The sequence below is a fragment of the Centruroides vittatus genome, unplaced genomic scaffold (genome assembly GCF_030686945.1).
Source record: "Centruroides vittatus isolate TY-2023 unplaced genomic scaffold, ASM3068694v2 contig_5, whole genome shotgun sequence".
Classification (NCBI taxonomy): Eukaryota; Metazoa; Arthropoda; class Arachnida; order Scorpiones; family Buthidae; genus Centruroides; species Centruroides vittatus.
This window is the reverse complement of record NW_027122286.1, coordinates 2,111,538-2,181,132: the sequence shown is the minus strand read 5'-3', so window position 1 is coordinate 2,181,132 and position 69,595 is coordinate 2,111,538. Positions and strand designations below refer to the sequence as shown.

At 34.0% G+C, this 69,595-nt stretch overlaps 2 protein-coding genes and 1 pseudogene across 3 annotated transcripts; 2 read left to right on the top strand and 1 right to left on the bottom strand.

Moving 5' to 3' along the window:
• The first annotated feature begins 10,710 nt into the window (after window positions 1-10,710).
• Window positions 10,711-37,195, top strand: LOC136978198 (kelch-like protein 41a). 2 transcript variants are annotated; one of them, XM_067273850.1, is made up of 3 exons: window positions 10,711-10,904; window positions 20,357-20,617; window positions 36,147-37,195. In XM_067273850.1, exons 2-3 carry the CDS (start codon window positions 20,385-20,387, stop codon window positions 37,156-37,158), a joined length of 1,245 nt encoding a protein of 414 aa, XP_067129951.1. In that variant the 5' UTR covers window positions 10,711-10,904; window positions 20,357-20,384; the 3' UTR covers window positions 37,159-37,195. The 2 variants fall into 2 exon arrangements, with proteins under 2 accessions (XP_067129951.1, XP_067129950.1); XM_067273849.1 differs by having other exon boundaries at window positions 10,724-10,896.
• LOC136978147 (uncharacterized) lies at window positions 27,887-30,271 on the top strand (annotated as a pseudogene).
• A 12,116-nt stretch (window positions 37,196-49,311) lies between the features above and the next one.
• Window positions 49,312-56,904, bottom strand: LOC136978157 (patched domain-containing protein 3-like). The gene is made up of 3 exons (XM_067273810.1): window positions 55,909-56,904; window positions 55,518-55,835; window positions 49,312-50,591 (listed from the first exon to the last, which is right to left on the bottom strand). The coding sequence occupies exons 1-3, from the start codon at window positions 56,774-56,776 to the stop codon at window positions 49,312-49,314; spliced, it is 2,466 nt and encodes an 821-aa protein (XP_067129911.1). The 5' UTR covers window positions 56,777-56,904.
• Window positions 56,905-69,595: the final 12,691 nt, after the last annotated feature.

The following is a 69,595-nucleotide window of genomic DNA, read 5'->3' as shown; positions in this document are numbered from 1 at the left end:
AGAGCAATCGCCCGGGCCTCGTGCAGCAACCCGAGTAGAAAAAAGTTGATATTTAGAACTTTTTATTTAATCCTTAGTTATTAGTTATAACAATAAAATAAATTTGATTAATTCATAGTACAGTACATATTAATATTAATAAGTGCCTAAATAAAATTTCTCATATAGATTTATTCAATCTCACATTCATATAAAAAGTAATATTACAATATCAAAATTGATTAATTTATCAGTAAATAATAATATATTTTGTAATTTGACTGTAAAACATGTTTGAAAAATTTATTACTATTTCAATCCTGCGTCTCACGCATTAGAAAACTCACTTGAACACATGGTTTTGTTACTTTTGTGATCATCGTGTTTACAATTTATGCTTGGGGAATCCCCGTGTTTCATTTCATTTTCAACTCTTGTCACCTTATGCTTATTTTGCTACCAGCTGTATGCGTTACATAATCGTTTGTATGGCACATATCATTTAATGTTTATTTGCCTACTGTGAAAGATATTAAGTTTTAGTTTTAACAGTACTTATGGTAAAGAGTGAATTATTAAAAAAACTGTGTAAAACTGCTTGTAAATTATTTCTGAATTAGTTTTATGTGCAAAACAAGATTTATGAAATGAGTTTGTGTGATTGTGATACTGGTAAAACATTTGAGTCAGGTAGTTCAAAAAGGAAACGAGCTATCAAAAGAAAGCAGGTAGAAGAAAATCTACATGGGTCTTTATATAAATATATAAAAAATGATGGTCAAGAAACCTCTAAAAACCCTTCGTTGACTGAAAGTGATACATTATTGCACTGTAACCCTAACCCAGCTGAAATTATTCCTTCAACATTGTCATGGGTGCCAGTGCCACCTAGTAACAATAGTGAGGATAATGAGTCAACATCATCATTCTCTCTTACACCGCCGCCGTCAACACTGTCCAGCCAAGAATACGTATCTGAGTCTATGTCTACATCCATGACTGGCAGAATTGAAAACCTGAATCCTCAAAATGACCCAGGTTTGTGGCCATTAACAATTACTTATGTAGACCAAACTGAGATTGTATTAAGAGGTCCAAACCGGGTTAAAGTTGGTTTTTTCCCATAAATGATAATGAACAGTGAATCAGCGAATATCATTACAGTAAAATGCTAATGGTGAAAAACTTTACAGGCACTGGATGATTTATTCACAAACAAAGGATGCCGTTTGGACTAGAAAATACAAGAATTGGATCCAGTGAAGGAGTATGTGATTGGAAACACTTGAGTGATTAACTAAAGTCTCTTGAATCTAGCCAGCTGCACAAAGATTGTATGTTGAAATGGTTAAATTTAGAGAACAGGTTAAAAAGTTGTACCACTATTGACTCTTTAGCCCAGACTCAAATTGAACAAGAAAGGCAGCATTGGAGAGATATTTTAGAAAGACTACTTGCAATTGTAAATTTTTTAGCATCTCGCAATTTGGCCTTTAGAGGTCGTAAAGAGAAATTAATATCTGACTCAGATTCAAGTGAGACTAGCAGCAACTTTATAGATTTAGTAAAGTTAATAGCCCTATTTGATCCAATGGTGCGACTTCACCAAAAACAAGTAACAGACAAAACAATTAATGACCACTATCTCGGAAAAAATATTCAAAATGAGCTTATACAATTAATGGCAAGTCACATGAAGACTCAAATTGTTGACAAAATAATAAAGAATAAATATTACTCAATTATTCTTGATTGTACTCGTGACATTTCTCGTGTTGAACAACTGTCAATTATTATAAGATTTTTTAATACAAATACAGCTGAGATTGAAGAACATTTTATTCGCTTCTTAGCCGTCGAAAAAACCACAGCTGAGAGTTTGACTAATTATATAATCACAGAGCTAGAACAGTTGGGTATATCATTGCAAAACTGAAGAGGCCAAGGATATGATAATGGAGCCAATATGCGTGGAGAAAGAAGTGGTGTCCAGAAACGTATACTTGAAATCAATCCACTTGCTTATTTTTTTACCTTGAGGGAGTCACAGCTGGAATCTCATCCTAGGAGATGCAGCGTCGTTTTGTGTTCAAGCAAAATCTTTCTTGGTTTGCTACAAAGGCCGTACACTCTGTTTGCCAGCTTGAGTCAGAGGTGGGCTATTTTAAAAGCACGTGTAAAATCCTTATCGCTAAAACCACTTTCCGAAACTAGATGGGAATGCAGGGTAGAATCAGTGAAGGCCGTTAAATACCAACTAAGCGATATATGTGATACTTTGAAGGATTTAGCAGAAAATACAACAGATTGTCAGTTGGTTAGTGAATGCCATTCTATAGAAAAGGAAATAACTACCTACAAATTTGTAGTTGCTCTCGTCATAAGGTCTAACATTCTTACAAAGATAAATGTTTTAAGTAAAGTGTGGCAGAGTGAAAAAGTGCACCTAGATGCATTTACACATTGGCTTGATAATTATCGGGAAAATGGTTCCCAATCATCCTTGGTATCAGTGAAGAGAAATAGCCGAGGAAAATGATATTGACAGAAAGTTCAAAGTCGTGAGAAGGAGACATAAAAGAACAAATTTTGATTATGATGGGGAAGATGAAGCTCTTGAATTGCCTGCAGAAGAGATTTTCAAAATAAACTATTTTTATGTCATTGTCAACAATGTACAAGCAAGCTGCCAACCTAGATTTGAGGCACTTAAACATCATGAGAGCATATTTGGTTTCATGTATAACAAAAAGATGAAAGGAAATTAGTGATTGTGAACTTTGAAGCAATGCAGCAACTTGCAAATATCTCTAACAGCAGGAGAAACATCTGATATTGATGGACATGAATTGTATGAGGAACTGAATATGTTTATCCGTGTATATGAAGGAAACGATGACATTATCTCAGTGCTGAAATATATAATAGAAAAAAAATTTAACTGAAGTGTACCCCACTATTGAAGTAGTCCTGAGAATTATTGCCACCACCTGTGACAGTTGTGTCTGCAGAAAAGGAGTTTTTCGAGGTTAAAAATTATTAAAACATGTTTGAGGAATTCAATGACACAAGATTGGCTTTCAGCTCTTGCTATTCTTTCAATTAAAGATTTTAGTCTTAGAAAAAGCTGCAAACATCATTTTTTAATCCCTGCGTATATCTTTTAAGGCATTTATGTACCTTAGTTTATCATCATTAATAATTTGTGGTCTTCATGTTTGTTAACTATTACAAATCTTCTAATATAATATTTTAAAACTCTATTTAAAATATTTATTTATTATATTTATCTCTAAATTTATTTATTTATAACTCTTGCATTTCTCGTCAATCATCAGAAATACCTACTTTCAATTCACATACTTTGCACAAAGGACAAGGGCCTCACAAAGATCTGCCACCCGGAGCCTCACAATGCTTAAGGCCGCTGCTGGATATGGAAACCTTAGAGGCAGTAGGTCCCAATTAACTATATACGAACTTCCAATGCAAACCAGAAGTTATTTCAATTCAAAACTTCCCCTGAAAGGAGTTAGATAGGTGACTGGCACAACTCTATTGTTAAAGGAAAAATATGATTGTACAGGGGCAAGCCACTAAATTGGGATGGAGAGCATATATTTTAAATTAAATGATTTTAAAATATAATTAAAAATTGCAGCCTGACATTGTGATGTCACAATAAATAATTGCTCATTTCTGTATTATTTTTTCTTACTTTTATCAGATTACCATATAAAGTAATGAAACAAGTAAAAATCAGAGCTAATTGTCTCATTATATCATTTCCTTTTATTTCTAATAGTAAAACTTTGGTTTTTATTATTATGTTTTATAAAGGACTGCCTTATAATTTCTGCTTCTGTTCAGCTTTATATATTCTAATAGATGAACATATATATTTATATATATGTTCATATTCTTAGACATTTTAATAATACAGTAATTATGATAATTTGAATATAAGTAATTATTTTCCCAAAAATATTTAACTACAGTAATACCTTGGTTTTTGTTGATTTTTTTTTTTGCAAAAACATACGGTGACCCACGTGTTTTCCTGCCCAGTGTGGTGGTGTTTCTTGTTGTGTGAGCATTACCTCACACATCCAGCCAAACAATTCCATTGCTTTCCTTTCCTTTTAGCTCCATCATGGGACCAAAGAAAGTTTCCAGAGCCAGCAGCCCTTTGAATGCTATGTTAAATGTTTATTTATTCTTTAGATTAGTTTTTTATATTCATTTTATATTATTTTCTTATTGTTTTTAGTATAAAACACAATATTTATTCTCTATAAAATGTGTTTTGGTATGTATTTTGGAGTGTCTAGAACAAATTAATTTGATTTACATTGATTCATATGGAAATAATTGCCTCAGTTTTCGTCGTTTCAGATTTCATAGGTTGTTTTTGGACAGATTATCGACAAAAACATAGGTATTACTGTACTTAGTTTACAAGTAAAGAGTATTTACAATTTTCATTTTGTCTATTGAATAGTCAGGATGATGCTATTCGGTCTTGACTTATTGACAATCAACACTTCACTGTGGGATCTTAATACATGAGTAAGTTAATAATGTCTAAAAGGAAGACACATCAAGACTAATCTTTAAATCTTAACCAATGTTTATATTTCTTTGTAATTTGCAATGTAGACATTTAACTATACAAAAAATTATAATGTTAAATATTACTAATATATCACATCATTAAATTCTACAGCCACTTTCTAACCAAGACTATCAAAATAATGAAATGGAGGCACTGTCATCAAAGAACCATATATATGATTCAATATATATATGTGTGTGTGTATATAAGTATTAACACCTTAAAACTAGATAATCTCTTATCAGGAACATAGCCAGGAAAGTGCATCTGGTGCTGCAGCATCCGGTGCTGCAGCATCCCTTGATACCAAAGCAATCAGTTTTTTTTAAAATAAATATAATGCATATCAAATAACTTCAGTGGCAGAAAATAATCTCATACAGAAGGAAAAAGCAGAAAAAGTAATATTTCTCAAACACATGTCAAAATGTAAAGCACAAATTAAAGATGATTACATAAAATTGACAAAATTATTGTGACATTGTCACAATGTTGGCTGCAATTTTTATTCACATTTAATTAAATTAAAACATGCGCTCTTGATTTTAGTAGTGCATTGCCCCTGTACATCATACTTTTCCTGATAATATAGTCATACTGAGCAACTAGTACTGTTCTGGAAAAAAATTTTTGAATTGAGATCACGTGACATCCACTGTATAAGTTCATGTATAATTTATTCAGGCCTCTTGCTCCGAAGCTTTCTATATCTGGTCTTGAATTTCATTTATGTAACACTGTTCTCAAGATTAAGGAAAGACAGACAATCAGATGCCAATGGAAGTTCATAAGTCTGCTCAAATTGCAGTCCAATAAAAAGAAGTAATTTTGATATAATAATTTCTAGTAAAATTTAAAAAATGTAATGAAAGACATTTTGCACTATTTTTTCTATAAAGTGGTTGCTGATCAGCTGGTAAGGCTTGAGGTACTACACTATACAGCCCCACAATTGAATTTTTTTTTTTTTTTGCTCTTTTTCCCCTTTGGGCACTAAGAGGACCTCTTTTATAAACCCCATTATGGGTTTGGCCACACCCACAATGGGGCAGCTGGGTGTTGAGGGATGGGGCCCAACATATCCAGTCAGATCATCCCTAAAAAATTCCTGGGGATTATTTGACTCATCCAGATTCGATCCAGGGTCCGCCAGAGCAGTAGGCTGTCACCTTGACCATTCAGCCATCATGTTGTCTGAGGCCCTTCAGGATTAAGAAAAGGGCAACCCACACTAAAAGGGATATTTTGTTTTGACTTTTGACTAAGACTTCCTCTCTTTGCTAATTACAAGCTACACCAGTATAGTAAATCCTATTTATAAACAAGGTGGCTAAAATAGGACCTTGTTTATTGAAGACAACACAAGATATTTCCTATTAAGTTGAATATAAATCACATTAGTAAAATAAATATTATTTTTAAATTAAAATACTGTATATTTGTTCTGTGCTGCAAAAACTGATATAGTGAAAAAAAGCTATGTATCATGAATATCCCTAACAAATTGGTGAATACTCCTAATAAAGATGAGATTTCAATAAGAAATTCAAATTTTTCGGTTGGAATGTGTATTCACCCTTAGTAGCTTTCGTAGAACGTGTCTCTTCTAAAAGTGAAAAAAGCTTCCATCTAATGTTCCATAACTCCTGTTTTTAATCAAAGTGACTGATTAAAAACTTTTCTTTAAATGTTCTGATTTGTTCATTTCTACCAAAAAATATTCAATTTGTATTAAAATAAACATCAAATCACAATCATAGACAATAGATGTGCATATTAGTGTTAACTGTCCTCACTAGAGGTGTGAGATTCCATTCCACTTTTGGAACGGGAACTGTTGGAACTAATCTGAGTGCAGAACTATTAGGCTAGATCAGGGGTAGCAAACTATGGCACACGTACCCAAAATGAAATCATCAAAGTATGGAGAAATCATCTGGCACATAGATGATAAATTGAAATCATATAAGTTGTCTTTTTTTATCATCCTTTCGATTTATCACCTAATCACCCTTTTTTCATTCAGATTTTTTACGTTTATTCTAATTAAAACATATTCAGAAATTTATTGTTTGTGAGATGGGCAATGATGAATTTTTTTCAACATCCGCATTGCAACAAAACATATCAAATAGGAAAAAAAATGAAAGCAAAACAGCAGTAAATTGGCTGCAAATGCAGTGGATTAGGTATGAAAAGGCTAAATCCTATAGCATCCAGTATAAAGAGACCATTCAAGACATGGTACAGTTTGACACCATAGATATCACCCCAACAGGAGGAAAGGGTAGGCCAGTACAATTGAAAAATATTCCAATGGGAAAACTCTACTCAAGAACAAGACCAGTAAGCGAAAAGAAGAAAAAGGATATGATTGACCTCCTTCCATTCATTCCCCCAGTTTACCATGGGTTTTTTCAAAACATTGTTACTGCTGTCAATGAAGAAGAGGAGGATATTGGGCCTCTACCGTATCTTGAGCCTTTAAGCGATGAAGAAGATGAAACTGTGGACTAAAAACACTCAAGTAAATCAAAAAATGTCTCATTTTCCAATGAAAGCTATATTTAAGATATTATTGACCTTGATACAAAGTGTAAATGTTAATTTTTTTAATTAATAAAGTGAAATCAGTAACAATGTAAGTCATATATTTTATTGAATCCTTATTTGTGTTTAGATTGATAGTGGTGTAAGTCATTTAGATCCTTTTAATTTTTTTTCAGTAATCAGCAGGTATATAAGGCCTACACTACTAAAAAGAGTAATAATTTGTGATAACAAAAAGGTAATTTTTTTTGTTTAAACATGTAACTTTATTTTTTTAAAGAGATTCTAACAAACATTTAAAAAACTTAAATTGACTAAAAGTTGACTTACACCACTCTGATTCTCACCAGCTCAATTGTTCTTAAAATATTAATAATTCTCTAGTTCAAACATTTTTAATTTCAATTTTGGAAATTAATAGTAACATTTATTATGAAACAGAAATTCTAACTTGGATATTTAAAATTCGAAATTCCACATTAAAAATTCTATTTCCGTAAAATTTCAAATATTTAACATACCTTTTTCTATAATTCGGATAAACCACAGTAGATTAATAGTAAAAATGTAGAAAATACCAAAAAATTAAATGCAACGATACAAAGTGTTGGTAAAACTTTACAGCTCAATATGAAGTATCGAGTGAAGTCAGGTTAAATTACCAGATACCTTGCAATTAGAGTTGGCCCTCGAATTGGTTTATTTTTGCGTCTTTAAGGGGCAATAGAATTGTTTACGAATGCATATTACTCCCTCGAGCTTCATTTAGTCTTGAAAAAGGATCAAGCACGTATGGACAGTCTACGAAAGTACACGTGCATTTGTAAACAATTGTAGCACTCCTTTTTTTTTTTTTTTTTTTAAACTGTTTCCGCCCTGTGGGCACTAAGAGGGCCTCTTTTAGTAGGCCCATCATGGGTTCGGCCAGGCCCACAATGGGGCGACCGGGTGGTGAGGGACGGGGCCCGACATATCCGAACGGACCACTTCCCCGAAAAATTCCTGGGGATTATTCGACCCGTTCGGATTCGATCCCGGGTCCCCCAGAGCGGTAGGCTGCCACCTTTACCGCTCGGCCATCCGGCCGTCTTGTAGCACTCCTTAAAAAACGCAAAAATGAATCAACCCAAGGGCCGTCTCTAGCTGCGTCGAATATATATACGAAGCGGGTTCTTGGTATTTAGTACGATTACAGACGAGTAGATGTTAGTATTTTAAATTTTTACTTTATAGACCGTTATATTGTTTTGTAATATTTTGTGCGACGCGGGCCGCACAATATAATAATGCGGGCCGCAAGTTGCCCATCCCTGCCTTAACCCAACGGTTCCCAACCTTTTTTTCATTAGCATACCCCCCTGGCATTTCCAACTTGCAACGAGCAACGCATGCGCAAATCTCGCACTGCCTGTTTGTAGAGAGTGTTGCCATTTTGAATTTTATTTTGATTTGGTTCTCGGTCCCCTGAGTACCTACAAGTCCGGTTTTTTTTTTATTTGCGCATGATTTGGGCACTTAATACTCTGTGCCAAATTGCAACTTCTCACAAGTATTCCTTCATATCTCTAAGCTGGTAACACAGCAGGCAGTACGATTTTATAAACAAGACAAGTCAATAAAAAAATTAATAAAAATACTGAATAAAAAATGAAAAAAATTACCGCTTGTAGAGAAAATCTGGAGGAACTAGCAATGTCCTTTTCCTTGCAAACTTTATTGTTAGCGAGGAAAAGGAATAAAAAATACTTTTTATAAACAAAGAAATACTTTTTCAAACAACACGTGGGGATATTATTGAGAGATAATAATAATAACAATAACACACCCCACTATCAAAAGTCCGTAGCATAATCACTAATCACGCATAATGGTATCCCCACTATCAATGACCTACTGCGCAACATTTATTCATCTGTTGCATTGTATAATCGGCGGCATAAGTTTTTATTTCTATTTTTGCATTTTGAAATGTATAATAAAGTTTGTGATTGTTGCAAGGAACATATTTTACCTAATACTTTTTTAATACTATCAATTTGTGATACATAATATATTATTTTTTCTACCATAATAATTAACTTTTTTCTGTACCCCTAAACAACCTATCGCGTACCTCGGGTTGGGAATCGTTACCTTAACCAATCGCGTATATTTATCGATTGAATGTATCAACTGGTAGTATGCTTACGCTAACACAAAGCAGTTCACAAAATAGCAACTAGAACTAATATACCGGTACATGTTTCTTAGTTTTCGGTTTTCATTGTACTTAAGAATACAAGATAAAAGATTTCCGATTGGCAGTTACGAATTAATGGCGGATATACACAAAACAGTGAGAATTTTCACTTGAAGTTGTTATCGTTTTTACATATATTCCATAATGTAAATAGCGAGGTTGAGGCCGAAATTTTAAACGCGAAAACGTTTATGTCGGACCTTCAGCGCCGCTTTCCTGTAAGCCTAAAAGTTTGACAATGGCGTTTGGAACGTCGAGCACGATTCCACTGAATTTCCAAACGCCATTGTCAAACTTCGAGGCTTACAGGAAAGCAACGCTAAACGTCCGATCTACATGTTTTCGTGTTTAAAACTTCGGCCTCAACCTCGCTAATAAGTTTAAATTTTAATAATTTTTTTAATTGCCATATTTATTAAATTCCAGTTTTATTAATTAACGATATAACCAGCGCATTGTGGGCTGGTAGATTGATTTCAAGTTTGGATATTAAGGTGTTAAGTCTACCGGTTTGAGGGACCTGGAAACGAATTTGGATGCGTCGAAAAACCCCAGGAATATTTCGGGGTAGTTCGTCATATATGTTCAGATCCCGTATTCATCACTCGGCCCCCTCTTGCAGGTTAGCTGAATCCATAATAGGTACGGATAAAAGGCCCTTTTAGTGCTTAAAGGGCAGAGTAAAAAAATACTCTTACGTCCCAAAAAATAAACTATTAATTGCCGTTTTGGTCACCTGATGTGACCAAAACGGTTAATTATAAGTGGTAGACTAAACACTTCAATTAAGCGGCCGGATGGCCGAGCGGTCAAGGTGGCAGCCTGCCGCTCTGGGGACCCGGGATCGAGTCCGAACGGGTCGAAAAATCCCCAAGAATTTTTCGGGGTGGCCGTCCGATTGCCCCGTCCTCACTACCCGGTCGCCCCATTGTGGGCCTGGCCGAACCCATAATGGGCCTACTAAAAGAGGCCCTCTTAGTGCCCACAGGGCGGAAAGAGTTAAAAAAAACACTTCAATTATTAAAATTTTCTATTTTTTAGATTTAAATTAATTAATAACTTGCTTTTTCAAATTAAGAAATATTTGAGTAGCATTAAAATAATTTTTTCAAAAAAAACCTTGTTAGGTTTGTTTCGCCATTGGTGGTATTGTTACGTTTGTATCTTTTGTGTCCGTTTTTTTGCAAGATTTAATTACTAAAGTATAAGATAGAGCATTATTTTATTATTAATAAAAGTCATAATATTAACCTAATATTATATGGAAATAATAATATCAAATAACGATTGTCAATATAGCGGGGAGAAAAAGGATATCTACAATCTAACATCACGTGACTTTTAAAGCGAAAAATCACGTGGGTAAAACGTGTAATGTTTTCTTTCAGTGGTAAGTGTTGTAATCATAATACAGAAGTTTTTGTTTCGGTTTCGGTTATGGAGAAACTGAAATTAAAGGTGGAGTTTTAAATTTTTTGTAACGAACAGAATTTTTAATTGGATATATCGACAAGTAAGCCCGTAAGTTTATAAATGTAATCATATTCGTGCGTGTCGTGTATTTTGTGCAAAATATGCATTAATTATTTCATAATGTACAGTACACAGATAATGTATGACTAACGTTATGGAACAGAACACATTATACAAATGATTATACTGAGCATTATAGGTCTTGCTTATAATGGGTAAAACTGTAGTTAATTACACAGTTTGGTTAATGTTACCTATGGTAGCGAACATGGCGGCTCGTCTCTGAAACAGTGGGGACGCACGTTCTAACCTAACCTATTCTAATAAATTACCATAATTATTGCCAACCAAATTATTAGAATAGGGGTAATTTATTAGAATAGGTTAGGTTAGAACGTGCATCCCCACTGTTTCAGAGACAAGCCTCCATGTTCGCAACCATAGGTAACATTAACCCACAGTTTTAATGGTTTAAATTAAATTATGATTTAGATCAGTCATGAGTAACGTGACCAGACGTCCTGTTTTGAATGGGACTGTCCCTTTTTAGAGTTACGAGTCCCGGTGTCCCCGAAATGAACTCTGGGACGCAAAATTGTCCCGTTTTCTGAAACCGCGCGAAAATTTGAGTAGTCGAGCCGCCGACGGCCGTCGCGCCGGCGGCCGAACGCGATCGGTGTGCGAGAGCAAACCGCGTCGTCGGTTGACGCGACGATAGCCGAGAGTGGCGAAGACGTCATCGCTCGCGCTTTGTTGACTAATTGTTTGGCAGATTTTTCGTTCGCCCACTTCTCGATATTTGTTTTGTTGTTGTTTGATGCTTGTGTACCTAGTAAATAACTTAAACTTCTTTTGTTTTGGAATCATAAGTTAAAATGCCGAAACGCAAGTGTACGTTCAATGTTAACTTACAAGCAAAATATCCGTTTATCAAGCAAATAAATACTCCCTCAGATGTCAGATGTGAAAAGTGTCGTACAGAATTTAGCGTTTCCCATGGTGGTGCCAGTGATATTGAACAGCATTTAAAGTCTGAAAAACATAAAAATGCCGATCGTACCGCCGCTTCGAGTTCTTCGATGTTAACCTTTTTCAAGAAATCGGACGCACCAACTTTAAAGGATTTGGATATCGCCGCGGCAGAAGGCGTCTGGGCTTATCACACGATACAAGAAAACCACAGTTTTCGCTCTAATGATTGTGCGTCGAAATTAATTCAATCATGTTTTGATCCCAAATTTACATGCGCGCGTACGAAATCAGAAGCTATTGTAGTAAATGTTTTGACGCCTACAGCAATGAAAGAATTAAAAGATGATCTTGATAAGTCCAATTGTATTACAATACTAAACGACGCTTCAAACCACGGTAACAAGAAAATATACCCTATTCTAGTGCGCTTTTTTCAACCTTACGTAGGTGTGCAAGTAAAAATTTTAGATCTCCAAGACCAACCAGGTGAGACTTCTGACATCATTGTCGATTATTTAAACCAAGTGTTGACAGATAATAATTTGACAGCAAAAGTCGTGGCATTTTGCGGAGACAATGCCAACGTCAATTTCGGAGGTGCGGCTAGGCGAGGAACTAACAATGTGTTAACGAAATTGCAATCATCACTGAAAAAGCCATTGATAGGTATTGGATGTGGAGCCCATGTAATTCACAATGCAATAAAATCTGCTGCAGACAGGCTACCCTTAGATTACGAAAGCATTATTGTGAAGATATATTCATTTTTTTATATTTACACGATTCGAGTTGAAGCTCTAAAGGAGTTTTGCGCCGAAACTGAAACGGAATATCAACAAATGCTCGGCTATAGCAAAACTAGATGGCTTGCTCTTATGCCTGCCTTGGAAAGGGTTTTAAAAATGTATCAGCCATTAAAAAACTACTTTTTGAGTATTGAAAAATGTCCCCTGTTACTAAAAAACTTTTTTGAAGATCCCACATCCGAATTGTGGCTTTATTTTTTACACGCTCTGTCAGCAAGTTTTCATCAAGCTGTATTGAAACTGGAAGGTCAGACTGTATCGGCAATTGAAGCTGCAAAAGAAATCAATCAACTAAAAGACAATTTGACTCAGAAACAGACCAATCAGTTTCTTCCATTTATGGTCCGTCAATTAATAGTGAAATCGAAAGATAATGTTACTGACATAGATGAAGAGTTTGTGAAAAGGGCGGCTACAGAATTTTATCAAACAAGCCGTGAATATCTGGAGCAGTGGACTTGCTTTCTTACCAAAGAAATGGAGATATTTTATTGGGCAGATTTAAAAAAGGTCCCCGCATGGGAAGACGTTCAAAAATCTCTGGATGTATTAATTGAAAAGGAATATATTGACTGTAATAAAGATGCAGAAGTTTTTGACGAATTTTCGTTAATTTGTAACTACATTACATCGGATAAAGTAACCGAATGGAATAATCTAAATGTTTCCACGGAAACTCGTTGGGTGGAAGTATTCAAACACTTTCGAGCCAACAATCTTCAGCATGAAAACTTTTCTATTTTAATTGAATATATTTTATGTTTGCCTGCTACAAATGCTCCAGTAGAAAGAGTATTTTCTATGATGAACAAATTGTGGCCATCTGAGAAGACCCAGTTACAAATTTCAGTTCTAAAGGCGATGTTGATAATTAAGGTGAATATAAAAAAAACGTGCCAAGAGTTTCATTCTTACTTAAAATCATCACCAGCTATATTAAAGCAAATTTGTTCCTCTGATAAATATAAATATAACTAAACGTTTCGGGTATATATATTTTTTAATTCGTAACTTTTAAGCTAACTGACTTTTTCTGAATAAATAACTTTAAAAAAGTGTTTTTTTTATTGACTACCTGTTAATTAACCTAAATAAACCAATGTCCCGTTTTGAGTCAAAAAATAAATGGTCACGCTAGTCATGAGCAATTCGCGGCCCGCGAGGTCCTAATATATGACCCTGAGGATTTGCCACTTAATTTTATTTGAAACTAGATCAGTAGAAAGATGAGAATACACTATATATTACTAGCTTGTATATCATCAGTGTATTATTTTAGTAACCTAGTGTACTGGCTTTATGGAGTATGTTGGTACTCAACAGGTATATAGCCTGCAACTCCATAAGAAAACAATGCATGCGGTCTGCCAAAGCTTATAAAATTCACTTGTGATGAGCAATCCTTTCAGGGTGCAGACCACAAGTTTAGATTTTCTTCTTCTAAATAATTCTTGCTTTTGAGTTTAACCGATATTCTATGTAAAAAATAACAAGATCTAGATTTAGATAGAAGCAAGTCTAAACTATTGATTAAGTCTATACTAAGTGACAGTTGTTTAAGGTGAGATTTAACCATATAAGTCTTAATCTTGCCTGCTGTCGATAAATCAATCAATCAGCTGTTTTAAAAAATATATTATGCATGCATTGTTCTTTGTTAATAAATTCATGTGAGAGAGATGTCTGAAAACACAATAGCAGAAAAATGAAAGACTGATTAAACTTCCATGTGAATCAATAAGTAAGTGAATATAAAGAAGAATTGGATACCTGAAGGATTGAATAAAAGAGAAAATTAAGGATTGAAAATGTAAAATATATTGAATTAATTTTTTTCCAGATTTCAGCTGTGTAGCAATCTATTAATCACATGTACAGTTTTCCAAAAACTGTTTTTGAGCCAAGTTTGAACCCCTCCCTTTTCTTTATGTACTGTACTGTACATGATGTACTTTTGACAAACACTCTCTGCCTTAATTATATATGTACAATAAGTTCACAGACCTGTATTATAAGTAATTTTTAGGTAAATAAGTGTATTAAGATCCTAGCATTAAAATAAATTCTACCATATCTTAAAATTTAATTTATATCAAAATTCCACCAATCATAAGATAAGTATTAATAAATTATTTGTAAAATTATTTACTTGACAATTTTCTGTTTGATTCAAGTATTGAACCCCTCCCTTTTCTTTATGTACTGTACTGTACATGATGTACTTTTGACAAACACTCTCTGCCTTAATTATATATGTACAATTAGTTCACAGACCCCCCCCGACATTGAAGAAATGACTTAAAAAGTTCTACAGATATTTTCTGACCAACAATTTATTCACATGACTAGTAAGTAGGTTTATAAAAACAAATTTGTTTGCCACTGATACTAGTAAAAATGCACATGTAGATAATGCCTCCCCTATTGTGAACAATATACTTTTCACAATTCCCTGTTTCCTTGTTAAACTATAGCCTAAATGTAATTAATTGATGGTTCCTGTGAAAGAAACATCACATTGAACAGACTAAAAGTTAATCTAACACATCAATTTTGTATCTGAAGATTGCATTACTTTTGTCAGATTACAGTTTGATAAAATTGTCTTCTACAATAAAAATAAAACTGGCAATATTAATTTAATATAATGTCATAGTCTTCAATATCTGATAACTGTATTGATTGTACATTGTTATAAGGAACAATAACATTTTTATAAATATAATAAATGCTAAAATTATTTTTTTTAATTATTTATTAATTTGTATTTATTTGAAATAACAGTATTTTTCAAATCTTACATTCACATCAGAGTTAAGAAAAGATTCTTTAGTATCTGTAAAAGTTAGGTGTTCTGTTTTGGAAGAAAATAAAAGGCTTTTACAGTGTTTACTCGCTGTAACTAAGTTTAATTTAAAGAAGATAATGACAGAGACAGCTCTGGGAGCCTTGACATTTTTTGATGACCTGAATGTGATTTGGTACATTATTTTTTGACATTTAGATTTTGAATTGAAGCAACGATGGAATCATTTTTCAAAAATGGAAATCAATTAGGACAAGGTTTACTAGAATGTGTAATGTCTTGATCACTCTGCTAAATGAACTTAAAGATGAAGAAACAAAGATTAATTTTACTATTTTAGAAAAACTTGAGTTTGATTTAGCTAATTTGGATACAGAAACATATAATATTCTATCACAGGAATCTAGTCCTGACAAATTAGAATATGCTGCTATTGAAGAATATCAAGAGAAAATGGATCTTGCAAAAGTAGGCATAGAGATATTTAATCAATTGAACTATGTATCGGTAACTTGTAGAGTCCTGTTTTCCAATAGAGATCTTAAAGGTGTGGTTAAGATGTCATATGACAAAAACTGATAACCAATTGAATATTGCTTAGTTTGAAAGATTGGAAATGTTATTATATTTGAAAAATGAAGTTGAAAGTGAAGGGAGAATTTCTTTAACCAAAACAGGTTTTAAACAATGAGAATTTTGCATAAAAAGAATGAATGACAAGGGATATTGAGGAATTTAAAAAACGAAGCATGAACAACAGATTACCAGTAAACAATGTATTGTTAATAAAGAGGATACGAAAAAGGTATAAAAAATGTATTTAGTTAAAATGTTTTTAAAGAATTTTTGTAAAATCTTATTATGTACGTACTCGCGTCACCCATGTTAATAAAAAACCTTTGATTTCCTGTAGCACTGATGAGGGACCAGGACTCATAAAACTGGTCCGTAATGCATTTGATGAAGAACCAATAAAAATAGTTTTCAAGCCTGTTCAGGCTGTAAGTTAGTCTACCGAATGTTTTCGGAATTAAAGAGCCAACCACCTATCTAAAGGTGTGGTTAAGATGTCATATGACAAAAACTGATAACCAATTGAATATTGCTTAGTTTGAAAGATTGGAAATGTTATTATATTTGAAAAATGAAGTTGAAAGTGAAGGGAGAATTTCTTTAACCAAAACAGGTTTTAAACAATGAGAATTTTGCATAAAAAGAATGAATGACAGATTTTGAGGAATCTTTGCTAACTGCTGCTGGGGATCTATTCTGAATTGTATCATTAAGCTAATGAATGCAACAAAAGCCATTTTCTATCAGAATCATGGGATCAGTGTTTAGTCATTATGAAAATGCTATACTATGATTAAATTTTGTTTTTGGTTCTGATAGCCATGTGTGATAAGCAAACTTCTGTTAAGTTATTCGCATTTTTCACCGGATGCTCGCCCTCTGGTGTTTAAAAACAAAACTATTCTATCTGGGTCGTTTGATTAATTCTTGTGTATTATCAGCAGTAAAGATGAATAACAATAGAAAAAGCAAAGCTTTCTGTTGCGTTCCAAATTGCAATTTCAAAGATTTATGGGAGCCTAATATAAGTTTTTGTCTATTCCCACATGAAAAACAGATGATTATTCGGAAATCAGTCAGTTATATTTATGAGCTTCTCCGAATTGTGAAAGAGTGGATTAGACTTAAGAATTGGTGGTTTCCCGATTGTCCAACTTTACACGAACAAGTTATGCTGTCAATTTTAAAAAGATATTTTCTTAAAGTTTAAAATGGCAGTTTTTTTGTGTGGGACACAGGGTTGGATTTAAGCATTTCGAAGCCCTAAGCTGAACTCTGTAAATCCCCTTACCAACCTTTCACAAATAACTGATTTATTTATTTAAATTTAAATGAAAAATAAGCATTATGAACACCATTTTTAAAATGTATTATTAATAAAACATCAAACCACACCTTAATCCATTAGAGAACAAAAATTTTAATGTCAAACTAATGTTTTCAATTTTATTCAAAAGCCATTTTCAGGTTCTGTATTATATTTTGTTCACGTATGTATAAATTAAAATGATAGCTTTGAATATATCATGTATAAAAGTTTTACATTTATTCTTTGATAACATTTTCACACAAGAAAATTCAGCTAATATTAGTACACAGCAATACTAAAAATATATGCTTTGCTCTGAAAACAGTGGGATTAGTCATGTGACAAAAACAGACTAGCTGAATAACATTTTAGTCGTGTGACAAAAACAGTTAACTAAATTATGATTGGTTAAAGCAGTGGTTCCCAATCTTTTTTAGGATACGGAACACTTTTGTGAGCAATTTTCTTTAGCGGAACACTTACTTAAGTTAATATGAAATACATAAGCTTGTCATCAGTTATTTTATTAGAATTGAGCAGTTATAATTCAAAATCTCTACTCATATTATTAACGCCAATTCTAAAACAGGAAAAAATATACCTAAATAACTTTAATGGGAAACTTGTGCCTGATGATTTTTACATATTTCATTCAGTTTTTATCATTGCCTTTATCTTATTCGAAACAGTAGTACACTCCATAAGTACGAGTCGTACATATATATTTAAGTTTATGAAAATTTTATGATTTTAATTTTTTGATATTCGGCAGCTCGAATACAATTGTACACTTTCTGATTTGCGACTAAATCTGCGGAACACTTGGGAGATGCTTACGGAACACCAGTGTTCCGCGGAACACCGGTTGGAAACCACTGGGTTAAAGCATAATAGCCATTGATAGTATGGAACACAGACACATTTCAACCAATTACCTGGAACAAATCTATTTAACATGGAGCAGAGAATAATGATTTGTCTAAAGGCAGTGGTTTCCAAAATGGGTGCTACTGCCCCTAGTGTTACCACCCGTTTGGTTTTCACCCAAACAGTCTGGTTTTTAATTCATTGTCTGGGTTAACTGTTAATTTTGTCCGGGATTTCATAGAAATTGTAAAATTGTGATGAAACAAAGTACTAGCAAATGTTTTTATAAATTTACTTTATTTTAGCAGCGAAAGACTTCACACTCTCACCAAAACAATTCACCATCTTATGCTGATGTATGACACAACCTGTTGACTTTTTTCTATTTTTGCTTCTCTGCTCTTTAAAAGATAAGTTATTTAATTTCTTAATTTATGTTGCTCCTAGACAAGTGCCTAAGTTGTTTAGAACTGGCAAGCACGTTTTTCTTTGCATGGTAAAATAACATTGCGCATGCATCAGAGACTTCTGTTTGAACAAACCTGACCTGCCGTCTGGATCAGCAATTTTGAAAAGGTGGCAACACTAACTCTCCCCTGAGAACAATGAGTAAATCTACAGGGTGAAAAGAAGCAAATGGGTGGCAGGGAGCACTGTAGGCTGGGTACTGAACGGTGACCATAGGCAAAGGTTGGGGTCACTGACAGCCTTTCCCTTTCCTCTGTTAAACTGATAAGAAGAAACATTGCATTTAATGGTTTCCAAATGTGGAGAACAATGTATGGTAAGGACAAGAAGTGTGAAGTTCATAGAAAAGTTTTTCAACCAATATTTCCAAGTCTTTCTTACACAAGAGAAAATGGGTTAGGAGTAGTGTTACCACCCGTCCGGTTTTCATCCAGACAGTCCGGGAATTGACTCACTGTCTGGGAATTTCGTAGAAATTGTGAAATTACAATGAAACAAAGTTCTTGTAAATTTACACTATTTTAACAGCGAAAGACCTCACACTGACTGAAACTCATCTGCCATTCTGCCATGTTACTCTGTTTACGCCGACATGTAGCGTGCAACATACCTCCTGTTGACCTTTTTTTTTTATTTGCTTGTATGCCTGTACACATCTCATATAGAACTGAGTTGTCTGTTCTTTCTTTCCTAATTTAGGTTACTTACGATACTCCTATGTAAGTCCCTAGTCCCTAACTGTAACTGATTTAGAAGCAGCATGCACGTTATTCTTTGCATTGTAAAATGACATTGTGCATGCGTCAGGAACTTTTGTTCGAACAAGCCTAACTTGCCCTCCGGGTCAGCGAGTTTGAAAAGGTGGCAACACTAGTTAGGAGCATTGGGTATAAATTTATGGAATCATGGGGCAGTGGCTTGAAAAAGTTTGGGAATTACTACTCTAAGGTTTGTTAACTGCTATTTGCTAAGAAGACTTATTGAATGTCTTACATGTTGCTTTCATTAAGTTATTGGAAGAGCTCAGAATAGTCTCTTTAAATTGTTTGTAGGAGAAACAAAGAATAAATCTATCAAATATATTTTTTGTAATAATTCTCATAAGAGCAGAATGTGTTTCCATTCTCTGCTCTTGTGAGGATTATTACAAGAACAACAAAATTACATATTGTTGTTCATCATCAGTCTAAGTGCTTTTTAATTAGTATTGCTACACATTAATTAACATGCATATCATTATGAAAATTATTGTCAGACACATATTGCTTACTTTTTCAAACTATGGTTGACAAATAAGTATAATTTTTGAAAAAAAAAGATTAAGTTTATTTTTAGAAAATTTAACACTGATATGCACAAAATAACACTTTTCTTACTTATTCCTGCAAAGTTTAACCTGAATTACAAACATTAAAAAGCTGTTCCATTTATCAAACATTTGAAAAAGGGTTTTTTTAAATGTTTGATAATGAAATGGCTTTTTATTTAAAGAAGGCCTCTAATTGCAGCTGAAAATGTTTATTCTGAATTACAAACATTGCTGGAATAAGTAAGAGATATTATTGTATGCATATCAGTGTTAATTGAAAAATTCCAGTTTATTAATAAACTTGAGAAAAATTCTTTTTTAAATGAATCTTGTAAAATTAACCTACTTTTTTACAGAAAAATCTGATTGAAGTAATATTTTCTTATTCAGATACTGAATTAACCTGAAGAAGAAAGAAATGGAAGAAGCATTGGAGGATTTTGTTATTGTTGATCGAGCAGCTAGACTTTTTAACAACAATTATCTTAGTGATGTAACAGTTATAACTGGAGAAGGGGCAAATCAAAAATCTTTTCCTGCCCATAGTCTTATTTTGAAAATTTCTAGTCCAATGTTTGAAGAAAAACTTCAAGATGAGAAAGAACTGAAATTCCCATTTGTCAATCCTTCAGTAATGGAAGCTGTTTTAAAGTAAGAAATTATTATTCTGTATAAACTGCACTTCATTGTTATAAATGAATTGCAATTTTTAAAAAGAATTTCCAAGTTTTCATACATAGATTAAGGAAATTTATGCTGTTAAAATGTTTAAACTTGTATTTACACCTGTATCAACAATACTTCCTTTGTATGAATATAAGCTGTCAAAAGCTTTGGTGGGTTAAAGTCCTTTATTTTGATTCTTTTCAATTTGTTCAATTTTAAATTATAATATACTAAATGCAACTTATAAATACAGAATATTAAAGATTCTTGGTAAGTTGAACTTCCTTAACTCAAAATTTTGTTAACCGAAATTTTATTTTTGTCATGACTTACTGTATTCTATGGTATATAAGACACATCTCCATTTCAGCCGAGAATAATTAGGAAAAGTACTTAGTGTATTTAATTAAGCCATTGTGTGTCTTTAGCACTTGGTCCCAAATTTTTTTTACTGCATTCTGGTTTAAAAAAGTAAAATTAAAATGCCATATTTTTATTACAGGGAAAAAAGGAGTTTAAAAGTCATTTATTATTAAAATTTACTATTAAAATATTTAACATAAATACATGAAAAAGCTGCTTAACTATAGTATATAACAATTATACTAATAATATGTTTAATAATGTTTAAACAATAACAGTTTTACATCAAACCACACCGGGATATGTGTAATAATAAACACAGAACCAATTTCAGTGTGTATACATATGAATTTTAGATTTAATTAGTTTTAATAATTTTCTCTCCTTCTTAACCCTTCTTTCTAATTTCCTTTGTCCATTGTTCTGGCTTCTGGGAACGCGGGCTTCCCACTCCCCACCCACCAGGGGGTCGTGTGGAACAAAGAGTTCGAGTGGAGGACGAGTAAAATCTGGGTCATCGAAGAGTCACTTTTTCTCCGGCCGGACACGAGGAAGCACGGACGAGAACGGCGAGCTCGTGAGACGGAATTCTACGAGGGCCGAATAGAGAGCCGTGAGGTGAGGATCCGGACCGTAGAGTCAAAGACACTGACAAGAAATTATCCTAAAAGGTATTTTTACAACGTTGACGAACCCAGAGATACGCAGAATAAACCACCAGCCGGAATCGGAGTTCAGCGAGAACAAGGGTACCCCACTATCCTATCAATTCTTCTCACTTCCTACTTTTATACTTTTCTATCCTTTTAGGTTTAAGTTAGTTAAGAATCGCGCGGGTTTTATTGTTACAATCGGACAACAAGAGAAGTTGGACTGAGGGAATCCACAAAGAACTTATTTGTATATATTATTAATCGCGAAATTAAATTTGTTTTAATTGAATTCACGTGTCTGTGTATTCCTATCGCGCTTCACACTTTACATTGGCGTCCGCGACAGGATTCCCTCCTCGTTGATCCAATTCTCTGTATAGCTGTACTGATTATCAGCCATCGTTGTAAGTTATATGGAGGACAAAGGTACTCCCAGTATGAGTTTGGTGGCAGAAAGCCACAGTGAGAACCCCCCACTCGTGGTTACTGGATTCTTAGGGATGATCCCCACTTTCTCAAATTCGCCTAACGACACGGTAAATATAAATCAACTATTTAGAACCATTGATAATGTGGCTAAGTTAGCCCAATGGGGGGACGAGGTTAAGGTGGCTGCGTTGCAAGCTAAACTAAAAGGTGAACCATTAAACACTTTCTTTTGTTTATTGGAGCAATCGCCTGCACCAACGTTTAAGGAAATTGAGCAAGATCTAATTAAATGTTTCCAGAAGCACGAAGGGAAAGGAAGGGGCTTACTCGATCAATTACTAAATTTGAGGCAAGGAGGAAAGGAATTAGTCAGTGAGTATATCATTAGGACTAAAACCATAATGTCTAGGGCTATCCGGAGTAACCCAAATATCGTGACATTCAAAGATGAGATTATCAAGGAGAGGTTCATCAGGGGATTAGACATAAGTATCCGAAGTCACGTATGTCGCAGGGAACCTGCTACCTTAGAGAAAGCTTTCGAATGCGCTGAAAGGGAGGAAGAGCTAGAAAAGGAATGTAGTAATCCTAGAGACCTCAAAACGGTCTGTTATAACTCCCAAAGCGAAGTGGGTGCTGAATGTACTAGTCCTGAAGTAAACCCTGACAAGACTCCAAAAAATGAGGATCGGTTAGCCAATTTAGAAAAAGGGTTGAAAACCCTGTTCGAAATAGTTTCCAAGATGGCCGAAAACTCGACCCAGACTACTAAGTCGCCTAATATTAACAGCAGACTTTGTTTCGTTTGCAATAGCCCAAATCACTTGGCTAGGAAATGCCCCAAAAGAAATAGTCAGGATTTAAACTAGTCCGGGAACCTGATCAGGGTCAGTGTCGTGTTCCCATCCTCATCTTTAAACTGACCGAATTTTCACGTTCGGAGAGGGGACTCCCATTAATATGTGGCAGGGTAGTGGGGGTAGAGATTAAATTCTTAATTGACTCTGGTGCGGAAAGGTCTTTAGTTGATATAGCGCTGACTCAAAACGCGAAATTGGCTAAGTCCTTCCAGGTTGCAAGAAGGGGTGAGATCACCCATATCAGAGGTATCAACGGCACAAGCTCCACATGTAAGGAAGTCCTAAAGGGATCGATAAGCTACAAGGATGAGATAATACCCGCTTCCCTTTGTTGTATGGAATTCCCGGATATGCTAGAATACCAAGGGATCTTGGGGATGGATGTCATCAACTCAATCCCGTCATTGATAATTGATGGATGTACATTCATCAGTCGTGAAGCTAGAGTATTGAACCATAGTCCTCGCCCATCGATCATGTATTTCGATTGCTTAAGTAGTACTCTGGTTGGCACCGCCATAACTCCAGGAACTACAAAAATGAATGACGAAAATCAGGTGACTCGCGTCCTCGATAAGTATCCCGGTTTGTTTTCGGAGGGGGTCGAAGATTTGAAAGGCACCGATCTTTTTATGCACAGCCCTGAAATAGACACTAACCGGGTAATCAATACCCGTCAATACCGTATTCCGAATTGCTACCTTGCCGAGTTAAAAAAATTGACTGATGCATATCTTAAGGCAGGCATCATAGAGGAAAGCCATTCGGAATGGAATTCCCCCATCCATATTGTGAAGAAAACCTCGGGTGAAATCAGAATGACTTTGGACTTACGTAGGATTAATGACATAACGAAACCACAGGTGTTCCCGCTAAGTAGGGTGGACGAAATACTCACGACCTTCCATGGTAGCAAATACTTTTCCGTAATAGACCTCAAATCCGGTTACTTCCAGATCCCGCTTGACCCCAAGGTTAGGCATATATTTGCATTCACTACCCCTTGGTCCAAATATCAATTAACGCGTATCCCACAAGGGGGGAAGAACAGCGGTCGGTTCTTTCAATATTGTATGTCACGTCTCCTCGCCCCCTTCATCGGAAACAAATGTTATGTATTTCAGGATGATATCATCCTTTTTTCCCCTTCTCTGGAGGAGCATTTAAAACTTCTTGATCAAGTGATAGGGATCTTACATAAGGCAAATCTGAAGCTCCACCCTACCAAAAGCAAATTTTGTGTTAGAGAAATTAAATATTTAGGTCACATCATTAGTAGTGATGGTATATACCCTGACCCAGGCAACGTCGAAGCAATTAAGGAATGTAAAACCCCGCGTAATGTCAAAGAGGTTCGCAGTTTCCTCGGAATGGTCGGTTTTTTCCGCAATTTCATCCCCAATTTTTCCGAGATGGCGCTGCCCATGACTGAACTAACAAAAAAAGGGAAACATTTTGTTTGGGACAGTAATTGTCAGTCCAAGTTTATGAGGTTCAAGGAAGTTTTATCAAACCCCCCCCTTTTGGCACACCCAGATTTCTCTTCTCCGTTTGTGCTATATACCGATGCCTCTGATAGTTGGCTAGGTGCCGTTTTGGGACAGCAACGGGATGAAGGCGTGGTCCCACTCGGATATTATAGCAGGAAGTTTAGGGGACCGGAATTGAGGTATTCAACGATCGAGAAGGAGTGCCTTGCGATTATTCTCTCTCTCCGGCACTTCAAATCGATAGTTCTAGGTCACGAAGTTTCGGTATATTCGGATCATAAGCCCTTATCTTACTTGAGGAGTATGAATAATCACAACGACAGATTAATGAGATGGGCCTTAGAATTGACGAATTACGATGTTACGATAGCTCATGTTAGGGGTAAACACAATCCGGTGGCCGACCTTTTGTCACGCCCGATATGTTGCGGAGAGAGACCTAACTTGGTCAACCAGTGTTTAGATGTGCACAGTCCCAGTTTCCACCATAGAGTAGTGGAATCACAAATGAAAGACGATTTTTTAAAAAAAATGAAACTAGGTCTTGCGAAGGCTCAAAGGAACATGCACCAGGGTCTTGCCGGAAAGGGTGTCCAGCCAGAATTCCAGTTGGAAGGAGGTGTGTTAGTCCACATTAAACCAGGAAGATATGGACTATATAACTGGAAGCGGATATGTGTAGGTCAGAAAATGGGTGAAGAGGTTGTTAGAGCGTTCCATGAGTCTGGCCTTGGGGGGCACTTGGGCATAGAGAAGACTTGTAATACCGTTGACAGGCATTACTACATACGGGGTCTACAATCGGTAGTCCGATCGGTAGTGAGGGTGTGTAGGACATGTCAGAGGTTTAATTTACACAAGGGAAAGGAGCCGTTCCAAGAAACAGAGTTAGCTGGCTTCCCTTTTCAGAAGGTAGCTATAGATATAGTCGGCCCACTCATGGTTACTCCCAGCGGAAATCGGTACATTCTATCTATCATTGACGTTTTCACCAGGTATTCTGAAGCAATTCCTATTAAGGACCAGACTGCAAAGAACGTTGCAGACGCCATATTCCAGCATGTGATATGCCGTTACGGTTGCCCCGAAATTATTATCTCAGACCGGGGGGCTAATTTCACTTCTTCCACGTTTCAGGAATTATGTGGCATACTCCGTATCAAACATAAAATCACTACTGCTTACCGTCCGTGTGCGAACTCGGTTTGTGAGCGGTTTAATAAGTCTATATGTAGTATTATAGCTCGGATCTCCAGAGGAAGTAATGGGAAGTGGGATGAGCATCTTGCTCAGGCAGTGTTTGCTTATAATAACGCCACTCATGCATCCACCGGCGAATCCCCTGCCTTCCTTCTCTTCGGTTTTGACCCCAGGTTACCTCAGGTCTTTCCGACGGGCGTGCCGGCCCACCATAATTTGCATGATTATCGGAGGGAGCTGTTAGAAAAATTGAACACTGTTCGTAACTTGGCTTATTCACGGAGCAGGCAAAACAACTTAAAGAATAGGGAGCGGTGCAATATAAAAAGGAAAGGGCGTGGCTTTAGTGTTGGTGAGAGAGTGTGGCTGTTACGCAAGCACCAGGGTAGGAAGTTCGGAAAATTTTCCCCTAAGTATTCGGGTCCTTTCCGTATTACGAGAATTTTAGGTCCAGTAACCGCAGAGTTGGGTGGTAGTGATGGAAAGAAAAATTGTATTGTGCATTTCGATCGTTTGAAACCATATTATTCATATGCTGTATATAAAGGTCGAAACCATTACCGACCCAACAACAATGATTCCCCGGATATGTCTGATGATGATGGAGGTGATGAGATTGCATTACAGTACAGGAGACAGCCGATGATACCTATCAGGCGGCAAGAAGACGATGCATCACCAGAGAATCCCCTTGAATCGGATGACGAGCATCAAGCTGTTCCCGCAAGCGAGGGTCGATACCACCTTCGGAAAAGGAGAGTAGATTACTACAAACTCCATCATGGACTTTGAGCCTTTCCGATGGGGCGTATGTGGCTGTACGCCATATTTTTGTACATATGAATTTTAGATTTAATTAGTTTTAATAATTTTCTCTCCTTCTTAACCCTTCTTTCTAATTTCCTTTGTCCATTGTTCTGGCTTCTGGGAACGCGGGCTTCCCACTCCCCACCCACCAGGGGGTCGTGTGGAACAAAGAGTTCGAGTGGAGGACGAGTAAAATCTGGGTCATCGAAGAGTCACTTTTTCTCCGGCCGGACACGAGGAAGCACGGACGAGAACGGCGAGCTCGTGAGACGGAATTCTACGAGGGCCGAATAGAGAGCCGTGAGGTGAGGATCCGGACCGTAGAGTCAAAGACACTGACAAGAAATTATCCTAAAAGGTATTTTTACAACGTTGACGAACCCAGAGATACGCAGAATAAACCACCAGCCGGAATCGGAGTTCAGCGAGAACAAGGGTACCCCACTATCCTATCAATTCTTCTCACTTCCTACTTTTATACTTTTCTATCCTTTTAGGTTTAAGTTAGTTAAGAATCGCGCGGGTTTTATTGTTACAATCGGACAACAAGAGAAGTTGGACTGAGGGAATCCACAAAGAACTTATTTGTATATATTATTAATCGCGAAATTAAATTTGTTTAAATTGAATTCACGTGTTGTTACATCAAACCACACCGGGATATGTGTAATAACAAACACAGAACCAATTTCCAGTGTGTATAAACAAATAAACAATCTCTGCACAAACATTTTCTAACTCTTTTCGAATTCTTCAGGTGCAAAAAAACAGTTACCTGATGGAACATCCTTTGGAACAAATGTGAATTTACAAAAGCTTTTAAAAAATATGATTTGAGCAACCATTCGGACCATAAATATAAACTTAAAGCTGCGCGTGCATTGTCCTCTGCATAATTATCAATCAACTAATGACTATACCATCGTGTCAAGCAGAGCCTACCAAGCCATCAACAACACCATTTCCTCCTTAAAATTTATAGAAGATGATGCAAATTTAGCTTTAAAAATTTTTATGGCCTCAACCAACAGAGGTGTTGTGTGTGCAATGTTGTGAGGAGAAGTTGGCACGTGAAGTCCATCACAATTTCCAGATCTACTGTATAGGTAGAGAGGGTTGTGGAAGTTCTTGCATGTTGCACATCTGAAATGTTCTTGTTTTCTTGTTTTCATAGAATGTTTAGCAGACCCAATGTACAGAAGGTCCCTATTTCATCTGGTGTCTCTGATAGGGACACTGTATATGTTAGGGTTGGGATGGTCCTTTCCATTATGAAGGATAGTGAAAATAGATTGGTCCCTCTGGAAAGTTATACAGATTGTAAGTTTCCTAATAATTTTTGCATATAGTGGGGGTGCAGTCATGTGATATAATGTTATTGCTCCACCCAACAAAACAATTGTCTGCCATATTGGTTGCTCATTTCACATTATCTTGCTCATTCATTTTATTATGTCAACATGGAAGAAAGGAATTTTACCTGGCTATGCAGCCAATTTAAAAGGTAATGATTTGATAAAATATAAAGAAAAAATTTCTTTTATTGGATGGGATCCATATGAAATGAAACCAATGGATTTTTCATTCAATGATTTAACCATGTGGCCCACTATAGAACATGTAGACATAGTAAATTATTTGGTTTTAACAACTAACCCTGTCACATTGGATCAGATGAAGGCATACAAATCACTTGATGTCCATAATTATTTGAAAAGTGGATTTATTCATTGTGATATTTTATCAAGAGCTGTTTATAATGATTTAATTTTGCTTGTAGGAAAGGTACGTATCTTCATGTGAGATTTTCCATTACTCATAACATAAACTGTTATGTAAAATGAATATAATTTTATATTTAGTCACATTTTAAGTTGATTAAGTTGTATTTATAATTACTATCAAATTTTTTCTTTTGTCACCATGGTTTTGTGTTGTGGAAGTTTCTAACAACCTATTATTAATAAGATTAAATTAATTAGCCTAATAAATATGGCTATAATAAATTAGAGGGCTTATCACATCAGGGACTGATTGGAGCAAAATAGATTAAATTTTTACAAAAAAAATACTTTAATTAACCACAAACAAATTTTTAGTAGAATGCATTTTGGACACAAAGACCCCTCTTCAGCTTACATACATCAATACAGTATAAACATAAACATAAATATCTACCAAAACCATCATAACATAAATAGCAATTCGAGAATGTTTTAGTCTGGAATTGCTATTTATTGCATTCTACTAAAAATTTGATTGTGGTTAATTAAAGTCTATTTTTTGTAAAAATTTAGTCTATTTTGCTCCAGTCAGTCCCTGATGTGATAAGCCCTCCAATTTATTATAGCCATATTTATTAGGCTAATTAATTTAATCTTAATTAATGTTGTAGGACTAGCAACATAAATTAACATTATTTAGCATTACCTATTACTGTTTTAAATATATTATTAAAAGTAAATAGCAGTTTCATACATTGTTTTTGTACATAGGCAAAATCACTCAAAATCTATGGCAGCCAGCTTTAGTAGTGTGGAGTTTAGCGAAGAAAAATGGAGAGGTGATAACTGAGCATTGCAATTGCATGGCTGGACAATGTTCCTCATGCTCTCATGTTGGTGCTATTCTTTTTGCCATTGAAGAAGGAATTAAAATAACATGCTCCCAGACATGTACTGACTGACTGAATAATTGGATTGTGCCACATGTAAAAGATGGTGGTTACAAACCACTATGAAAAATAAATTTTACATCAGCTGCAACTGCAGACAAATGGCGATGTCTTGAAAAAAAGAATATACAAAAGCCACATCCTTCAAGTGATAAAGCTTGGAATATAAACAAACTTAGTAAGACAGAATTTGAGCAGTTTTTGAACAAAATCTCTGTTCATAATCTAACTGCTGCAATTTTGTCAGTGATGCCAGGTTACTCTAATTCTTTTACAAACCATGCCAATTCATCTTTTTGTAGGAACCCACTTACAACTCTGATGTCAAAAAAACTGCTTTACCCTGGGATCAGCTATTAAATCACTGCAGGACAATGTTTGAAACTTTGCACCTGACAGATGAAGAAGTTGATTTTATTAAAGAAAACATAAGCACAGAGTAGAAGCAAGCTGTGGTTTGTGCATAGATTAGGAAGAATAACTGCTTCTGTTATGTAAGTGTATGTAGAGCAGATATAAAGACTCCATCAGTTTCATTAATTAAAAAAGTTTGTTACCCTAAAGAATTCTCTTTTAGGAGTGCTGCAACTGCATGGGGTTGTGAACACGAATAAAATGCTTCTGTTGAATATAAAAGAATACAATGTAAAAACCATGAAATTTTAGTATGAAAGCTTGTGAACTTCCCTTAAATTTGTCCTGGCCTTACATTGGTGCAACACTGGACGGAATTGTCAATTGCAATTGCTGTGGAGCAGGTTTGATGGAAATAAAGTGCCCACAGTGTAAAAGAGATGAAAGTATAGAAGAAAATCCACCAAACTTTCTAAATGTGGGTAAATTCACACTAAAGAAAGATCATGTGTACTATTATCAAGTTCAAACTCAGCTGTTTATTTGCAATGATAGTTACTGTGATTTTGTTGTTTGGACAAAAAAGTCCATTTACATTGAATGCATTACACATTATGAATTGTTGTGGACAAGCATTGTGCAACAAAGTAAGGCCTTTTTTGTGCACTGTATTTTACTAGAGCTAATTGCAAAAAATTTTCTGCCCAGCCAGCTCTACTCCATGAAAAGATTCAGAAAATGTACAAATTTTATAGCATAAAATACTTTACTGTATAACAAATTGTTTAGTTTGGTGTAAAATTACCACTTTTAAGCAACAAAAATAAAAACCCACAAAGTATTACAGTATTGAATAAATATTGTAATTCCATTTGACTAATAATCAGAATTATTAATCAAATAGAACTACACTGTTTGACAAGTTTATTAGAGCACAACAAATTGTTACAATCTTTTTCAATTGTTATAGAATCTTTAAGCAGTTCAATTAATAATGTAGACTGCAAGATTCTATATTGATTTCGGATGTGGCCAATTATTCTTTCTACATGTATCCTCAGATGTGAAAGTTTTCTACTCTGTAGCCGAAAGTTGTTTCTTTCCTCGCATGTATGCTGGAAGTAGAAGCTTTGAACAACAGAAATTTACACTTTCAGCTATGTTAAATACTCTGTCAACTAAAGCAACATCACTGGGATTGAGATAATTAAAAACACCAGAATGCTCAGTTAAATAATGGTTACTAACTCTACCTCCCCATGGTTCTGAAATAAATGATACTGTTCTTGAGGTGTTAACTCCTATTAAAAATTTTATGGTGTTGTGACATTTATATTGTGACTAGGGATTGCAATCAAGCAGTGTTTTGAATCCAGCTGGATTTTTGCTGGATTGAAATTATTCCAGCTGGATCCAGCGCGGATCCAGCGTGGATGTATTTTTGGTGCAATAAAGTGTTATCTATCTATCTATCTATCTATCCTGCAATTTATGTTTTTTTAAACATTTAAACAAAACATTTGAAATAAAACATTTTAAAAATTACTTTAAAAGCTTTTATTATTTAGACTGGTCACTATAAATCAGTAAAACTTCTTACACATTTAGGTAGTAAAATTAACTTTGGTTCGGTTTAACATTTGAGATAGAGATAATTAACTTTAAATGTTTAGTTAGATTATAATTATAATGTAATCTTTAAGTTAAATAATAGCAAAGGTAATTCTACTGATTAATTTATATTAATATATTATAATAATGTAAGGACGGATAATCAGTGGCTAAGTGGCTATCAGTCTTACCAGTTTTCATATATATAGGCTCTACATATTAGTCTGTAGTTATTTATAGGTATATAAAACTATGTACTGGAAGTAGAATAAGTTAAATAAACTACACCTTTATCAATCCAGCAAAATTTAATAAAATAATAACGTTTTCAATCGTTTTTAACGATCTTCCTTGGTTACAAAAAAAATAGAACATTAAATATAGAACATAAAATGTGTTCGGAATAAATATGAAAATTAACGGAAAACGCCCAAACAGACAAAATATACATAAATAAACAAAATAAATAGCGGAAAAAATATATACAGGGTGTTTTTTTTAAAACTGATGGTACTCAGAAACATCTGTAGAGCAATCTAGCAGCTGGACTGTCGCCAAATTTGGGAGAGTGACTAAGGACGACATGGAAAAGAGATTCCGCGAAGAAAAAAGTAGTACCTAAATTCGCCGGTAGAGGAGGATTTGGCGCTGTTGCAGCGAAAAAGCTACCAGCACTTCACTGAAGAAAGGGTCATCAGTTGCTTTTTTCCACTTGCATGGCCGCCTCGCTCCCCGGATCTAACCCCATGTTACTTTTTCCTGTGGGGTTACTTAAAGTCCAAGGTCTATCTTGGTAGTGTCCCAAACTTGATGACTTTGAAGGACAACATTTCTCGAACTGTGATGAACATTCCTGCGGACATGTTACGTTCGGCCATAGAGAACACGGTGTTCAGGATGCAATGAGTTGTCCAGCAGGACGGTGATCACATTGAAGAAGGGAGAAGGTTATTTGCTGATTAATTAAACTTTCGTTGTTACACTGAAACCTCTGTCTGATTATTCATTCGTGTGTTTGTTAATTGCAGCTGGATTTTATGCAGATTCTTAGCTGTTTCGCTACAACAACGCCAAATCCACCCTACCGGCAAATTTGGGTACTACTTTTTTCTTCGCGGAATCTCTTTCCCATGTCGTCCTTAGTCACTCTCCCAAATTTGGCGACAGTCCGGCTGTTAGATTGCTCTACAGATGTCTCTGAGTACCGTCAGTTTAAAAAAAAAACACCCTGTACAGTAATACCTCGACTTACGCTATCCTGACTTACGCGAACCCAGAGTTACGCGATTTTCAAATCTCGACGATTCGTCTTTTGTTTGAGTGCCACGCAACCCTTGATTACTCACTCCCCCCAAACTATTGTTCAGCTTACAGGTTCGGACGTGTCGCGCGGAATCGACGCATAGCTACAATTTATTTTGCCTTATTTATTTCTGTGTTTGTTATATCTACGGAGACTTGAGACTCTACTGTGTCATCCAAACGAAGTAGAACTGATTCTTCTGCATCAAACAAGAAAAGAAAAACCTCATCTTTAATAATATTAACTTTACATTCCAAAGACTTCGATACAAAAATGAAAATTTGTAAATTGGCAAAACTTGATCCTTTAGACCCAGTTCAATCAGATGATCGAATGACGGTTGGAAACTTGACAGAAGGCCTCAGTTTAATTAAAAAGAGGTTACAAATTTTAGAAAATATAGACTCCAACGAAGAGCGCATTTCTTCTACAAAACGAAAAATAAAAAAAATTATTAGCATGTTACGAGGAAATTTTGTGGGAGAAAAAAATCTTTGAGCCGTCAGACGAATTTGTTAGATTTTTAGGAAGCCTTCTATAACAAAATAACTTCGATTTACGATTTTAATAATATAATTTGTTATACATATGTATTATCTAAGATTTTACTAAACATTTTTTTCTAAATCATTGTTTTCTTTAGTCTCCGGCCCCAATTAAAAATAATTTGTATGTATTTATATGCGAAGTTATACCCCGATTTACGCGAATTCGACTTACGCGGTTATCGCTCGGTTCCACCTATCGCGTAAGTTCGAGGTATTACTGTATATAAGATATAACAATGAAACCAGCATTGTCCGTTAATAACATTAATTAATGTAAAAGGATCTCCACATGGTAGACAATGAGTCCGCATCTCTATGGTTTATACAACCAGTTGTCATGTGCGCCTTGCAGATTTCCAATCTCTCAAGATATTTGACCGTTTGCCTATTCATCGTCGTTTTTATAATTGCCGCTTGATCCCATTGGACGTTAACATCCTTCTGTCTTGTGTATGATGCCAGCGCAGTGTTGTCAAGGTTCTTACTGATTGTATATTTGTGCTCTTGAGCCTTTGTTTTAAACTGCGCATTGTTGCACCCACATAAACAAGCTTGGAATTGAAACGTTGGTTGTGTAAAGGCACCGAATATATACCCGTTGTTGAATTCCCATCCTCTTTCTTTTTATTGTTTCTTAATAGTTTGAAAACAGTGGGATTACGTCAGTATACAATACGAAAATTATCAGACCTGGCAGTACATCTATGTATCTTGTTTAAAAAAATGGGATGTAATTAAGCACTATTCTTTTTATATTTATTCCAAACACATTTTATGTTCTATAGTTAATGTTGTATTTTTTTGTAACGAGGAAGATCGTTAAAAGAGATTGAATACGTTATTATTTTCTTAAATTTTGTTGGATTGATTAAGGTATAGTTTATTTATGAGTAATTTAATTATTAGTGTTAGTAAAGTAGTGAGTAAGTAATTAGTAGCAGTCTAGTAGTTAGCAAAGCGGCAACGCGACGACGTAGACTTTTCGCAATTATTTAAGAGAGTTAATTGAGTATTTGAGGATCCGCAAGCGCTGGATCCAGCTGGATTGCTGGATGAGGGATCCAGCAATTGCAATCCCTAATTGTGACCAAGTCTGAGCTCTCGAGATTAATGAAGCTGTGTTTAAATTTCAACACTTTCTGAAAGTTTTTCTGGGGAAGTTTGTGTGGTTCTTTCCATGAAAGAAACTTCACAAACTTTATTAGAACAAACCTCAGTCTGATGGAGTTTTTTGCACTGTCTACTTTTTCTCTTTTCATAGCCCATTCATATCGTTCTTGCTCTTTCTTTCTTTCATCTGCTACATTCTCACGTATTTATTATTGGGACTCAATCTGGAGATTCTAAATCATACAGCTTTGCTTGTTTTCCTTTAAATAAAAAGTAGTTTCACAATAAGTTTTGCTCACATACGCATACACTTTTGTGTTTACAAGTAAAGAAAAATGGGGAGCAGTGAGACAGCAAAATTTATAAGAAAGCAACTTTATAAGACAGCACTTCCTTGTAATTCATTCTAATATATTTTTTTGTGCCATAACAGTCTGAGAAAATGTAAATGCATATTATTTTCTTCATAAACATTACTATTCTATTTAACTATTTTTTTTCTTCTGTGATTTGACTTTGAAACATTAAGTCCAGGTATGAAAGAGATATTAAGGTAAAAGGTTTATTTTTTCATTGCACCTTTTACTTCAGTTTGTTTAAATATTAAGTAAAATCCTACATTTTATTTGTAAACCTTTTGATTAAAAGTTAATTGTGTGTGTCATCATATCCATTCTGAAGGGAACAAAGGATTTTATGACTCCATGAAAAAATTTTTCCAAAGTTGGTTGGTTCGTAATATTTCACTGTCCCATCAATTTTTTCTATATTGGGCATCCATTGTTTTTCTCAGGATTAAAAAAATTGTTGTGAAACAACCATTTAGTAGGATTAAAGTGTGAATTAAGAAAAGTATCTCACTGTTTCTCACTCTCTAGTATACAAACTACAAGGTAACTCAACCTCAATTTATAAAAAATATCACCAAAAACAAGACCAGTTATGTACACTACACTTACCTGAAATGAAATGTTTATTGCAAACACATTTATTATCCATCACAGAAGAATTGGTGAAATTTTGCCTGTTAATTCTGGCAAGTCACTCCATTTGCCTTTGGCATGAAAGATCTTCAGTTTTTATCTTGATGGTGAATTACTGTTGGAATTCAGAAAAACGCCCAATCTTTATGCTTTCCGCGGTTGGAATCACAACCAAATACTATGCAATGAACCATAATAAATTGAAATTAAACTTGAAAAATATGAGTTAGATAGAGATATCGAGATTAACAACCAAACGAACAAGCAACCAATATGGCGCACACTTTTTTGCACAGTTTCTGTATATGTGAGCAGATGTTGTGTGAAGTCACATGCACCCTCTTTACAGTCTGCACGTGTGCCAACTCTAGATAAAAATACACGAGAATTCCATTTCTCTCTCCTGTATAAACAGCATTGCAGGTGAGAATTCTGATTCCAAAAGTTCTATTTCACCTGTTTTTCCTTCTTTTCGCACCTGTATAAACGCAGCCTAAAGCATTAGTGTATTGTTCCAGGACTTTGGTTTGAATCTGGGTTGAATCTGAAACTCCTTAGGAATTTATCATGGGTGGTCTGTTTCAGATATGTTTGACCTGTCTTCCATCATCTGACTGCTTGTGTTGTAGGCCTGGCAAACTTATGATGGATATACAAAAAAGCCCTGAGTATCTACAAGGTCGAAAGAGCCAAAAATGAAAAGTGAGAAACTTAAAAATTGCCATCAAAGACATATCCAAGAATTTTCATATTCCTAAATACACAGGTGGAAAACCATTCAGCTGGTTTGTTTCATACTGTGTGCTAACAAGTCATTAGACATTACACAAAGTGACTAGTTTCATTAGACATATGTTGAAATATGCACCCATGTCAATTTCTGCAGAAACTACATTAGCATTTCAATACTTGACCAGAAAAACTAGACAGATTCTTGAAATGTCTTATTAATAAGATATACTAGCATTTCCAGAAACACCTAGGCATTTTTTGAAATAGCAAATTTTAGCTTGTGGCATACATATACAAATTGCAATTATAATTGTTAATAATCTTAATTAAATATAATTATTAATTATCTTTATATATATAATCATCCAAAGATTTTTAATACTTCTTATCTTTTCAGATACATTTATGCTGATAGTTTACCTGATATTTCAAGTGATGTTGCCATTGAAACTTACAGTACTGCTGACTATTTTATGTTGCCTCATCTTAAAACTCTTTGTTGTGATCACTTGTTCAAAATTCTCTCTCCAAGTAATGCAGTGGAGATTTTTGAATTTGCTTATGAAAATGGAGTTCCTTCAATACTCAGCAAAAGTGCAGTAACATTATTTAAAGAAACTGATAAGGTCTTAAAAAGTAATGGGTTAAGTAAAAGTAATGTTTCACAAAATACAGTAATGAAAATATTATTAAATGCTTCTCCTGTAGATGAAAAAACATTACTGAGACAAATTATAGAATGGGCAATGAATAAAAATGATAAGTTGGAAGATCTATTAAAGCCACTTATTCCACATTTTTGTTTAAGTGCCAAAGAAAGGATGGACATTTTATTGTGTTACTCCTTAACCTCCGAAAAATGCAGTAATCTTTGCACACTTAATAGTATAAATCAGTTAGAAAGTCAATCAGAGCGTGGAGAAAATCGAATTCCTCTAAATCTCCATTTAAGAAATTATAACAAACTGAAACCGCTGAAGGAAGATGATACATTTACCATTGTGTTCTATACCGAATTAGATTGTTTAATTGAGGCAATAGCTCTACCTATCATTTCAAAGGTGAAGACATTCTACACAGTACAGTTTGAGATTAATTTTGAAGATTTAAATTCAAAACAAAACTTTGAGGTTCCATCAACACCCAGAATCTTTTTACAGTGTGAAACAGATGACCTCACAAAATTCCGACTTCATTATCCATTATTTGTTAAGAAAAGAAATCCAGTAAAATTAAAAATTGTAAACCTTGAAAAGCAACTTAATGGTTTAGATATAATTAGACATCAAAAAGTGAATGGTCAATTTGAATGGAATGAGGAATCAATTGCTTATATTCCTAATTATCACAGTGAAGATGATTCAAAGCATTTCCAAATCAGTGGTGTGCTTTTGCGTCTGATTAAGTGATGATGTATGATTTTTATAAAAATCTTATTTGCATAAAGATGACATAACCCAGGATTATCATCTACATTTGAAACTTTAGAAGACTTGCATTAAAAAATGTATAGATTTTTCTAGTGTACTCTTTCTGTTTTTTTTTCCACAGTCTAACTTTAGTTATATCCTCAAGCCAATTTGCTGTTACTTCTGAGTTGGACTGTGAAAAGGATAAAAAAAAAAAAATTATATATTGTTTTATGTAAGTCTTCTAAAGCTTGAAAAGATTTTTATAGTAATATGTTTAAAATCTTTCAAATAATAAACAGTATAGCATAACAATATTTTTTTTTTTTTATACATACTAATATAAACTTTTTCTAATGTAATTTTGAAAATAAGTACATACCCATTCGATAGTCACCAATGTGTGAGATCTCGGGGAGGTAAGAGGGAGTCGTACCTCTTTTTCCCGTGACTCACTTGTCAAGGATGGCTGTTACGTCGACGGCGCGTTACGCGTTACGCGAGTGGAGGAGGAGGAAGGATGGGGCCGACGATAAGGCGAAGCCGACAGTCAAGAAAGACACCATTTTATAACAAAAACAAAATTTAATGAAAGCTAAACGAACTAAAGTACACTTCTACCCTCGTATACAAAAGGGGCCGGAGAGAGAGAGTTTACAATTATTTTTCATACCTCTTAACAAGTCCGTAATAGACGGAATCAGAAGTGACGATAAAGTTTGGCTGATGGAGAATCCGGTAATGGGCCGATGGCACGTAGAGCTTGTTTTTCCGTAGGCAGGGCAGTGGCACTTAAAGAACTTAGAAACTTTTTGAGAGTCCGGCGGATGGCGTAGTGCACGTCGTAAAAGCGAGACGAAGGAGCCCCATAGGGGGGGAAGGAAGCGTCTTTTATAAGTTTTTGATGGGAAAACTTGTCACGTGATCGAAAACGAATCACTATTAGGGCCAGAGGTGTTCCCGGGATATTAAATAAACGACTAGTTCGGACGCTAACTATAAACCATCGTGCAAGATGATCTACCTGCTCCGAAGGAATAACGGTTTGTTGATAGTTAGGGGACAATCGTTGCCATTCGAGGGTCAACAATTTCCCGGGTATGGAATGTTGTTGATTAAGTCGTTTATAACTGGAGTGAACAAATTCAGAAATTTCTAGGTTTTTAACTTCCAGATTTCACATTCACTCCATGCTTTCTTTAAAATCATCACTTAGTTAGTGTGATTTTAAAAGATTTGATTCATAAGCAGGGGGTTAGAGGTATGTTTACAATTTAGATTGATATATTACTCTCTCTCGGAAAGGATTAGGTTAATAGGTGACATCATTGCGATAATACATAATATCAAAGTTGTTTACAAAATATATATCCCGACGCGTTTTAGACGCGTGACAATATTTATTACTCGAGGTTAGGAGAGGCGAGCGTCTGGAGTTCTTGGAAGTGGTTGGGTGGGTGGATGACGTCATCGTTGACCTAGGGTCGAGACTGCAGTTCAAAGTTCACATGAGTTGAGACTGTTTGGTGGAATTTCTTTGTTCGCTGGAATTGGGTGGTGTGTAGTACACTATCACAATCTTGGATGCTTGGATATAAATTGTTCTGGATGGGCAAGAATCGTAGGTAAGTTGATAGAGTTGTCCGTCCACGTGGATAAATTAAATTCGGGTGGATAGTTCTTAATTTGGTGAATCGGGTGTAAAGTTGCGTGAGTCAGCCATCTTCGGTAAAGGTGATGAAGACACTGTTCTTGGATTTAAAATAAATGTTAATAATAAGTCATTTTTTTGAGTTATGAATCCTTGAATTCCGGATAGAGGTATGCAAGGTTACATAAAAAGGTTATTTTACTCTCTCTCTCGTTAACATAAGATTCAATATATATCTAGGTTAGTATGAGAAAAAAAAAATCCCGTTAAAGAAAGTTAATCTACAATTCTAGGATACGAACTAAATATTAGAATCGTTCGCGACAAATCTATGAATATAGGTATAAACGTTGGTACGTTAAAATGAGGAATAAAAGGGAAAATGGCGGTGTGGGGATGACCTTGTTAATAGGATTGAACAATAGATTTTTGTTTTCGTGGAGTCGGGTTGCCTCGGGGGTTTTCTTCGTGAGAAGTGCCCGGTTGTGCACTAGGTGAAGGCGGACTTCCGTCTCCGTTGAAGGCGGTTTCTTCGTGTTCCTCTTCCGGTGGAGGTTGGTGACTAGTCGCACGGGTCTTCTTGCATCTTGAGTACTTCTTGCATCGTGAGTAATTGCGATAACTATAACATAAACAAAGTCCCGTGAGGATAACGCCAAGACAACCAGCAATAATGGTTATTATTAAAGATGGGTAAGTTATGGGAGATGATTTTGTTGGCTCCCGTAACAGGTGATTTAGGTCGTATTGGACGTTGTTCAAAGAACGGTCTGCTAATCGAATATCGTAGTCCGATGTGAATTTCGGGAGGTCAGGATCCTTAAGGCGTTTTTGCAGCAACAGGATCTCGGATTTGTTGACGATTTGTTCCAGCTGTGGCACTATTAATTGTTGTGCTATCTCCAATTGTATGGTGGTCTGCATGCGGAACGGCGAAGTAAGGACGAATCCAGGTACATAGCCGGTGCATGCGTTTGGGAGACGGAGTATTCCCGTTTTGTTTAATTTATGAGTAGTGGATGAAAATGGAGATTGTTGATGTCGAGTGGGACATCTAATAGTTAGGGTGAGAGGATTTGGAATAGAATAAATCCATGATCCTAGTTGATCAATCCTCTTAAAAATTGGCGGAAAGTGTGGAACGATTTGGCGGGTACAAAGGGCTTTGACCGTGACTTCGTTGCCACTAAATAGTGCATATTCACAACTTTGTTGAGGGAAACGTCGAATAGGTCCGTCTACGGAACAAATAGGAAAGTGATCCATTTTGCAAATTATTAATTCGTAGTGTTGTAATAACATATAGGACTGTCTGTCCATGGATAAGGCGACTATAGGGTAATTAGTCTGGATTTGTACGAATGTATTTAGATCAGGTATATATGTAGGAAATTTGATAATTTCGTACATATCGAAGTATCCACTAGGGGTGATCAATGGAATCTTAGCAAAGATTCTCAACTTACCCGGTACTGCTACAGCCAGGGTGGTAATCCACTGGTAGTATTTAAATAGCGTGTCAGGTCTTATAGGTTCGACCATAGCGTAACCTTCCGGTATTCAGCGCGCTTGCAGCGCTTTTAGCGCATGTGTTCAATTATTAAGCCTACTGCCAGCGCGCTTAAGCTACGCTTTCAGCGCACTGGCAGCACCTCTCGACCACGCTAAAAATACTGCTTACAAGATGGACGCCTCCGTGAAGAAGTATCTTTTTCGATTACCAAACGATAAACAGTTTTTTTGCTACATTAAATGAGCAGATTTTTAACTCCTTTGCTTCAAGTATCTTTTTAATAAATGTGAAATGTATAATAACAAAACGAAATATAAGAATCTATTATTATTGTCTTTGTTTATGAAGTCAAACCTACCGTTAAAAGTTGGTTTATGAAATACTGTTTCTAATTTTTATTTACAGATTCTAGCAATTTACTGCAATATTTGAGAGAGAATAAAATTTTGCCTTCTGAAGTAGACTTATCATCATTAAATCATTTAAAAATACATAAAGTGTTAATAGAATCAGTCAACGCCAATGACACAAATAAATCATCATTTCTACGTTTTCTTATAAAAAACATCGAACTTAATGGCTTTTCTTCTAATAATACTGAACAAACGCACGTAAATATAGCAGTAAGAGAATCATCGTTTACATCGGCCATTTTGAGATAGCTTTCTCTCCAGCAAAAGTGTTTTCGACCGTCAGCAGCAAAAACGTCACTTCCGGTAGCAACTGCTCAGCGCACTGCTGAATAAAAGAATGCGCGGATCTAGTGTAACCTTCCGGAAGCTGGAGTTGAATGTCTCGGAGGGTACGTAACATGATTTCTCTTGATACGAAATAGGTGCTTAGCTGACCCTTTTCTAGTATATCAATTGCCTCTCGTAAGGCTACTAGTTGGAGATGGAATTCTTGAATAGAGAATTCGAGTATCCGACTAATTATTTCAAACGCAAGTTCGTAACTATAGCGATTTAATAGCTCTTTAAATGATTCTTGCCGTTTGAATAACACGTAGATTTGGTGTCGATTATTTTTGCTGATATTTAGAGTATCATTCAACAAGGTGGCTTGTGAGCGCAGTAAATGAATAATTCTCTCGTTTTGTTCATTGATGTTAGAGATTTCGGCATTTAAGGTTGTAATATCCTCGGAGGTAGCTGTTCCGAAGAGGAATTTTAGAATTTTTCCTCCGCCGTCTATTAAACCTCGCTTGGTTTTTGGGATGAAAGGCAATGTGATTAAAGTGGCGAGCTCTTGATATTCTTTATGGTGGTTAAGAAATGAAGCTCGCAGCAACTCGAAGCCTTTGGTAGGAACATGTTCTTGGGATTGAAGCTTCGTGTCTAAATACTCCAGAGATTGGGAGATGAATTGAATTTGGCGCTCTAAATGTTCGAAGGAGAGTTCGGTGACCAACGTCCAGTGACTGGCGGTCATTAAGAAATTCCCTCGATGTAGGAAGACAACTCCTTTGGTGAATTCCTGTTGTTCTGAATACAAGATCATCGTCGTGAGACGGAAACTTTGAAGAAGGAAATAAGCATGGAGGAGAAGCATGTTGAATTTGTTGCTGAGGTGCGTTTTATATCCACCTTCTGGGGGTTGTATTTCTTCCCCTGTAACAGGGAAAGGGTGTTAGTAATAATTGATCCCCGTGGCTTTTATAAGGAAGTAGCTTTCCTTATTAAATAAATAATGATAACTTTCAAATGATGAGGTTCCGTTAGGTCGAAACGGGAAAAATCGAGCGCTAAAAGAGGGGTTTACGGAGATAGGTCGATTATCTAGTCGCGGAGGTCGCGTCGAACGAAAAAAAAATGGACACGCATTCTGGCATAATATAAAAAACACTATTTTATTAAGAGAGTACACCTATTTATGAGAATATAAATTATATATATATTGGGCGTATATATGCCATACATGGTTACACGATTACAAGTATTATGATACATTAAGTGATGAGACTACAATATAGGTATAATGCAAAAAGGTGGCGGAGAGGAATATAGAGAGCTAATTAGTGATGTGGGGGGCGCTGGGCCGATCTTGCGGCCCGTGACGGTCTGGAGCCGCCCCTCTTTTTATTCCCTGAGGTTTGAATAGGTATCACTGTTTGCGGAGGGATAGTTAATTCTCGGCCCTTTAAATCAATACAGAATCCCTTGTCGGTTATCATATCCCGGCCTATGATGCCGTCACAAGGAGAGGTGACATCGTGATCAACTAGGCAACAGGCAAAGGGGAAGCGCAGATTTCCTATCTGGAAAGTAGGACTAATAATACCGTAGGTCTGAATGACATGTCCCGTAGCGCTTCTAAGGTCTGTTTCTTTGTTATGATCTATATGTACTCTTTCTTTCATAGAGTTAGCGAAAACCTTTGATAAAAGTGAGACCTTCGCACCAGTATCTATCTGCACTATAGCGGGATTGCCACCTATGTAACAGTCAAATGTAGCTTCGCTAGGTGCTGAAGTATAATTAGTGATTCGTACTGAGGAGGTTCTTCGATTCCGCTTCGAAGGAGTCCTATAAGGCGGACATTCTAAGTCAAAGTTTGAGCCTCGGATCTCTCGAGAGGAAAAAGGAGGGGTCCTAGAAGCTTTGCTAGAGTTAGATCGAGGTCGTCGTCCTTCTACACTACGTACATTGCCCTTCCATTTGCCTCGATTTTCTTCAGTAGGCTGCGATCGAAATCTGACCCTATTTCTCTCCCCTTCGGGTTCACGTCGCCTGGGTGAATCGTTTCGCACAAAGCGGTCGCTGGGATTGCCGTTTCGGCAAGCGGGCGAGCGTTGGTTCTGGGTTTGATTGAGATTCCATTTTGACTGACCGAAAGGGCGGTCACCTCGGCGATTAGGGGAGTTCGACCGATTCGCGTTACGCCTAAAATGCGGATTATTATTGGGATTGTTATTGTAGGAGTTAGGAGTATAGCCTCCTCGATGATTCCGGCGAGATATAGGATCTCTAGGGCCGAATCGAGGAGAGTTTCGGATTAGTCCGTCCATTCTAGCCTTTAAGTCCTCCATCGCTGACGTTAGTTGCGCTAACTCCTCCTGAGATGAGGTTTTATCGCTTTCCCTTACTGTTCGCATGATTCCTCTTGGATGCGCGGTGAGACTTTCGATTGTTTCCTCACTGATCGCGGCTTTTAGAGCCTCATCGAATGTCTCAGCCTCACGGCTCATTACGCGCTGCCGGATTCTTATGTCTATTCCGTTCAAAAATTGCGCTTTAAGCCTTTCATCTAACTCCTTCCTCTGAACTCGTTCAATAATCGCGGTCTCGGCGGCAGTCGCGCCAGGCTCCGGCGTAATTTCTATCTCCATCGCCAGTGCTTGGAGTCTAGCAGCATAAGTCTGTACGTCCTCGTCCCTTTTCTGCACGCACGCATAAAATTTAGATAATCGAAAGGAAAATGGCTCCCGTTCAAAACGCGCTATCATCAATCGCTTGAATTCGTCGAAGTCATCCACTTCTTTTATTCTTCGGTCCTTTCGGACGAATTCTCTCGCGATACCCGTAAGTTTTAATTTTGCCACTGCCAGCATCTGGGCCTTGGACCATGCCGCTACCTTAGTAACATCGGCTAACGAATCAAAAAAGTCCGTTACCCGAGGGCCTCCTGCTTCTCCCGAGAATACGGGTAATAGGGGTATTATTCCGCCTAAACCTCCCAATGTAAGGGGATTCGGTGCCGGATTAGGATTTGGGTGGGCAGGCCCAGCCGCATCGCGGGGATCGTCTTCCATTATGTTTATTTCGTTAGTTCTTACAACTAGGTCGGAGATTCTAGTACGACCCTACTCCTATAATTCCTAATTCAACTCAATTCGACCTCTCTCCCGACTGTGGCTGTTTTTCGCCTTATCGATTTTTCGAAAAAGTCGAGACCCCACTCCTGCAAACCAATATGTGAAATCGGGGGTGCCTAAAAGGACGCCACCCCTTCGATTGTCACCAATGTGTGAGATCTCGGGGAGGTAAGAGGGAGTCGTACCTCTTTTTCCCGTGACTCACTTGTCAAGGATGGCTGTTACGTCGACGGCGCGTTACGCGTTACGCGAGTGGAGGAGGAGGAAGGATGGGGCCGACGATAAGGCGAAGCCGACAGTCAAGAAAGACACCATTTTATAACAAAAACAAAATTTAATGAAAGCTAAACGAACTAAAGTACACTTCTACCCTCGTATACAAAAGGGGCCGGAGAGAGAGAGTTTACAATTATTTTTCATACCTCTTAACAAGTCCGTAATAGACGGAATCAGAAGTGACGATAAAGTTTGGCTGATGGAGAATCCGGTAATGGGCCGATGGCACGTAGAGCTTGTTTTTCCGTAGGCAGGGCAGTGGCACTTAAAGAACTTAGAAACGTTTTGAGAGTCCGGCGGATGGCGTAGTGCACGTCGTAAAAGCGAGACGAAGGAGCCCCATAGGGGGGGAAGGAAGCGTCTTTTATAAGTTTTTGATGGGAAAACTTGTCACGTGATCGAAAACGAATCACTATTAGGGCCAGAGGTGTTCCCGGGATATTAAATAAACGACTAGTTCGGACGCTAACTATAAACCATCGTGCAAGATGATCTACCTGCTCCGAAGGAATAACGGTTTGTTGATAGTTAGGGGACAATCGTTGCCATTCGAGGGTCAACAATTTCCCGGGTATGGAATGTTGTTATGTAAGTCTTCTAAAGCTTGAAAAGATTTTTATAGTAATATGTTTAAAATCTTTCAAATAATAAACAGTATAGCATAACAATATTTTTTTTTTTTTATACATACTAATATAAACTTTTTCTAATGTAATTTTGAAAATAAGTAAATACCCAAGGATCAGCACATTGTAAGTTTTATAAAAACAGTGCAGAAGAAAGCGATCACTGTTCCCTTATTATATTGTTCTGTTTAACTGAGTTGTGTTCTCTGAAAGAAACCCCTCCCTTGTATTTATACTGTTTATTTTCAAAGATACTAGTGTGTAAGTCATATTATGATAAATGAATAAATATCGCTGCTATTTTGATTGTTTATATTCGTATTTATTCAAGATTTATAATGACTGTTACATGAGAAGAGTTTTATTATATGCGAATATAGTAAAATTAATTTTTAAAGAGATTATTTCTTCAAACATTAATATCAAAGTATATTATAGAACATTTATACTATCATTTCATTATTATTTAGGAGGATAAATCGTACAGTTATTGGTCACTTAAGAAAATTTTTATTTAAAAAATTCTATGACAATAAGGATTAAATCGGGAAATACGGTATTATACTTATGAATTCGTATTTTACAGCTTTCTACTACAATTTCAAACGCCAATCGTTTAATCCAAAATGTGCCTTGTTTTACGAAAATGCGAATTGTATAATTATTGCCCACAGACAACAACTAACAGAAATTAATACTGCCACGCAATATTTCCAGAATATCTTTTATACAACGCTTGTTAAAGAGTCTTAAATTTTTTTCCATCAATGAAACGTGATGCTGTAGGGACGGATATCGACAGCATAACTATCGATAGTCCTGTTATCGATACTTTATTTTTTGGTCGATAACTGATATCTGTCGATAGATACCGTAGTTAATTGGTAGTTCTATATATCAGTTTAAAAAATTAAATTTAATAAACGACTTCTGTTTCTAACTCTTAATTTTTCTCATCGAAAATCTTAATGACGATAAATAAAGACAAATAAAACAATAACTAATGCATAAATAATGATTTACAATAAAAAAAAAAAAACTGCAGAGCAGAGCGTGTCTAGAGTATTTGGCATCGGGCGGAAAATTTAAATATGGAGCCTTTTGGATAAGTCTGGCTTATCTGGTTACGGCAACGCGACATGTGGAAGATCTGTTCGGGGAGATGCCTCCCGGGAGGACTTTTATGGGAAATTTATGTGTTACAAACGAAGAAAACCCGGAAAACTCCACGTGGCCAGTCCATTGGCGAGGCGCAAACGCACGACCAACTGATCCACTAGTTCAATGGATAAAACCACTGAACACTGTTTTAGTGGTTTTATCCACTTGGCCACTGGTGGGCATGCAGCGCCGGATCCAATAGGTGCGAGGTCCGATTGAATTTTTTTGCGGGGCCTCTCAAACTTTAAATAACAAAATTAATTAACAGTTAAATTACATATTGAAATATGTTGTTATATTTTTAATAATAATATATAATACCTAGATATTTATTTTTGTAACGTACTATTTTTAAATACAGTAAAAACTGCTTAGGCGACCACCTGCATTCGACGGGCACCTGTCAAAACAGGCAAACATTTCTGGCACAGAATAGTTTATGCATAGAGTCTTCGTATAAGTTACCCGTATTAAACGACCACCTGTGTAATGCAACCGCGGGCATCGATTTTTGGTCCGGAACAATATACAACAACTGTAATAAGCGACCACTTCCGCGAATGTATCTGATCTAAACTCTTGTTCGAACCTACCTCGGACACTTCTCTCATCCTTGAAATTAAGTGCAGGTGTTAATAAATTAGTCTAGCAACAAAGGAAATTCATTTGTTTGTTCGAAATTGTCCGAAAAAACGAAAGAAATGCGAAGTGCAGTCGTGTAAAAGTTATCAGAGAAAGTGAAAATGGTTTATCGTAACGGCAATTAGCAGCGAAGTTTAACTGGGAAAACGCAATTTATTTTACCGCAGACCTACAGCAGCGATTCTCAACCTTCTTAGCTCCGCGACCCCTCAAATAGTAAATATAAATAAAATTAATATTTCGCGACCTCCACTCAAAGAAATAATAACCAATTAAGAAAACAATTTGCTTTTGTGTATTTCTAACGTAGATCGACGTATGGAGAAAATTTTAAATGAAAAACAAATGCAACCATCACATTAATTTCTTTTCTTTACATGTATACTTATTGTAAGTAAAATTTTTATAAGTTTATAATAAATGATTTTTTCTCATAAAATGATTTTATTATTGTTTCGCGACCCCCTTTAATATCACCGCGACCCCCAGGTTGAGAAACGCTGACCTACAGTATTTTTCCTTAGGGATATAAAATATTGTACACGATACAATTAATCGGCTGATCTCATCGTTTGATAAAATTTATTTTTTTTTCGAAGCTCATATACAGTACATGTGCGAGAAATAGGTTCTGTATCAACCTACCTTATTTCCGCGATATTTTTAGAAAAATAATATCCAAGTAATTTTCGCACGCAAAATATTCAAAAAACAATAAACTCAGGGTTAATGCAAAAATCAGTTTTACAGGCAACGTTCCTTTTTCAATTCCGCAATTGTCATTGATGTAATGAAATCGTATTATGAGAAGAAGAAATAAATCGTTTTATTAACTGATGATTTTTTATTGTGCTTAAGAAAATATTAAATAATACAGTATTTTTAGTTAAAATAAGATTAAACTAACGAAAACCAAAACCAAAGTGGTGAAGAGATACCACGCGCTTGTATATTAATGACGTGATACACGTAACTGAGGAGCGAACGAAAAGAACCAAGTTGAATTAATTAAGTCGGAAAAAAAAGAAAGTGTGCATTATAATCGAGAAAACGCGAATACTGTATTAATCTTTAAAATACTGGTATTAAATCTGTCATAAAATCACGACGATTTCTGTTAATCGAGTTATCAGATAAGAATATCAATATAGCTCTATCGTTAAAAAATTCGCTTATTTTTGCTCACCTCGAGTTTTGCTTAGTAGATATAGCTTTTAGCCATATCTACTAAGCAAAATACGTGCGGAAATACGGTATTACAGCGCACCACCTGTATTGGACGACCACCTGTCTAAAAGACCACTTTTTGAAGGAACCGTGGGTGGTTGCCATAGACAGGTTTTACTGTATATAAATTTTGATGTGCTACGGGGCCCGATTGGCGAATATCGCTCCAATCGCCTCAAATCTGGCTCTGTGTCTTTTGTATAAGCCTTTCATTAATATTAAAAATTTAAAAACCATAAAAGCATTTTATCGAGAAATGCTCTTAATAAAATGTTTTTATGATTTTTAAATTTGATTCGCGCCAAGTGAAAAAGTCACTGACTAAATATATATATACAAAAACGAGAATTATATATTGTGACATCGTCACAATGCACAGGTTTAGTAGTATCTTGCCCCTGTACAACAAACTTTTCCTGTTAACAATGAAGTTGTATGGGCCATGTATCTAACTCCAGGATGTATTCAGGAGAAAATTTTTGAATTGAAATAACGTGACTTCCGGTCCAAAACGGAAGTTCGTGTAGTCATTAGGGTCCTCCTGCCTAAAATTTTCATATCTGACTCACATCTTATATTAAAAAATATAATATATTAATAGAAATATTCTTCCTTTTATTATTATTTAAGAAAAAAGTATTAAAAGTGTCGTTGGCATTCTGTTAGAAATTGTCAATAGAATCGTACATAAAATAGCAATCGTTTATTCTCAAAAATAGCGAATTCAAGTAATATCAATTTTATCCACATTATTTTATTATAAAAAATCATTATGTAATATCAGAATAAATTTCTGAGATTCTTAATTATCTCTACATACAAGTAATAATATTAAATGTATTTACCAGCCAAAACTGATCATTATACTGATCATTTCTTACCTTACAAATAAAAACAATAAATAGATTTAAAAAGTCATTTAGAGATTCAGATGTTAAAATCAATTGATATTTACTGTTTATAAGACAAAAATTTAACAGTTAAGAAATAAAAATGGCCAATGACATGAAATTGTGTAAACAAACTTGAACAATAATTTGAAGATTCATTTGCGACATTTCACTTTTAATGAATTTTTCAATACAGCACAGAAAAATCATCTAATTTTCTGCTAATTTGTATGATCGTACATGTTTAGCCTTATATGAATATTCATTTTTCTCCGATCGTATTAAAATGATGTTTTAGAATTAACATGATAAAATCAGTTATTTCTATTTTCAAATATAGAGATTTACGAAATTTATGCTTTTGTTAATTGTAATATTGAGTCAAATTCATTATCAAATTCTGCATTAACTTTTACCGACAGCGATTTGTCAAATTTTCCTAACAAACTCAAAATGACAGGAATTACACACAACGAGTGAAAAGCAGTCTCTAAAGCAATAATTACGATTATTTTAAAAAATGCTCCAGGACAGTAATACGGCTCGAATGGTAAGATACAAACGCCTAAAATCGTGGTAAAGGATCCCTGAAAGACTGGCAGGCCTACGTCGTAAAGACATTTCTTAAGACGCTTATTTGGACTTGTGTCTTTTGCCATGAAAAATGAGAAAGAAATATGAGTCGGATAATTTATGGAGAAACCAATGCATATAATCAGACAACCGAGCAAGACGATATCGATTTTAATACCTAGAAAACTAGCAAATCCAACAGTTTCGCAAATGATGCAAAGCACAATTAGAGCTGTGCATAAAGCGCAACAAATATTTGGCACAAAACCAAAAAAAATTACACAAATTATAGCAGAAGTAATAACAGTCGATTGTAACGTTATTCCCTTTATAAGTGTTGACTGCTCAAGAAGAGGAAACATGAAATTATCAAATCTTACTGGAAGATGTGATTCTTCAGCAAGTTTATATAAATCTATCATTAATTCTGTTTCGTCCATTTGTCCTTTTATATCGGCAGTGGGTAATATAAAACGAGTAGCGATGATTTCTGTATAATTATCGTTGTAAACCACATCGCTGTGAGCTTCTGTCGATTGAGGTAGTTTAAAGAATACGAAGCGCAATACTTCTATAAAGTCTTCCATTTTACTCATATTGTAACTTTTTATGAACCAACTAATTAATTGTCGTTTTTGAAGTATTTTAAAATATTTATACCAAGATATAAGATAATCCGTGCTTCCAACATGAGGACGAGATGAAACTTTCTCAATAAATTGTTCTATATCGTGATATACGTTGTCGTCGGCATAATTTATCGGTTTATCAATTATTATAAAAAGCGGATAAGAATAATTTGAAAAATATGTGTAACTTATATTGTTGTATATTGCAGACATCGAATTTGTGCTGAATATGTCAGAAAAATCGTTTCCAGTTTTCATATATCGTAAGCAGTAAACTCCGAGACTTATATTCACGACAAATAACATCAATATCAGAAATTTACTCGATTTTAAAGATAGAAAAAAACTGATTACTTCGAATTTCTCCATTAAGAAATTCTTATCTGGAGTGTCATAAATATCTGGAGTTTCAGATTGATATTCCATTGAATCTGAAAAATATAAAGAAATATTGCTTTTTAAGTAATATTTAAATACAGGTAGGCCTCCTACAACGCGGTACCTTTACAACGCGTTTTCGCTCCAACGCGGTTGGAAAAATGCGGAAATTTTCTTACAACGCGGTTTTGGGTATTTAGAAACGAATTATCTTTCACATAATAGAAAAATCGCAACGGATCACATAAGTGCAGTGGAACTTGATGGAACAAGCTCAGATCTTGAAATAAGGCCAGTCAAATATTCTCGAACAACTATAATAAATGACGATGAGGACTGAATTTGAGCATAACATTATGTTTCTTTTTGATTTTGACTTGAAATCATAATCTTTTTCGTTTTTATATGATGTTGAATTTTATTTAAGCTTTTTATGTACATAAATTTAAAAAATGATGAAAATGTTACACCATAAAAGGCAGTTTTTCTCTTCTTAGAACTGAATCCCAGTTTTTGTATTAAGTTGGTGTCGCCTATAACGCGATTTTCCACAACGCGGTATTTTCAAGGAACGTATCTACCGCGTTGTAGGAGGCCTACCTGTACTTATACAATAATATTATATAAATATTATTAAATTATAAAAAAATGTGAGGTTCCAGACGAGGTCTGGAATCGTGTTAATTGTGAAATTTTCAATGTTTAAAATATAACGAAAGAGAAAGATATATACGTGAGAGAGAGAAAGAAGTTATTGAAACAAGGCGACGTAAAGGTAAACAGCGGGTCCCGGGATGATTCTTATACGTGTTAAACTATCTGTCGATGTCAAACCGAGAAATGGAACTCTGATACAAACGATATAGGTTAGGAAATCATGAAAAGCAGAAGGTTTGACGGTCAAAGAGACATCGCGCCAGATCGTTAAAATTCTAAAATGTCATAAGAAAGGAAATAACGGACTAAGTTACGAGCACAGGTTTCTAAGTTCCATCAACATCTCCCGGTCAGAGTCGAGGAACTGTGTCGGATAGACCATCCGAAACGGACCTCTCTCGTGACCCGAACGGCTCTCAGTTTTCACCTGGAGACAGGGGAGAGACCAATAGGAAAGCGAGACAAGGGAACTGGAACCAATCAAAAGGTGAGAATTGGGGAGAAAAACTATGAAAACCCCGAATTTCAAGGTCGAAGCGCAGTTTTTCGCCAGTCTCATCGGGCGAATAATCTGTGTCGCTTCTGACTTCGACGAGCGCTCAACTTGACTAGCCACTTCACCATCACCATCTCTGCTTTGGGGCCGTCGACGAAACATCTTTGTAACTTTCACCAACGTATTACGACTAGCTCCAACTCTTCTAAAAAAGACGGGACTCTATCAACTACGGACTTCGACGATTGACCTCAGACGACGAACTTCTTGTCAACATACATGTAAGCCAATTATCTACTACAATAAACGGTTTTTGTAAGAACACGTGTCATCTCTATCTCCAACCCCACCAGTTATATGCGAACAGATCCTAGATCCTTCCTGACGCGGGATTAACTGATTTCTCCCTCTAGTCGCAACCTCACAAAAATACTTATATATTAATATATTTTTTAACGTTTTGCATATTGAGACGGTTGATCAAAGTAAAGGTCGACTCCGCCATAAGATTATCTTTTTTTATATTTTAGGAATATAACAAAGTGTAAAGACAATTTATTTTAGCGTTTCTTGTTTCTTGTAAAGTTTTAAAAGTATAAGTTACTTATTATCTTCGTTTTTATTAATTGTTATACAGTATCGATGGATTGTTATACAAGGTTTCGTTAGTTTGTAAATTTATGCAATTTAGGAACCGATCCAAAAATATATTCTGGTGACGCCATATGCAATAAAATAGCATTTTTAAGAGGATATATAATTGATATTTTAATATATATTTCTACAGTATTTATTTTCATTTAGAAAGATATAAATCGTTAATAAAATGTTATATTATAGGTTTAGAAATCGAATATTTTCTAAACCTATAATATTGCTAAACCTATAAACTTATTTCTAATTCAAATATTGTAATTATTTGAAATAATTACAATATTTGTAATCATTAAACTTTGAAAAAATAAAATTTTCATTGGACGAATTGTAAAAGTGTCCTCTTTTGTTGTCTCTTCGTACACCATGAGGAAATAACAATTTCTCGGCGGTGATGACCTTTATTTGGAGGCTACTTCTACGCCTCAACATGCAAAACGCAACAAAGTTTCCTCTGTGTATGCCACCGCCAGACGTAAAAATTTGAATTATGAGGATTCTGTTAAGACTTCAGCACAGGAAATAAGTGAAAATACAAGATGAAATTAAATACTGCACTTATTATTCATAATATGTATACACTTTATTAAATGTGACAACAAAATAGCTGTAAAAATCTGCACGAGTTTCTTGCAATCTTGCAATACGGAATTAAACAAAATACAATATTAGAAGTATTATTTTTGAAAATCAGTTTTTCTGGTTGGTTTTAGTTTTGTATTCCTAGAATGTATTTAGATGTCTAATTGGCCTATGTCTAATCATATTGCAAAGATATACATTTTGAACATTTCAAATTACCTGCCAACTATGATCATTTTGATAAAATATGTATTGAACTACACGAAGACAGGTATTCTTGCTGTTAATTTGAAGAATGAGGATGAAATTAAAGTCTTATTCCATGTATCTATATATATAATCGAGACGAGTTGAAAATAATAATAATAATAATAATAATAAATTAAGCAATCGTGGGCTCGAAAGGCACTCCATGGCAGGCATCCTTATGATCTGGCCCAGGATTTTGTTGACAAAACTGCGTCAAACAGCTGGTTAGCACGGGGATGCCTCTTTGGGGAGACGGAAGGATTCATGATCGACATACAGGATCAGGTCATAAATACTAAAAACTACAGAAAACACATACTCAAAGATACAACACTCACAAATGACACATGCAGAAAATGTCACATCGTGCCAGAAACTATACAACACATCACCTCTGGTTGCAAGCTCTTGGCACAGACAGATTATCTACACAGACATAATCAAGTAGCAAATATAATACACCAAAAGCTTGCAAAGAAACACAAATTAGTAGACATCCACAAACCATACTACAAATACATTCCACAGACAGTATTGGAAAACAACACGCACAAAATGTACTACGACAGAGCCATAATCACAGATAAAACAATTTACCACGACAGACCAGACATCACACTCATTGACAAACACAATAAAATCACATACATTATAGACATATCCATTCCAAACACTCACAATATACAAAACGCATGCACTGAAAAAATTAGCAAGTACACAGAAATAGCCCAGGAAATAAGGCATCTGTGGAGGATGGATAGGATGCTTATTGTACCTGTTGTTCTTCTCTACAGGTGTCATACCACACACACTACACAAAAGCCTGGGCACATTACAATTGAATAGAAACACATACATCACACTACAGAAGGCCACTATATTGAATACATGTCATATTGTGAGAAAATTCCTGAATTCAGACACACACACTGATACACTTCTTTAATTTCTGTTTTGGTTACTATGCCTTGACTTTGGTCCGGCATAGTACACAGCCACCGGTGTTAACCGAGTATATCTCACTTAACCCAACATAATAATAATAATCAGCGCAGAGCCCAAACGGTTAGGAGTTGAAAGTTGAAATTTGGTACGCAGTTAGGATACCTCACGAGAACGCACACTAAGAACGGATTTTTCGAAATTCCTCCACAAGGGGGAGAGGGACAGGATTAAGGCTTAACACTTCCATCAACAATGGAAGTGTTAAGTAACAATGGAATATGTCAACAATGGAAGTGTTACGTAACAATGGAATTGTTAAGAGAAAGCGACGTGCAAGCGCAGATGCAGTTTTTTCGTTTTTGCGGGAAATCGAACATATTTTTAGACCCATCTAAAAATTCTGTAATTAGTCTGGTAACAGGGGGGATCCAATTCTTGCATTCTGTGAAAACAGGTAAGGTTGACTGTAACGTAATAATCTTAATTTTCGCTAAAACGGTTAAAAGTTGAAAGTTGAAATTTGGTACACAGTTAGGGTACCAAATTTAAATACCAAAGTGTTAAGTAACGATGATAGTGTGAAGTAACAATGGAGAACAAGAGAAAGCGACGTGCAAGATTTACGGGCTCTGGAAAAAAAAAAAGAAAAAAGAAAAAGAGTAATATGTTAGAACACATTCGATTTTCAAATTTAAACAGATTAGTTCTCGACTTTTCTTCTTCATTCGATGAAAATCGAACGATATAATCAGAACACGTCGTGAAAATCGAACAATATTAGAACATTCGATTTTCAAATTTGACCTTTCTTTAGAAATACTTAGTTTGTTGATGAAATTACTCTTTTTCTTTTGTGACTATAACGTAATAATCTTAATCTTCGCTATCGTTACTTTTGCCCGAGCAACGCCGGGCTACCTGCTAGTATTAAATATCTAATATTAAGTATTCTATATTTGTTAAATAATATGGTAAATTTTCCATTAATAACTCGTATGCAATATAATGTAAATAAATAATGTAAAATATTTAATTAAATGGTTAAATAATTTTTTAAAAAGTTCAAAAGATTAACTAACAGACGAAACTTTTTTACTAATCTTTATATTTACTAATCTTTATATTTACTAATAGACTCTAAAAGGTAATCATTACATAATACGAAAGCGGTAAATTTATATCATAAAATATTGAATCGACCAAAATGGCGATTATGTAGAAAAATAGATAAATGTTCAAGCTTTAAAATGATATGAACATTATTGAAAATAAACGTTTCTTTGTATTTTTTAAAAAATAGGAGACCTTACTTTTGGGATTACCCTCGTATTTTGGTTTAGTTCATTAATGTTTATATTCATTTTCTAAAGTAGATAGTTTACAATATAAGATTTACCTTTCATTTTTTGAAATGTGAATGGATGAAGTTCTTTCTTCTCTCTATATCCACTTAAAGCTAAACAACCTCCAAAAAATGTGATCTGATATAAATAGGTGAATAAAAACCAAGTACAACCATATATGCAAAACGAACGAAATGCAGGAAAGGGCGAACTTATACCGATACTAAAGCAAATGAAATTGGTAAGAGATGTAATTGTGATAGACACACCAGTTTCAGAATACGTTTCGCCCAGACGTCTACAAACACTCTTTCTAGAATCACTTATCCTCCACGCAGCTATTAGTACGAAGGAGTCATCAATTTCCGTACCTACAAAAGTATTACATTAAATAATTTTGTTCAAAAAGTAAGCTTTTAAGTATTTTACATTATATAAACTTACCTAAAATTACGTAACAGAGTGCAATATTAAAGTCTACGTAAGTAACACCAGCAAAACCCATTACTCCGAATCCACTGACGATGGCCAATGTTGCCGATATGCAGGTAGAAGGTCCTAACCAGGGTTTACTTTTCACCCAATCGTTCGTCATGCAAGTCACGAGTGAGAAAGCAACAACGATTATAAAAACGATCGGTAAACGAAGCAACAATCTGTCAGTAAATTTCTGTATTTCTTTATCGACCACATAATCGTTAATGAAGCTTATCGAAATATGATTAAATTGTTTAGATTGTAGCAGCTCATTAAAAGCAATCTTCCAGTTTTTAATTGCATTTTCTTTGCGTTTATCGCTGATATCTAACAAATAAAGTAGTCTTACTGCCTTGAAGTTGATCAAATAACCGTTTTTGTCGATTATCATTCCTCCAATACTTGATGCATATTCTTCGTAGGTATATACAAATTCATCCAAAATAATAGGATATTTTACTTTATATTTTCGTGTAATAAAATCATCATAATTTAAAAGTATTTTCATGACATTACTTTCAAAGCATTTGGAGAACTTTTTGCCACACAGGACGTTATAGTTTGCACTATTTTCGTTCCACTTAACAGTAATATTTTTAATCATGCTATCTAGAACAATAATTTCATTAATAATATTTTCTCGAAGTAAATTCCCTTCATCCTTTGCTACAATTTGTGCGACTGAGACGGTAGTTTGGTCTGAAATTCGTTGCACATCAGCATAATACGAAGTGTTTACTGGAAAATGTGATTTAGTAAATTCTCTGTTTTGTGCAGCTTTGCCATTTATTGCGGTATAAATGTAATGTAAGTCTCTGTTCACATTTATGTACATTATTCCAAATGATAAAATTGCAGTTAGTGTAATTGGACAAAAGAGAAATATAAATGGATGTTTACCAATGAAATAGCCTAAGTTATAGAATTGACGAGTCAGCCCTTCTTGAATACAAAATAATTGCATTTTATTCTTTTACTATCTGAAATGAAATAAAATGTATTTAAATGGCTTTTGCTATTCTATTTATTTTAATATTAATATTTATAGAAATTATTACTAGCGTCATAACAGTAAGCGTCAAAATCCTCTCAAAGTACGTACAGTACGTACTATAGAAAATTGCAAAAACTATTTGATATGCAAAAGTAAAAGTAGAAGGAAATAATTCAGCTGTAAGATTATTACAATATTTACATAGTAGCAAAAAATTAAAATAATTTTCATATTTTAAAAATATCTATGGTGTATAAATTGAAAAATGGCTTAGGAATAGAAGTGAGTACCCCTATTCCTAAGCCATGTTTCAATTCTCTCTTTATTTGTGATGATCTATCGCAACGTCCACTCGTTGTCAAACGTTTCTGTTTTGGCGCTCAACGTTTTCTTTCTGCCAGCTCTATACTCTATCCGCAGATGCCTAAAACGTAACAATTTGAAAGCCCAAGAATCCTAAACTTACTAAATTACAGAAACAGAAATGTCTTGATTTTGCCAAACGCTATAAAGACTGAACCTTAAAGGATTACAATCCTCTTCCAAAGATTTTGGATCCATCTGACAATACAATCCTCTTCCAAGGATTGTATGGTCAGATGAATCCAAAATTAATAGAGTTGGTTCAGATGGGCGAAAATGGGCATGGACTACATTGAGGAAGTCTATAACTGAGCTAGAAGTACAAATAACATTAAAATTTGGTGGTGGTAGTATTATAGTCTGGGACTTTATTACCTATTTTGGGCCTGGAATGCTATGTTCTATACCTTATAGAATTAATCGGGTTATTTACACTGAGATACTTGACAATTATTTGTTACAATCTGTTGATTATTATCACATTGATAGGAGCTCTTTCATTTATCAGCAGGATTATGATCCAAAATATACATCCAGGAGGGCAATGTCGTGGCTTCGGGATCAAATATTAGCCTGCTTGAGTGGGCGCCTCAATCGCCTGATCTCAACCCGATTGAACACATCTGGTCCCTTCTTAAACGTCGCTTGTCCGACCATGCAGCTCCGCCTGAAAACATCCACCAATTATGAGAATGTGTACAGGATGAGTGGAACAAAATAACATTGCACGATTGCAGGAATATTATTAATTCTATTGCCTGATCGCATTTGGAAGGTTTTAAAGGCCAAAGGAGGCTATACTGATTATTGAAGTGTACCGGTACTTTTCCATAAATATAATAAATTTTTGTCTGCATCTAAATCCTCCCAATACACATGTTCTTTGTATGTTACTATTATCAATAAAATAATTGTGTTGTTTAGATAGTTATTATATACGTAAACATATAAGTATGCAAATAAATATAAAGTTTTTAGCACTAACAACATTTTCCAGTTGTTTAAAATAGTCTCCTGCGTTCTTTGGGAGAATTTTGACCCTTACTGTAATTTACCCATAGGTGACTCAAAAGATATTGTACCTACTAAGTTTAATGATTTAGTAAGACTGCATAACAAGGTATTTAACTTTTACTCGAGTACCGTTGAAATCAGCAATTGAAACATATTACAATGTGTTGAATAAACTGTGTTTGTTTGCCCTCAACTTCAATCGCGATCTTCTTTGATCTTATGGAAAAATTTGACATCACACTTTGAAAAATGCCTCTAGGAATAGTACACGTTTTATAATCAACAGGTAACTATTTCCTCAAAAGTCTGGTGTGAATTATGGCAAAAATCAATATAAATGGTTAATTTCGAATATTTGTTTTAAGTTGAACGAATGATGCAAAGCAACTTCATTGGAAATGTTTTTAAAATTAAATGTTTCAAATGCTATCAAAAATGAATTTTCTTTTTAAAATTTTAAAATCTTTACCAAATATTATAATTTAAAAATTTAGATAAAAAATCAAAACATCAAATATAAATTTAATAAAAAATAGATTAATTTATATGAAATATTTTGTATATATTATAATAAAAAGTTAATAAATAATTAATAGAAAGTTTATTAACAAAATTTGCATTAATTGCACTTAATAGATATTGATTATATAGGCCTATATTTTATTATTATTATAAAGCAAACAGTAAAAATAAATATCATTGTGTTATAATGTCCACTGACTTATTATTCGGTTTGAGATATTTCCAATAATTTTAATCTACTATTGTTTTTATATTTTTCCTCGATTGAGAAAAAATACTATTTCAAAATATAAAATTTGATTTTGAAATAGTGTTTTTTTATATTTGTTTATAACATTTCAAAAAATGTTATAAACAAAATTATATTTTCTTAAGCTAACGCCGATAATTCGTGACAAAAAGGACAGGTTTTAAGCACACAATATCGGAAAAATGATAATATTAGCATCGTTTTAAATGTGTTTTATTTAAATACTCTCAAGTATTTAAATTTCTAGTTCCACTGCTGACGTCTTGGGTGTCCCAGCATTTCTTATCATTTCTCAAAGTTCAATTTATAATTCTTTACAAAAACATTAATTATTATAATATAAAGTGGGACAGAGAAATGGGAGATTTTCAAAATCGATTTTTCCGGGACACTCGTGGAATGGTGCTAGCTATGCTCGCGACGCTATATTGTCAACAGTATAACATTTAGTAATCATGAATCACTGGATAGGTGTGAAACGTGTGTTCGCCGTTAAAACGTATTATAAAAGTAATGATTGTATCTTGGTCACTCAACGGGTTAAACACCCAGCTACCATACTACTAATATACTTCATAGGCAGTATTAGAAAATGACATACACAAAATATACTATGACAGAGCCATAATCACAGATAAAACAATTCATTACATTAGATTTGACATAACTTTCATTGAAAAATGTAATAAGATCACTTATATTATAGACATTTCTATTCCAAACACTCATAACATTAAATGCTCACACTAAAAAATCAACAAATACTCTCTACTCGCCCAAGAAATAAGGCAACTGTAAAGGATAGATAAAGTATTTATTATGCCTATTGTCTTCTCTTCTACTGTGTCATACTACATACACTACACAAAAGTCTAGAAGCGTTAACCCTTAATAAAAACATATACATGGCATTACAGAAAGCTTCAATATTGAACACATGTCATAATGTTAGAAAGTTTCTACACGTGGACACAACACCAATAACACAGAAACTTAATGTTTCATTTGTTTCTGTAGTTATGCTTTAATTTTAGTTCGGCATAGCACTTGGCACCAGTATGACGTTTGCAACATAAATGATGATGATGATGATAATAAATTTATTCGGTAAACAGGCTGTTTATTTTTGCAGCTGTTTCTTTTGTGGAACTATTTTATTGTTGCACAAAAGAATGTGGCCTGGTGTAGTTAGCTAGTAATATGACAAGAAATAATATGTTGCCTAATAACAACTCATAAGAAATATATTTGACAAAAAAATCATCGAAATTTTAATTTAGTGGACATATGAAGTAAGTTTATTATGCACCCATTAATAAAAATACTGGCTGTAAACTTTTTACGATTGCTGCAATTATTTTTGTAATTTATTTGTAATTTTTCAAATTTTTTCCTCTTTGTTACAACTAATAATTTTTATTTTGTTTTTAAATCTTTTTGTAGATTACTTTTGGAATGATTTTTTTTCTTTCTTATTTTTCCAGCTGTTGTATACATAACACGGGAAAGTATTGTAATCGTGTCAAATTTAGCTCTTTAGGATTTATGCGAATTTCGGCGTTTTGAGTCCAGCTGAACTCAAAAGAAAAAAAAAAAAAAAAAAAAAAACAAAAATAAAGAAGAAACTCCGTGGATACGTGTTTGCATGGCATCTATTACGTTTAATATCTCAGGATGGGATAAAGATTGAGTAACAAAATTTGTCATGGTAACTTGTATATAAGGGTCTTTGATGCCATTAAATTTTGATGGTTAAAGGTTGAGGGAGTGGGAAGATAGAGGGGGGTCGTTTGTCCCCCTCGAGTGGGAGGAGACAATGAAAATTTTACTCGTTATTGACATTTACTATTTTTTTAAAATTCATTTTTAACCTCAAAATTAAATCTTGTTTTTTTTATAAGAAATAATATAAACGTCATTTTAAATTACTTCTCAAAAGATGGCGCTATACACAAGTTTAACAGAGCTAACTTATTGTATCTTACACATACCTATTTTTTTAAATAAAGAAATTTTTTCCTTGCGAGGTCTTCCTCGCAAGGAAAAAATCTAAGTGAATGTTCTAACAATCATTCCTAAAGAAAAAATATATAAACTACTAAGGATAGTAACCCAATAATATATATTAAAGGGTGAAATTATATTTGCTGTACTGTACACTTTAATTAAGTTACTGTTTAATTTTATAAATCTCTGATACATAGGCAGCTGAAATAGTGCTATTTAAATTTACTCTTTGTTGGACTATTTTGTTAAGCTCCAAACCACGTCCCTTGTAACAGGCGAAAGCCTTCTACGTTAATAAAGGTTGATATGATAAATAAAGAAATTTCTCACTTTTCAACAAAGTTACTCCTCTTAAGTTTGTATTATTATTTAAATCAGTGTTTTCCAAATTTTTCGAACTACCGCTTCCGCCTCCTTTTAGTGCATATATATATATATATCTTCCAACACCCCTACCTTCTGTCTTCTTTGTCTTCCAACATCCCTACCGCCTTTTGCCTTCTACCTCCCCCTCAAGGGCGGTAGTCCTCACTTTGGGAATTACTGATTTAAATTTTATATCATAGTGTAATTGAAAATTATCAGACTTCCTAATCATCTCCTTAAGAGACTAAAATTTTAACTGTGTTCTGTAAAGAATGGATTTTAAATTGTTTCGGGTCAATGCTTTATACGTTAAAGTTTTGTTTTTAATTCTCAATGTCGGCTGTATACATTGTCTGTATCCCGAAGAGGGGATGATTTTTTCTACCCCGAAATGCATTGCTGCCATAATAAATGTGATTAAAGTGTTCTGAATAAATTGTTCTTTGTCTCCTGCTTAAAACAGACTACATAAGAGGAAAGTTAAGTTAAGCGGAGATAATCTTTTGAAAAATCCTCGCATACATTGTAAATTATTTTCGTTTCAAAACAATAAATGAAAATTTGAAAAATCCTGTAAGGAGTTGCCTAACTTTCCTGGTGAAAAATACTTGGGTTTAAGAAATATTAAGGTACAGAACGTTAGCACGAAATTAAAATTGTATGTGACGCCATCTGTTGTGCGATGTTATTAAAAAAAATTGTATAATATATAATTATATAATAATATATAATAATTAAGAATATAAAAGCTTTAATTTTGAGTAGAGATGAGTTTTATGAAAAAAAATTGTAAATGTCAGTAACCAGTAAAATTTTCATTAAGTCTCACTCAAAATATGACACATATCTCTCCACCTCTCCATCTTTAACTACCAAAATTTAAAAGCATCAAAGCCCCTTATATAAAAGATACCGTGCCAAATTTCGTTTTTAAATCTTTATCACATCCTTAGACATTAAACAAAATAGACGTGCACATACATACAAATCCAGGCATCAATTTTTGACTTTTTGGGTTCAGGGGTCTCAAGATGTCGAGATTCTAAAAACACTAAAAATCAACTGCGCGACAATTACAATATTATGTTATAACAGCCGAGAAAGTAAAAATTAGAGATCATTACAAGACTTTCCTGTGTTATTTTATAACAGCATAGAAAATAAGAAAGTATTTTTTCATTTTAAATTAAACTGAATAAACGAATGGAATTTACAATTTTTTTTTTTTTTTTTTTTTTAAATTTATGAACATTTAACAAAAGTAAATAATTGATAATATACTTATGGAAAAGATTATTTTTATAATTAATTTTGAATTAACTTTTTAAAGTGCAGGTACACCCTAAGTAGAAAAAATATACCGTATTTTACGGACTATAAAACGCACTTTTTTCTTCGAAAAATTGCCTCCAAAATTCAGGTTGGTCTTATAGTCCGTAGCGTCTTATAGCTTTTTTTTTTTTTTTTTTTAAATTGTTTAAAAATTTAGGTGCGTCTTATAGTCCGTAGCGTCTTATAGGTTTTTTTTATTTAAATTGTTAAAAAATTAAGGTGCATCTTATAGTCCATAGCGTCTTATAGTCCGTAAAATACGGTAATTAATAATCGTAAGAACTTCTTTTAAAATTTAATTAACATATAACTGCTTTTATTTCGTAAGTTGCTTTTGACGTTAACACGCAATAAAGTACTTTATTATTTTTTTTCCTCCTATTTTTCCTTATTGAAATATATATCTATAATTTTCTTATTTTAAGGAAATATTAACTGTAAAATTTGGTAAGATCATATTCGAAGAAATAGATTCTATTATAGAGCTTTTCAACGAAATGCGTAAGCTGAATTTAAGATTAGTGAAATTTAGCAATATCTGATATCGATTTTCGCTTATTGTTTATACCAGTGGTTCCCAGCCGGTGTTCCGCGGAACACTGGTGTTCCGTAAGCATCTCCCAAGTGTTCCCCAGATTTAGTCGCAAATCGGAAAGTGTACAATCGTATTCGAGCCGCCGAATATCAAAAAATTAAAATCATAAAATTTTCATAAACTTAAATATATATGTACGACTCGTACTTATGGAGTGTACTACTGTTTCGAATAAGATAAAGGCAATGATAAAAACTGAATGAAATATGTAAAAAACATCAGGGACAAGTTTCCCATTAAAGTTATTTAGGTATATTTTTTCCTGTCTTAGAATTGGCGTTAATAATATGAGTAGAGATTTTGAATTATAACTGCTCAATTCTATTAAAATAACTGATGACAAGCTTATGTATTTCATATTAACTTAAGTAAGTGTTCCACTAAAGAAAATTGCTCACAAAAGTGTTCCGCATCCTAGAAAAGGTTGGGAACCACTGGTTTATACTCTAAATAATGAATCAGGTAAAAGTACAAGTTGAAAAAGCTATTACTTTTTTTTTATTTTATTGATGAATTAGAATGACACTGCTAAAATACTAGTAGATAAACTATAGGAAATCAAAACGTCAGATTTGAAAAAAAAACAAATGAGATGCTAATTATAGTACATTATCACCATCAAAGTTATTCTCCATTAAATCACAGCCGTGAATCTATTGTATAGCTTTTAAAACATAGCTATACACGTTTCACATTAGTAGTGACCGTGTAGACTACAATGAAAAAACTTCTTTGACGCAATTATTTTTAAAGGTCAGGAAAATTAATCCCATGATAAGACAGATCATGAAAGTATTGTATTACATTGTTTGATAAAAACAATGATCTAAAGAATGCAACTAATCCTTAGTAAACATTTTCCTATGATGCAGTATTTCACCGACTGTTGATCTTACAATCGATACGTTCTGTAATTGATATTAATTTCAGTCAAAATTAATTACGAAAAAACAATGTTAAGTAAATTATTACATTTAATGTTGTGTCGCCGAAAATTATATCTTTACAATAGGACATTTATTATAAAAATTATTTTAAAAACAAGGAAAAACGAAGAAATTTTCATAGGAAATTAACCTGTCTAACGTTACGTAAAATGCAATCCTTTTTCAGTACAAATATAAAATCTATTAAAACATTAAAAAAAATTATTTTTTCATTCAACTGTCCGTTTTATGGCTGGAAGAATATAAATGTTAATGTGTTTTTATCGCTTATTGTTAATTACTAATGTGATGATTTTATAGATGATTCTAACATCTATTGTGTGCAGAAAAATATAAGCATCTTTTTTATAAAATAATTCTAAAAATTACTTTTAAGATTTATTTGAAAAAATAATTAATAAAATTATTTTCTCCTAGAAACACACAATCTTATAGACTCGCTTTTCTCCAGGACAATGGATTAACTATAGTAAAGTTTACCTTAACTTTGGAACACTGTGAAAGCTATGAAACGCTGAATCCTAATAAATAATTTACGACAACCTATAGTCCGAAGGTAGGCGTAACATGTTATAAACTTAATTAATTACCCTTATAAAATTATTATTATATATAATAATAAATGTATTAAAAGGATTCTTAGCTTTGGCAATAGTTAGACTTATTTTGTACTGTACCGTTGCAAAAAGATAAGTGTAATCGGAAAAAAATAGACAGTAAAAACTGTTCAAAATAAATAGTAGGCGTCAGCGCCGTAACTAGTCTTTTATGCGCCCGGTGCGAGCTTCTGTAACTACGCCCCAAAACTATGATATAAAACTTGGTCCAGGTCATTTCTACGCCCCCCCAGGGTCTACGCCCTGTGCCTGGGTACCGCTGGCACCGCCCTAGTTACGGCACTGGTAGGCGTATACGTTTATTTAAAATTAATCGTTCACAGTCAAAACAAACACATAAAACTATTAATATTTTTATTACATAATTTAAAAATTTTCTTATTTATACTGTTCCATAGAAGCAGTGCCCACGCCTGGTCTGGATGGACCCCTTTATATCACGGATCCTTAAGGATCGTTTAATCGCGTTTAATAATAGTTACACACAGTGTCAATATACACGCATATATACAATACATACATATTTATTAATTAAATAATTTTAACCGAAATATAGTATTAGATATATAATACTATTTTACATTTATTGTGAGCCAAACCTTTTTAAACATACAATTATAGAATATGTAATAAATTAATTTTTAAATTACTGCGTTTGCTGAAGTGATTTTAAAGAGTGTTGTATTAAACTATGTTTTGTTCACAATATAAAAAATTAACTAAATGATAATTTAATATTTTATAATGGGCAATGAAATTATCGAGAAAAATGCTATTATCGACATATAACTTTCCTTTTTATAATAGTTATATTTCCTTAATTTTAGAACAATAATTTATTGCGTAAATATAAATGTTTTGAAATTCATAACAAGGAAACTATAATAATTATGTTGAAACGTAGACAACATCACATATTTTCAAATAATGGAAAATAAAAACTAAGTAGATTTGTATGTTAAAAAAATACATAAAAAGATGAATCACAATTACACCACGTGATTATATTGTTTTTCTGAAATTTTTGGCGTCATTGTTTCGTCAATGGAAAATCTAAAAATTACCATTCTTTTTTTTAGTTCAAAAATCTCTGTTTCTCATTCTATTATTATTGTTAGAATTTCTGGTAATTCTACGTAAACTTTGACATAATATGCTTTTTTATATAATTTTTTTTTAATGAAATGAATTTCAAGAAAATTACTAAACAAAACGTCGTAAATTTAAAAAACAGTTTTATTATAAAGATTAAGACGATTTTTCAACAAATATCCTGTCAATATAACCACATGAATTTGTCTTTAAAGAATTATCGTGTTTTTAACCATTGTGATTTATATGCAAATTTCTACAAAAATCATAAACTACATGATCTATATTCTCTCGATATTTATATTTCTATTAATAAATCAATAATATAAATTTTTTACTGATTACTTTATAATATCTGATATAATTTAATACATGGTGCAATTTGAAGGGGGATGAGGAGATTTACCTGTTCTACCTTTACTATCCTCGGATCTGCAGTTAAGGAAGAATCAAGACTACTACTAAATGTATTCTATTCTGTCTTCTTGAAACCTAAAAGTTAAAATAGTCTTTAATGACATTTTCTTAGAATTAAAAAAATTTTTAATTACATCTAAAATAAAAACTGATATTTAAAATACAGATTATTTTAATTTTTTTTAATTAATTCTAAAATTCAACAATTAATATTTTAATTTTATTATAGTACACTAATTGCTTTGATTTTACAATAATTGATCAAAACTATTGTAAGTAAAGTAACTTTCATCGCTTTATCTCTGAACATAGATGAATAATTATCATTTACTTTAATTAATTAATTGAGCAATTAAAATGTTTTTTAGAAGAACTGAAATCAAATCTGAATCTTCCAAATGCAATTAAAATCGTTTCATATTTTCTCCGCATGGATATAATAGCAATATAATTATAATATAAATAACTTTATTAATATGTTTAATATTGTTGTAATAAATGTATCTCTTAAACAAAGAACAGTATTAAAAATTTATAATTTATATACAGTATATAATTTTATGTTATAAGAAAATTCATTTACAGATTACAAGCTTGATTAATAAATTAAAATTATTACTTATATAAAATTAAATGTGGTAATCAATATTATTCCGATAGCCTACAGTATGTCGTCCACATGATATTAAGAGTACAAGAGTACTTTTAATGAATGTTGGTGAATTATCATATTTATATATTCAAACTTCCAGTCCTATAGACAAAGATTACAGTAACACAAGTCTGGCTGGGAAAAACGTAGTTTATCTCTCAATCTTGAACTTTTTTCTAGCACCCACGTGATTACAAAATGCATTTCGAAAATGTTGTCCTCATCAGTTGCATACATTCATAGATGTCGACTAAATAAAAAAAATTGTATATCTATTTTACCTTTTCTTTGCATTTTTATTCTTCCTGATTCTTTCATCTCGTATATATAGGGTAATTTATCGACATTTTTATTACAGATAAAACGTTAAATTTTCAAAACTAGTGAGAGTGCTCATATCCAAATTAACTACAGTAAATGTGTTCTATTTTGTTAACTAAAAACTTGCTCAACTAAAATCGTAACGCAACTAAAAACGCAACGTAACACCAATTGCTCAATAGGCACTTGGTGTTACGTTGTGTTTTAATATGATACTTTAAAAATTGTACAGAACTGTAATATAATAATTTAAAATATAAATGAATTTAACTGTTTTTACGGTTTAAATAAAATATTTGACGATTCTATGTCTTTAATGTATAAAAATATAAATGTATTTGAAAATATAAATAAATAAATATTTGACTTCAAAAATTTTACGAGTCTATCTACTGTAATTTTAACCAAATTACTGGTAAATTTACCAATACATATTTAACTGATCGCCGGTAATGCAATCCCTAAATACCGTCTGTACATATAATAACTTTACACAGTGTACACTTGGAAAAGAAGTTCAAGATTGAGAAATACACTACGTTTTGAAAGACTTGTATTATTATAAACTTTGTCTACAGAACTGGAAGTTGAAATATATAAATGTGATCAAGCAATTAATATATAATAAATCATCAAGCAATTAATATATCAAGCAATTAAGTAATTAAAACTAACGAAATTCTTGTATTCTTAACATTACATGAACGACATAATGTACCTAAACAGTATCTCGTTCAACAGTATTTAATACGGATTAATAAATTACTACTGCATACAGAATTTCCATTATTTTACATGATATGTTCTACAATAGAATCAATTGTAAAATGTTTACAGGAACAGAGTGCATGTGAGTGTCAACATGTTCATTCTATATTTGGCAATTACATACTGTCTCTGATCCATTCTGAAGATGTTTATTTTCTAGTTCAAATTCAAATAAAAGAAAACAAATACCACAAATTATTAACTTACAAGAGAGAAACGAAGATGAGAGTCAATCTACGTTCGAGTCATATAAAAAATATAATAATTTAGCCTATTATAAACTTTATAATCAATTAATGAAATTAAACACTTTTATAATGTAAATACTTTAATTTCCCAAAAGTTGAATATCTGCAGAATCGAAATACAGTAGAGCGTCGAAAATTGGAACGTCGGTAATTGAAATGGCCGGAAACTGAAACGATTTTCAGTCGGACTGTGTCGTGCTGAATCGAACGTTTTTGATACTAAATTTACTTCTAAAGTATAATTTTCATGTTTTTTATATTCTTCAATATATTTATTTTGTTTGTACAAAATAAAGAAATAATTTTTAACGATACGATAGCCTCGATTATTATTATAAAAATTTTCGTTAGGCTTAAAATCGACGAAAATTCAACACGAAGCGATACGCAACAAAGAAAAAATTTGAACATCGGACAGGTTAATATATTTTTTCGTACATAATCGGAAATTGGAAAAAATCACTACTTGGAACGACCCCAGTCCCCAATTGGTTCCAATTTTCGACGCTCTACTGTAATTATGTATTAATAGTGAAATATCTTTAAATTTCTCATTTCTGTGTAATGAGTTGTTTTTAATTAATTAAAAATTAGAAAATACTTGGATAAATATTTCCATTTCTAATTTTTCCATAGGTCCAGTTTTCTAGGAAGGTATGCAGAAGTTTCTTTTTGAAGTAGAGTCATTTTGTACAATAGGGGCATATCGATAACATGAGCCTATTAATGTAACTGGAAAACAATATAGCAGGTGGTAGTAGGTTCGTCCATATAAGTAAATTTAACCTTATGCACTCTATTTCGAACAATACAGACAACACTTGTTTTGTTAAGGGTAAGCAAACATTTCATCTTGTCCACACATTTGGACAAGATGAGCGAAAGAGCCTTAAACTTTCTATTTCTTTTTTCCGAGATAGTTAATGGTATTTTCGGGCAATGAAGAGAATTACCTTAACTCTGTTTACTGAAATACAGTTTTCACATAACTAGTATGTCATTACTCGACCAGAAGTTATGGTCATTTTCCTTTATAGTTCCATGTTGTCTGGAATGATTATACCTCTTGAGAAGAATTGTGTAATAAAGAATCTCCTCGAAGTTTGCTCTGTAGGAAACTTAACAATAGAAAAAGTTTATCCAAGTATT

Excerpts from the sequence above, each read along its gene's own strand:
- LOC136978198 (XM_067273850.1), top strand. The coding sequence starts at position 20,385 with ATGGAAGAAGCATTGGAGGATTTTGTTATTGTTGATCGAGCAGCTAGA. Across the intron at positions 20,618-36,146 it reads GTAATGGAAGCTGTTTTAAA|ATACATTTATGCTGATAGTT; the intron begins GTAAGAAATTAT and ends TTATCTTTTCAG.
- LOC136978157 (XM_067273810.1), bottom strand. The coding sequence starts at position 56,776 with ATGTACATAAATGTGAACAGAGACTTACATTACATTTATACCGCAATA. Across the intron at positions 55,836-55,908 it reads ACTCTGTTACGTAATTTTAG|GTACGGAAATTGATGACTCC; the intron begins GTAAGTTTATAT and ends ATACTTTTGTAG. Across the intron at positions 50,592-55,517 it reads CACATTTCAAAAAATGAAAG|ATTCAATGGAATATCAATCT; the intron begins GTAAATCTTATA and ends TATATTTTTCAG.